Source organism: Arachis hypogaea, chromosome 18 (assembly GCF_003086295.3).
Source record: "Arachis hypogaea cultivar Tifrunner chromosome 18, arahy.Tifrunner.gnm2.J5K5, whole genome shotgun sequence".
NCBI lineage: Eukaryota > Viridiplantae > Streptophyta > Magnoliopsida > Fabales > Fabaceae > Arachis > Arachis hypogaea.
Window position 1 is genome coordinate 126,225,161 of NC_092053.1, and position 72,089 is coordinate 126,297,249.

The following is a 72,089-nucleotide window of genomic DNA, read 5'->3' on the forward strand; positions in this document are numbered from 1 at the left end:
AGTTTTCTCCAACATATCATGATCAGTTATTTTTTCCCCACACAATTTCATTCGTGAGGTGATTCGAAACATTGCAGAATTATATTCATTTATAGATTTAAAATCTTGTAAACGCAAATGCGTCCATTCATATCGGGCCTGAGGAAGTATCACCGTTTTCTGATGATTATACCTTTCTTCAAGGTCTTTCCAAAGATCTGCAGGATCTTTTAATGTAAGATACTCATTTTTCAATCCTTCGTCAAGATGACGACGGAGAAAAATCATGGCTTTAGCTTTATCCTTCTGGGATGCATTATTTTCAGCCTTAATGGTATCTCCAAGATCCATTGAATCAAGATGGATTTCAGCATCTAGTATCCATGATAAATAATTGTTTCCAGATATATCGAGAGCATTGAATTCAAGATGAGAGAGCTTCGACATAATGAAAATTTGTTACCTGAGTCTTCTTAAAAATTTGATCAGAGTCTCGTGCTGATAACGTGTTGTGAAATAAAAGATATATAATAGAGATGTATAAATAGAAGACTCTAGTATTAAAATAATTAGCCCAATAATAATTTATATATATATAATAATATTATATGTTGTAATGTGTATATATATACAAAGATAAGGAAAAGTATTAAAAATAAAGAGAGAGAGATTTTGTATTTGTATTATTGCTTGTGTGTAATTGTTAGAGGCTTAAGCCTCTATTTATACACGTACATTAGGTAACTTTTTCAACTTCATATTAAATGAAGTCATTCTTGAGAAACTATATATCATGGAAAATGGTCATCCACGTAAGGTATGATAAAGTATCCTTATCACAACAGTTACTTTATTTTTTATGGACTATTTTTAACTTTTCTTTTTTTACACATATATTTCCTATGAGTTTGTTAGGGTGCTACTTAACAGTGGAGTATCGAAACATTGGAAGTTTATTGTTAAGTACTCAGATATTACTAAAATCTTTGCCATGCATGTCTTGAAAAGTAAAGACAAGAAACGAGTACAAAATTAGTCCTAAATGGAAAGATTTTGTGAGAATGTATAAACTTAGAGCTGGATATTTATATGTATTTAAGAGGGTTTCGAAAGAAGATTATCTAATTCAGGTTTTCGTGATTAGAAAGTTTTCGTGATTAGAAAGTAATTATTCAGCTGTTTGGAGACTTTCTTGTGTTAGGTTTGGGATATGTATTCTATTTTGGACCCTAGGTGTTTCATGATCTAAAATTCAAAGTATGTATGGGATGTGAACTTCTTGGTTAAATTATGTATTTTTTGATATCAGATGTGAACAATTGCTGTAAGCAAATATCTATTATTTGGTTATCTTTTTTCTTTTTGTGTTAACAATCAAATTAATATGCTGTTTTTTTTAATTATAGTGTTAATTAACATCCACAGTTGACTTTAATATGGTGTTACTTTTTTGTTTTGTTTTTCTTAATAAAAAACAAAACAAAAAAATTATCAAACTTAAAACACACCATAACTTATATTAATATCTAGATAATAAAAAAAGGTAACACCATATCAAAGTAAATTCATAAGATATAACAGGATGTTAATTAACATTATAATTAAAAAAATAAGTATATTAATTTGATTGTTAACACACAAAAAAAAAAAGATAACCAAATAGTAGATATTTGCTTATAGTAATTGTTCACATCTGATATAAAAAAATACATAGGTTAACCAAGAAGTTCACATCCTATACATATTTTGAATTTTAGATCATGAAGCACGTAGAGTCCAAAATAGAATACATATTCCAAACCTAACACAAAAAAGTCTCCAAGCAGTTGAATAATTACTTTCTAATCACAGAAACTTGAATTAGATGATCTTCTTTCGAGACCCTCCTAAATACACATAAATATCCAATTCTAAGTTTATACATTTTCACAAGATTTTTTCATTTAGGACCAATTTTGTAATCTCGTTTCCTGCCTTTACTTTTCAAGACATGCATTGCAAAGGTTTTAGTAATGTCTGAGTCCTTAACAATAAACTTCCAATTCTCGACGGTTAAGTAGCAACCTAGCAAACTCATAGGGAATATACTGTGTAAAAAAGAAAAAGTTAGAAATAGTCCATAAAAAATAAAGTAATCAATAAGTATTAAACAATAATTATACAAGTCGATCAACTTTCACATCATACTTAGTCAACCTCTTACTGTGATGTCCAACAACATATCTATGTATTTCAATGTTAATTTATAGGGAAAATATAAGAAAACTAAACTTGATAACAATGAAAAATGTAATAAGGTTATACAGAATGTTGTGAAATGAAAATTGATTCTTGACATCAATACACTTTAAATGTGACAAAACTTATCAACCAATTAGATTATATCAAGAGTGACAAAATCAAAAACAAATGTAACACCAATCTAATATTAAACCAGAAAAAATTAACATATTTTCTTTTTTTGTTATTGATCTCTTCTTGACAGTAGTTTCATTGGAATTGTTCTTCCCAATTCTTTGCACAGCAGAAAGTATAATTAACAACAAAAAAATGAACAAATTAAAAAATAATAAAAAAACAGATAGACAATAGTAAAAGCAACTAATAACATTATATTACACAATGAATTATAGATATATTTTCAAAAAAAAATATGTTAATAAATACAGTAATTGAAATATAAGATGTATAAAACTAACAATAATTAAGAATAAAAAAACTTTTCATATTCCCATGGATCCCATTATCTTCTATATCATATGCAACATCATCCAATCCATTTCTCTTTTACTTTTAATAAAGATATACCAATAATATCTTTAACACAGTGAAATGCATAAAAATCCATATAGAACGGATTATTTCGCCTATCCCCAGGAGCCACAAAAAATATGTCACTTGTGACATACATTAAACCGTTCTCTTTTACTTTTAATAAAGATATACCAATAATATCTTTAACACAGTGAAATGCATAAAAATCCATATAGAACGGATTATTTCGCCTATCCCCAGGAGCCACAAAAAATATGTCACTTGTGACATACATTAAACCGATCTTGACCAAACTTTTAAACTTATAGAAAGCAAATAACTTGTTTATCTCATCCGAATGTATCTAAATTTTTTTTTTTGATATTTTAATTTAAGCTTGATACAATTGTCACAGAGATCAATTAGGACAATTTCATGTTTCAGCTCGGTACCATATTTAGCAATTATTATATCTGGAACTAACACATCATCCTAAAAACAAAAAGAGATTTATCACATACATTTAATTTTTTATTACAAATTTTATTAATTCAGTTATATATGATTTATCTGTTGATCACATAGTTATTAAAAAAAAAAGCCTCAAATTATATATTAATCTAAATATGTACCCGTCCTTTGTATGTGCGGAACATAATTTTTGATTCTTTATCATTTCTCCAATGCTCTCTTGTGCCAAAGAAACGCCTAAATCAACTCAATTAAGTATCTTTTTAACATATATAACAAGAAATCGTTAATAGAAAATAAAAACAATATAATCTCGACCTTTTGCGATCACTTCTACATGCAACAAGACTTATGGTAGGAAAATAGTGCGTAAAAAACCTGTTTCAGCTATTTACAAACAAATACAAAAAAAAAAAGAATAAGAGTATTGCTTGACAATATATAATCCTGCATACTGGGAAGAACCAGAATGGGGAAAAAAATAATGATGCATGGTAACAGAAAGAGTAACCAGGTATAAATCTTAAGATATTGCACGATCTTTAGTTACAAAGCATTTGACTAATGAGCTGCCTAATAGTTCCAAATTAGTATCTTTTGTTCCCTGATAGAACATGTTGTCAAGAAATATAATACATGTTATGGACATTGGTCTTATATTTCTCTAAATAGCAAATATGATACATTTGGGTTGCCTAATTAAGAATTTGGAAGAAGAGTAGTTAAAAAGATGTACCTATTAAGAGCAAAATGTAATACCCTACCAGACAGAGTTTTATGCTTAAGTCATAAAATAGAGGTGGTGAGGTATTACAACTTCTAAAAAGAAAATCTAGTACGTATAGTATTGCAAAAATGTTTATAACAAGGAGCCTTTGAAGAAAAATGGGTAAAACAAACCGATAAATCGAATAGCGCAACACTCCGATCGATAATGTAAATGAACGTATAAGGAGTAAGCTAACACAAAGGAACATACAAAAGAGTGACAAAATACATATATCAAGACTCGAGATTCGGCTGGTGAAGATAACTGGTCCGAGCATATTGGCATATATACATATATAGTGAGGAAGTCCCCAAGAGAACCCAACAGAAAAAATACAAAACCTGTTTCTCCAAAATAACCTCTGAGAGGAGTCAATACAAAATACATATGAACAGTGGAGAATTTAAGTGTCTAAACCAGTATATGTAATCAAAATGAAATCCCAAGATACTAAGGGTGTCTGCGGAAAGGAAGTCTCCAGCATGTCTCAGCGAGGAGCCTCACGTCCTGCATCTGAAAATCACAAAATTCGCGTAGTTGAGAAGCGGAGGTTCTCAGCATGGTAATAGTGCGCAAATATCTAACATGTAATGTCCTGAAAAAGCCGAAGGCAATCTTAGAACTTCCAAGCCATAATTAAAGCATATAAATATAATTAGACCATGAGAAATGTAAAAGTAGGCAACTAGCTCAAGGATCTGCAATTCTAACTAAATATTCCCTTTCCAAATTCTGCAAACCTCCCAACCGCTAACAGTAATGTAAATGCAAGCACAAGTATATCAAGCAAAGAAATGCACAAGTAGGAAGCATATACGACAATTAAGCAAGTAGCAAGTAATGATGCAGTCAATTAGGCAATCCAAACAAATTACATAGAATGCATATGATGCATACCTGTCCTAGTGGCTGATGAGTCTCATCTGTCGGTTATCAAGCCAACCCGACGTGTCCGGTAGCTAACCCGGGCACAGAGTCTGTTGCGCCTTAATATCATTAGAGGGTATATGTGCCCTGTCACCCTTACAACCAGAGAGAGCATACAAACATACTCACATCCAACCCTTTCCATTCATTGTTCATTTATGATATTCATTCATGGATTACACATGCATTTATCCTCAGCCAAACGGCTTACAAATCATAACCCGCAATCAGCCATAATCATCACACACCGCCATTCGGCTCATTTCACACTTAGCCATTCGGCTCTTATCATATACAGCACTCCGCAATCCCCCTTCAACAACTCATATCATCATCATTTATCCTACTCATCATAACATCTCCTTTCTTCATTCACAAGCTACCCTCTTCCCTAGCTTACTCTCATTCACTAGGTATTTTACATTGATTTAAGATTTAGGGAACGAGATTGGGGGTTTATAAGTGTGAAATAACATCTCGGAAGGTTACGAGCTTGTTGGGAATGTGAAGAGCTTGAAAACAAAAGTTTTAGAAAAGAACTGGGTCGCGTGCGTACGCACAGGGATGTGTGTGTTTAAAAGTGTGCGTACGCACAGAAAGCAAAATGTTCAGGGTGGAGCGCGCACACAACGTGTGCTAGCGCCACCACCAGTGCCATTCCCAACGTGTGCGTACGCACAGCTCAAAATACTTCGTTGGTTGTGTGTGCGCACAGGGCGTGCTAGCGCTGTCACCAGTAGTCCTGTCTCCGCGTGTATGCGTACGCACGAGGCTGTGCGTGCGCACAGGACCAAATTCTCGCGGAGTGTGCGTGCGCACACAAACCAGAAATCACAAATTCTGCAGAAGTTGCAGAGTTCAAATTTTTAACCCAAACTTCCAATGATCATATCTCCTTCCACGAAATTCAGATTTTAAACCATTTTAAAGCTTATGAAAATATCTTTCCTTTGATATAAAAATCATCAAATTCCGAAAACAATAGCTCAAGATATGATCCGTTGAAGTTCATCAAAATTCCATGTTTACCAAAACTCGTAAACTCCCCATTTTCAACACATACATGTACCAATCCATACAAAATCAACCCAAAATTCAACTATTCCAACATCAATCATTTCCAAACCCCTTTTTAATCATCAACCCACCAAGTGCATTCAAAATTTAGCCAAATCTCATATCATAATCAACATTCCATAACTCAATTCAATATTCATTCTTTCCTCTCTCAATTTCCAAAACAACAATCAATTCATCAATCACCATATATTTTCACATATCAATATCATACTCCAAAAACATGCTCATCAACAAGAGCTTCAACCATTTTCATCGATTAAACACATCAATTCATATATCCATACAACTAGGGCTGGCAAAACTGGTCGAGCCCGTCGGGCCGATTCGCTGAATCCGCTAAAAAAGGTGGGTCGGGTTAGGATTTGCAGCCCGCCAAACCCGCATTGCCAAATTGGCGGATTTTGGCGGGGTGGGCGGGCCGGTCCGCCGGGTCGAAGATTTTTATTTTTCTTTTTTTTTATTAAATAAAAGTGATTACTATTATAGAATTTTTAAACACTTTTTTTTTCATTTTTTGTTTTTATTTTTCTTTTAGTTATTAACTTTATTTATTTTATTTTACAATTTCGTATATATTTTCAAATTATATGACTTATTTTTTAAAATAAAGATGATTATTTTGAACAATTTTATTGAAGTTAAAAATTAAAAAAAAAGTAAAAAAATTATATTATAATTTGACTATTTTTTACCTGTATTTGATTTTTTAATTTTTATTTTTTGGTTAATTTTAATGAATTTTATTTTTCAAAAAAAAAAAAAGACGCGGACTAGCCCGCCAACCCGCCAATCCGCCATAAAGCAGGGCATGCTAGCATTTTGAACCAATTTTAGTTGGTGGGGCGGGCCTAGGCGGGGCAGGGCGGTTGGGGCGGGCCGGCCCGCTTTGCCACCCCTACATACAACATCACATACTTTACCAACCATTATCACCATTAGTCATATTTTCCACTCAATTCAAATCATCCAAACAATTACATCAATATTTCACAATCCACCAAAATACATACATAATAATACAATTCACATCATCCATTAATCACAACAATATTTCCAAATCTTATTCTAAGGCCACTAGCCTACGTTTTCACAATCACATTACATTTTAGCTACAGGAAACCGAAACCATACCTTGACCGATTCTCGTTCCACTCGGAACACTCTCAAATTCAAGGTTTCCAAAGCCTCACCAACAGATTTCCCACACAAGGCTCCTTTCCAAACTTTCCAAAATCACCAATCAAGCTCCAAAACACACATATAATATGCCTAAGCCACAATATCACATAAAAACACAATAAGTCAATCACCAAATCGCAAAATCTCAAGTCTTAAGCTTAGGGTTGAAAATCTCACCTTACCCAAGGATCAATGGAGCAAGAATAAGTCTTCCCCTCAAGCTAATTTGAATCTATAACACAAAGGAGCTCAAAATCTCAACATTATTACCCAAGAAACTCAAAACTCAAGGCTGAAATTTCAAAGAAGAAAACGTGGCTTACCTCAAGATTGCTTGTATGGGTTTTGTAGAGCTCGACGCCGCGGTTGTGTGACCGCAAACGATGTGTCAATCGGAGCTCCGGATCAAAAATTATGATCCATGGAAGTTTGAAGTGAATAGTAGCAAGGGTTTCAATCTTCCCCCTCCCCCTTTCTTTAATTTCCAGCGTGTGTGTGTTTTAGAGGGAAGAGAGAGCTGAGCTTTCTCATTAATGAATGAGGGTTTGGCTGGGCCCTTGGGCCCAACTTAGGTCTGGTTGGCCCGGTTTAGTCTGTTCGTCCCAATTTTGGGCCGATTTCTCTAAAATTAGTGTTGAAATTCTTGTTTTAAATTTCTCTACCACATTAAACCATAAAAATTTCATTTCTCACTTTCTAGAATATATTTTAATTTATAGGTTAATTAGCCATTAATTAACCGAAATTTACACAAAACACCATCTTAAGTTGTCTTCAATCTCTTCTTACGAAGGAGGGTGGTATATTTGTGACACAGGTAATATAAGACCAATGTCCATAACATGAATCAAACATTTATTAGAGGAAGCAAAATTAAAGTGACATTTATACATTGTTCAGTGCTGGAATATTCAGCCACACTGAGGTCTTCTCTTCTATCTACAACACATTGAGATAGGTTTTTAAGTGTAAGTAATCTTTTACCCTTCTTTATGTAATGCTATTTTGATTTAATAGTTCCCAAATTAAGCAGTTGACGACTTTTGCAGATGTTGCGACTTACACAGCTCATATGCCATCCTATGCTGATATCTGGGGATGGGTCATGGTAAAGATTTTTACTTTATCATAATAAGATATTGTTTTGTATGTTATGTCAGTAGAAAATGGACCTCATCATATCTTAATTATTCTTTTGCTCTTGGAACATAACAGGCTTCAGATTTTTCATTAGAGCTGAATGCAGAAGAGATATACCTGAGAATGAGACAAAGGATTAAGGGAGAAAATAGATATATGGATGGCAAAACATTCTCATCAGCCTCAACATTGAGCAAAGTTGTTCGCAATTCGTAAGTGAAATCAAATTATAATCTCTCAAATATCTATTCTTGACAAGCATAAGCCACTATTAACAGGTTGGACAATGAAACTCATGTACACACAGAGGAAGCTGCAAAGTTCATACATGGCCATGGCAAGCACGCTTAATTAACCAAGCTTGACAACAAGTATCACAACATATAAAGAAAACAAGTGAAATCCCATGTTATGTTGTTCTTCTCTTTTATTTTTCATTAAAGATGTTGTGTGAAACACTTCATGAAAATTTTTATGATTAAAGATTATTAATGAATTAAGGCTGAATATGTTTGCAATATTACTTGGATTTTTTTATGACATTTATGTTTTTCTGTAACACTTATCCATCACAAACAACTCTAACGCTGAACTGAAAAATAGGTGTCGAAAATATCATATTAACTAAATGAGTTTGATTTTTTTTAAGACTGTATTCTTTTTGTTAAGCGCAAGAAGAGAAAATGGAATGTATTTGGTTATTACGGAAGCAAGGTTTCGCAATGCTTTTGCTTTTACGTTAGTTAGATAAAGGAAATAACTTAAAATATAGATTTTTAGTTTGTTTAGTCATTTTTTCATTTTAAATTGTTATCATTAGTTAGTGTATGATATTGGCTTAATTAATATAATTTAGTATTATGCTATTATTTTTAGGATTCTTTTGAAACTAATGAAATCAATATAGTATCTTTGTCTCTAAATTTATTTAATTTACTACTTTTAGCTTAATGTTCTGAAAGAATTACAGTGAGAATTCAAAATGGTCATACATATGATAAATTTTCTTTTATGTCACACATTCATTTTTTATTATTTGATTTTTCATTTTGATGTTTACAATAGAATAAAATCAAAATTGTCATACCTGATATCAAATACAAATCATTGTTTATTTACAAAAATTGTTCATGTATTAATAAAAAATTCATGTGTTCTAATTTTATACTTTACATGTATATGTCAAAATTTAAGACAAGAATTTTATCTAATTACATAAATAGTGAACTTAATTTTGTCTTTTATTCAATGTATTTTGAATTTAACTATAAAACCAATTTTTAGAATTTTAAATATTTCGTGAATGACATTATGGTATAAATAAATTTGATATTTTTTTAAATGGCATTTACCTTTGTACACTTAATAGGAAATTTACATAAGTAATAGGTTTTAAGTTTTAACTAAATATATATAAAACACTAATAAAATAGAAAGCCAAAAATATATTTATGTTTTTTACATTAATTTTAATAATTTTATATAAAGAAAAAGGTATTACTTGTGTGATTTTACAAATAAATTTGTTGTTTTGGATAATAAAATTATTCATTGTTAGAGGTATTATAAATTCATATGTATTTAATGTTTGACTCTTTGTAGTTTATCTTCTATTTTATAGTTAGAGGAGACATATTTTTTCTTGACTGTTATTTCATTTAATGTGTGCAAATTATACATTTTCTTCTCTTGATCAGTGATGTCAAATTTGATATAAATTGTTTTGTGTATTGATGCAAGATACAAGCTACCGTTCGGAGGCCTATTATTCATACGTCAAAGAACTTTTGTCAGAGGGTCAAGTACATGTAATGAAGCTCTTCTTTATTGTTCCAAATCAAGAATCAAATAGGGCCACTAAGCATTAGTTCAAATATTTGATTCCATAGTTTAAGTTAAATATTACATGTAAATCGAATTTTATCTTTGTAGTTGCATTAAGGGTTTTTTCTTATATTTTGATTGTGATTCTGATTAACTATGTTTACTGTTGTTAAGTCACCTGCATAATTATATTACTCATATCACCTTTTTTTTTTAAAACATTAAAATTATTGCTTTTTTCGCTTTACCTATTTCGTTTTGGAAAATGATTTTACTGGGATTCATTATTATTTTAAATTTTAAATATGATTGAAAATTAAAAAAGAGTATATGTCGATTGCCAGCACCCTTGGTTCATTTTTGTAATTATTATGACGTAAGAATAATTTGGAGTTTACTCATGAATAATTTAAACTTTTTTCGTTGTGCCTGAATTAATATAATGTAGAGTGCTTTGGGAGGAAAAAAATTTCAGTTTAATTATGAATATATTTTTAGTAGATTTTAAGGATATTTGATTGTTAAAACATGTTTGATTCTTTTAGAATCATCATAAATTTTACCATACTGATTTCGAAACTCATATACAAATATAAGAAGAAGGCTCTATAAATAAGAAAGAATAAAAAACAACAACAAGAATTATATAATGTGAAGTTTTTTTCATTGTACATATATATGATTGGGAGATTTAGTGAAGTCTTTCCCATGATCGTCATTTACAAAAGAAAATTCTATAGTGTAAAGTCAGAAGCATACTAATTTAAATAAAGTAACTATATATTTCTGTTATTCTTATCATTCTCTAGATACTTTCTATCTATCAGACTTTTTATTATTTTCTTTATGTTTGTGAATTTTATTGGCAATTTGAGCCATTTCAATAAAAGATTACATAAAAAGACAACATTAATTTGTTATTCTATTTGACTTTGATATTCATATTCGTGTGAATATATTCATATATTTCATTATTGTATTAGACTTTGTTATTCTATTAGTTTTTTATTTAATTAAATTTCTTTTATTTTTGGCAATCTAGCTACATACTCTTTTTCAAATACATAACATTCTCAAATATATAATATTGGGTAAAGTATATTTTTTGTCCTTAAAGTTTGACAAAAGTTTCAAAAATATCTCTAAGTTTTATTTTGTTTCAATTTTGTTCCAAAATTTTTTTATTTGCATCAAATATACCCTAATCGGCTAATTTTTCAAAAAATTTAAGATTGATTCAACAACAATTTCATAAAAACAACCCCTCAACACAAGCAAATCAAGCATAATTTTCATGCATTATTGTTATATTGGTCTTAAATTTTTTAAAAATTTAGCCCCTGAGGGTATATTTGATGCAAATCGAAATCTTCTGTGACAATATTGAAACAAAATAAAACTTAGGGATATTTTTAAAACTTTGCCCAACTTCGGGGACAAAAAATATATTTTACCCTATAATATTATAAATCATGTTTCAATCTTGACTTCCAAACTATTAGTGATGATGGAAAGTTAGAAAGTGACCAAGACTAATGAGAAATTTGTTTATTATTATATTCTATTTTTGATGTGGAGTTTGTTTTTTTTTTCATAATTGAATCTAATTATTTTTCATTATAAAATTAATAGTTTAACTAAAAGAATTTTTCTTTTTCTTCGGAATGAAGCAAAGAAGGTAAGTGATTATAGTATTTGGGATAACAATTCTACTAAAATGTTGCTCCATAATAGGCATCACAAGGACATTACTATCATAATTATGCTGAAAATGAACACTTAATGTTCTGAATTTCAAAGGGCTTATGTTTCATTGGCAATATAATTTTCAGGTGCAGTTCTTTTTCTTTTAGTTACGATAGAAAGATTAGATCACTACATGAGAGAACTCTAAATTAAAAGAAAGACTGATGTGGTAATGAAAAAATTAAAGGCAACTAAAGTATTGAAAGCAGAAAGAGACAAATCGAAAGTAGAACTATACATCTATAATCTAATCTCAAATCTAAATAGAGGACATGGTATTTATTATATAAGCACTTCTTTATTTGTTTGATTATAAGTTTTAGGCTATTCCTTTTTCTAATTTATATTTTTTTGTATAGTCAACTGAACTGCATATTTATACCGACATTTATCCATATTTTAAAGCTAAAATATGGAAGCTAAATTGTAAATTTCAATGGCCATGAAAACAGTTTTCAAGACTTTAGAGTTCTTTTCAGCATTAACAGTTTTCAAAATAAAATCAAGGAGGCTATCTTTTTCTCTTTAGAGTTATGTTATCTTTTGGTCTTTACAGTATTGGGGCTTAAATCTATTATTTTGTAATATATAGTCTGAAAGTTTTTTTAATTGCTGTGAATATATTTTTGTTACTTTTTGTGGGTCTAAAAATTAATTAAATATATTAGATCCTATTAATATTCACTTATTACTATCAATTACCTACTTATTATATGTATATTTCTTATATTGTATTCATGGATATGTGCGCTAAATGTGCAATTTCAAATTTCTAGAGATTGTTTCTTTTCTTTTCCCTCCCAAACAAAATAAACTATCTATCTCAAAATTCAAAATTTTCAATTGAGATGTATTTATAAATAGAGCAAGTACCTCTTGGTTGAGTTACGGTCATCTTACCTCTTTCTAGCTCATTGTGTTATTTTCTTATAAAATTTGTTTTAATATTTGTTTAGTTAGATTTTAATTTTAATTCTCAGAATAGCCTTAATTCTAGAATTTTCCAGAAACTTGAAGTTCAATTAGTTGAAGAGAATGAGTAGTGTCAAAAGTACTACATCTTTTCTATATGTATCTGATGATTTTTAATTTTTCAAGAACTTGAAGTTCAATTAGTTGAATTTCAATGTTTCTTTTTCTGATATTTTTCTTTCGTTAAATGAAAAATTCAGAATTAATTTGAGAATAAGAAAGTTCATTAGAGTGCACAAAATGAGTTAAATAAACACTATTATGAGAAAATTATCTCTTTTAGATAGGATTAAAAATTTTTTTCTTAATATCTTGGTGTAATTTCTTTTTTTATTGTGATACGATACTTTAGGATTTTTACATCATACTTTGCCTCACTTTTATTTATTTATTTATTTATTTATTTTTGTTCTTTCCTTACACTTTTGTATTTCTCTTAAATTTTATTTTTTATTTCTACCCAATTTCTCTTTGGTATAAGCTTTTACTACTATTAGCAGCATTTGGATTTTCAAAGCAATTTTTGATTCACTATGAGTTTTGAGAAGAAATGAAAAGTGGCCATTTTAAGTACACTTGTTCTGCCAATGGTAAAAAAAGGACTTTCAAAGACCATGAAATTGCTATCAAAAGCAAAGGTCTCAGTTTTTATTTTTATTATTATTATAAAAGCTTTAGTTTTAATTGGTTCTTGAGTTTCATATTTTTAGAGTTTTGATAAAGTTTTCAATTTTTATTTACATATAATTTATTTCTTTTTCACAGTGGATCCTCAAAAATGAATGTTGTATTAGAGTTTGTTTTAAATACTCTTGAACTCTGATTTTTCTAATTTCTTTCTCTCATATTAATTTGTTTATTTGATAATGTATTAGATAAATCTTGCTCTCTCATATATAATTTTTTTTATAAATTTGGATTATGATATCATAAACACTTAAAATCCTATTATGCTATTATCCATCAGTAATATGTTCTCTTTCTTCTTTCTAATGCTATTGTACATATAGTTGTGATAGTTCTGATTTCTGTTCATTTGAGATCTTCAAGGTATTGGTAATATTTCACTGTCTAATGTGTAAGAAGTTTGATATGCAATATTAGTTCAGAATAGTCAGTCTATGGATTTGATTTTCATGATCTTTCTATTCGCAGGAAAGAATAGTTGCACCTCATCAGAAGCATACAGTCTGTAATCTGAATCAGGAGCTTGCCTCTGGCAATATATATCAAATGTTTTAGTGGCTTTTCTTGCTCAGCAAAGGTGATAAACAGCCTAGAAATGAATTTTAGTTTGTTTGCTAGGTAAGAAGCCTCAATTGTTAACATTTTTTTCTTTTTCTTCGTTGGCGATACCACTTTAATATATTTTCAGACTTGAGCATCGATCCGGTCTAGCAAGAACCGAGTTAGATAGATTTTGCTGCCATGGTAGGATTGCCTTTTCTATCTTAGGCTTGCTGCCTTATGCCAAGAATTGGAGTTGGATAGAAGTTGAGTTTAAAATGTCAGTTTTGCCTTTTCTCCCCATAGCAATGCTTCTATAGTTATCAAACATAGAATTGATGTGTCATTTCATGACTCTTAAACTCTGTAATGGTACATATATGTTTTTGTTATTTTTTGTAGGCCTTACTGTCTTTTGTTTATTTCTTTATTTTTTGATTGAATGATTTATTTCTTTTTCTTTTTTGTTTCTGTAGGGGTAAATATTGAAAATTATTATTAATATATGAGGTCTATATTAATTTTATAAGTATCATGAATATTTTTCTTTTTCTGATTTTTTTGCACCGAAAGGAATTCAGTCTGATTTAGATTTTTGCCCTTTTTTAACCTTCTAATTAAAATTGTGTGTTTTAACTTACTAACCTTTCATTTGTATGATAAGCATTATTGTTGTGAATTTTATATATAAATATATATGTACACCTCTAAAGTTGACCCTTCTTAAGATTTAATTGTATACAACTTTTGATGGGATGGGTGTTTATTGGATTGAACTCTTCCTAATTTCTTGGCTAACAATGATTATGAATTGGTTTTGTGTCAATTTCATCATTTGGTTACTTCATTTGGAAACATTTTTTTTGTGTTAGTTCATTGGAATTAAGAGGTAACCCTATTTTATTAACGTGTGGTCAGTTAAATTTGAAGTGTCTATTAATATTTCAAACCAATTTATGAGATTTGGCAATGATATGTAACTATCTTTCTATTATTCGACTATATCCAAATTCCTTTTGTAAGTTACTATATGTTGTTATTATTAAAAATTATCATGCTCTTTAGAACTTATTTAGTTAATAAACTAATGGCTATGGCTTGGATGAAATGATTTGTTTGACTGTTTTTGAATGGTGTTCATCATGCCTCAATCCCAAGGAAGCTATGCTCAGGTGAGTTTTTGTGAAATTTTTCATCTATTTCATTTTAAAAGCTTATATAAATGCTTATATCTCCAATTGGTATTTGTTAAAAATACTCTGTTGTGTGTTATGCAAGTTGACATGACTTTTGTGTCATTCTTCTCATACAAATGCTTTAAAGTTGCAAGACTACCTTTATGAGGAATGGAAAATAATCTTACTGCTTATCCATTCTTAGAAATAGTCTTTACGCCATTATTATTTACTTAGAACTGTCTTTATTAGAATTGATTATGCTGATTCACTTCATGTTTTGCCTACTTTAGTTATTTGATCTTTATTCCTATTTTATTTTAGTTATTGTATTGTTATTGTATTTTTATCATCATTAAAAATTTAATTAACTCTCCATTTAACTTCATAGAAGTTATATAAAATTAGCTACAACATAATCTTTATATTTACAAAACTTGAATAGAGGTTTTATTTATTTATTTAAGAATTAAGGTAATAGTTTTCTCTCTTAAAAACTTGCATGTTCTTGCACATTTCCAATTTTCTGTGTAATATTCATTTCACGTAGGACCATTCTGAATGTTTAAGGAATCAATGATGCTTGGTTTTAGTTTTGAAACATGGGAAGAATGTAGTAGACTTATATATACTTATTTGATTCTGTTATGCACGTGTAAATCAATTAATTCTTATGTGTGTAATTGGTGAGAGTAAAATATATTTTTTTATTTTATTTTCTCTTTTAATGTAGAAAGTAGAGATCTATTCAGTATGATTTATATAAATTAGACTAGTTATTACACCAATTGAAAAACAAGTGTATATGTTGTGATAAAAGTGATGTTCTTTATCTTAATTAACTCACAATTTGAAGACAAATGTTAGAAGAGTTTGCAACTGGATGTTCCTTTCATTTAAACTCTGACGAAAATAGCTTCCATAAGTATCATAGATTTTCTAATTCTAATAATTCACTTGATAATTTTTATTTTCATTTCTTCAATTGCAAGAGCAGAAGAAAAGATTTAGCCTTTTCTATTTGAGAATAATTATTGCATGATTATAATTCAAGTGATAGATTGCTGACTAATATTAAAACAGGGGATGCCTTTATCTTGACCATAGCAGTTAGTTGTTCACTGGAGCCCCTTTTTTCTTCTTCATATTGGTTTATAGCTTTTTTGGATCAGTAATTGAAATTGGCCAAACTTATAATGTATATTACTATATGAGTTTTAATATAATCTGAATTCACCAATTTAGTCAGTGTTTGGTTTTGAGTTTAGAAGTTGGCCAGTGACTCAAAGGTTAGTCTATATTTTTATTTTCATTTCTTCAATTACAAAAGGAGTAAAAAAGATTTATCCTTTTCCACTTCAAAATAACTATTGCATGGCTATAATTCAAGTGATAGACTGCTGACTAATATTTGAGGAAGCCAGCAGGGATGCCTTTATCTTAACTGTAGCAGTTGGTTGAACATGGAGCCCTTTTTTTTTCTTTTTTATATTGGTTTATAGCTTTATTGAATCAATAATTGAAATTAGCTAGAATTTATAATTAATGTATATTAACATTTTCTTTTTTAATATAATCTGAATTCACTAATTTAGATTAGCGTTTGGTTCTAAGTTTAGCTGCTTCTTCAAGTGCAGGTCTTCTGGCGGAAGGGGAAACGGATCGGCCAAGGCAGAAAAAGAAGGGGCGACAGTTGAAAGTTGGTTGGTGACTCTTCAAAGGTTAGTTCAAATTCGAAGGGAAAAGGCCTTGATGAATATTTAGTAGATGTTCCATGTTATGATTTGGTTTAACTAAATTTTCTAGAGAAAAAATTCTGCTTTATTTGCAAACTGGCTTCTTGAAACTTAGCTTATTACTCTAAAGATTGTGTCTACTACAGAATATTAATATTTATTTTTTAGTATCTATTAATTAAAAAAATGAGTTTATATTTCTATGAATTTTCTTAGACTTTATATTTGATGGACTGGTGTGGTTAAGTAAGATATATGCAATTTACTTGAGTATTGGTGGACTTTAACTCATTCCAAGTATTGATCTATAATATTGAATAAGATGTATAGCTTATAATCAATTTTATGTTTTTTTAATAGATAGTTACATGGGTTGGTAACATGAGGGTGAATGCTACAAATTTGATCAAAGAAAGTATCCCGAGCTACCCTCAAAAGAGTACTAAGATCCGGGAGCACAAAGCAGGCGGTCTTAAGAGCAATTGCTCAGGAGCTATGTTCCACTAAATACCGAATCCAAACATAGTACATAGGCATATTATAAAACGTGAGCCCTTCAGGTATGAATACCTTATAACTTCTCTCATTATAAAGGATTTGATCCTCCCACCCTCTGAATCATTAATTAATTCTAACAATCCAGGCTTTTTAATTAGGAATCGTATGAGTGGAGTGCAGTAATGGGTCACTTCAAAGGGGAGTGCCTCCCGCGCAATAATTGGAACCCATACTCTTAATTATTTATTTAAACGGGCTAATTTTATTATTCATTTGTGTAGATTGTTGATGAAGCTGAGTTCTTTTTATTTGGAACTGATGACCTTACCCAAATGACATTTGGGTATAGTAGAGATGATGTTGGAAAATTTCTTTCCATTTACCTATCAAGCGGCATTCTGCAGAGTGATCCGTTTGAAATTAGTTGTGTAACGTTTATTTGCTCATTGAGGACATATAAAAGATGGTTCTTGAAATTTTTTAACTGTTTGACAATAATATTAAATGTTCAACTATTAAACTAAATTTTGAAAACTCTTGCAGAGTTCTAATTGAAAGGCTTGCAACACCTCAAGTTGTAGTTTAAGAAATTTATTAATCTGGTGTATGGGGGTTGAATGATTAGCTTCCAGTTCTTTGGTTATTCTATTGTTAGAGCTCCTTTCAGTTTTTAACTGCTTTGTTACATTTTAGCTTCCAATCCTTTTTTGTTTTATGTGTGCATTTGTTGTGGAGCTTTTATTAACTATGCTTTTTGTATTTTTTTAAGTGCTTCTATTACTTTATGGTTTTTGTTTCAAATTGATTTTGAAAGCTTGCAAGAATTTGGCCTAATTTTACTAGATTCAAGTATTGTTAGTTAGGTTAAGTTAGATAATTAGTAATATTCTGGCTTCTTTTTTCTCGAATATATTCTTGGGGGTAATATAGTTGTGTGCTTGATAAACATTGATGATTATGCTTTGCTAATAACAACAATTGATAATTTAGATCCAATCATCTATCTATTATTAAGGTTTTGTATAATTAAACAACACATAATGAAAAATATAGAGTTTCAAGATAATATATACTCTGTAACTAAATTTCAAATAATGAAAAACTCTAATTTTTAGGAAATCTTTTTAAAGAAAAATTAATCAGATGTGGTTTGATCACTAAAATAGAAGTGAGTGGACTAATCGGGTTTTGCATGACTATACCATAGATGAAGAAGAGCTGAATAGATACATGCATGACACTAATAGTGTATGTGTTAACGTAGTTACATTTTTTAAGTTGTATCTGAAATAGTAGTCATTTCATGTTCTTAATTTTACCGTTGTGATGCCAGCTTGGTGGAATCAATTTCTTTCTTTCAATAGAGTGTTCTCCTTTTATACTTTTACTTCGTACTGAAACTACTTTAGTTCTTGATATGAAAATGATCAATCCGTCTGGGTATAACAACTGGAATTAATATATTCTGCTTATAGCTATAGTCAATTATATCTAGCATACATTTTGTTTAATAAAAATACTCAAGAAGACGATGCTAAAGCTATAGATATTTGCTTTTTCAAACGGTCCATAACCATCAAAAAGTCAGTTGATAGAACAAGAGATTAGAACAACCAAAAGAGCGAAACTTTAGTTCTTATGATTTCTTTGATAAAAGAAATTTATATTTCCAAGGAAAAACAAAGTGAGAGTCCAAATATATTTTTTATTTGGAGAAAAAAATTTGGATTCCCAACTATAGTGATTATTCTTATGAAAAAGTGTGTTTTTGGGAGTTTGAAGAGTTGATTCAAGTATGAATTTAATTGCTCTGACAGTAAAATATGTATTTGAGTATATCAAGAGAAGTCCCTTCATGGACATTCTTCATGCTCAGAGAGAAGCTGGGTAAATTGTTTATGAGTAAATTGTTATCTCTCCGTACTATGTTTTATGTTATGCTTATTAGCTTATGTGCATAGTTTATGGAGTCACCATGAATGTTTGCAAGATGTTCTTGAAAATGAATGTTGAGTTATTCAAACAAACAACATTTAGAGCAAGAAGCTAAAGTCAAAGATGTTGAACAGTAGAAAAACTAAATTAGAAGAAACTAGCAAATGCTAGGGAATAAAATAGGGTGGACGATATGGCCACATAGTAGGTTCTCATTGTAAATTTAATGGGTGAAAAATCATGAGGATGCCACTCTCCATAATCATTTCATAAGTTATTGGTTTATATCTCTCTTTTGGGATAATCAACATTTTTTGAAGAATAGTCATTAGTATAACTTATTGGAAGTTGCTTTAAGTTGTAAGTAATGTCTGCAGATTAAAGATGCTCTGTAAAATACTTCATGAAGATTTTTATGATTAAAGATTATTTATGAATTAAGGTTGAATATGTTTGTAGTATTACTTAGATATTTTGATGACATTTTATGTTTTCCTGCAACACTTATCCATCACAAATGAATCTAAGGCTGAACTGAAAAATAAGTGTCGAAAATAACTAAATGATTTTGATTGATTTTTTTCAAACTGAATCCTTTTTGTTAAGCACAGTAATAGAAAATGGATTGTATTTGGTTATTACAGAAGTAAGATTTTTTTTTTTTACCAAAGATATGAAGACTCGAACTCGCAATCTCTTAGATGAGTACGGGAAATTTATGCCATTTGAACTATTACTCATTGGCTACAGAAGTAAGATTTTGCAATCTCAATATCTTGCAATCTCATTTTATTACTATACTGTATAAAATATACACGCTTTAGCTTTTATGTTAGTTAGATAAAGGAAAACATTTAAAATGTAGATTTTTAGTTTGTTTAGTCATTTTCTTATTTCAAATTGTTATCATTAGTTAGTTTATGATCATCGCTTAATTAATGTAATTTAGCATTATGCTAATATATTTTAGGATTCTTTTAAAACCAATGAAATCAATATAGTATCTTTGTCTCTAAACTTATTGAGCTTAGTACTTTTAGCTTAATGCTATGAAAAAATTGCAGTAAGAATTCAAAATGGTCGTAGATATAATACATTTTCTTTTATGTCACACATTCATTTTTTACTATTTGATTTTTTATTTTGATATTTAGAATAGAATAAAGTCAAAATGGTCATTACCTAATATCAAATATTCATATACATAAAACTACAAACTATTATTTATTTACAAATGTAATTTACAAAAATTGTTCATCTATTAGAAAAAAATTGATGTGTTCTAATTTTATACTTTACATGTATATGTCAAAATTTAATATAAGACTCGATTTACAAGAGTTTCACATAATTACATAAATGGTGAGACATGTTGAACTTAATTTAGTTTTTTATTTAATGTGTTTTGAACTTAACTATAAAACCAATTTTTAGAATTTTGAATATTTCGTGAATGACATTATAATATAAATAAATTTGATATTTTTTTAAATGGCATTTACTATTGTACGTTTAATAGAAAATTTACATAAGTAATAGATTTTAACTAAATATATATAAAGCACTAATAAAACACGAAGCCAGAAATATATTTATATTTTTTGCACTAGAGATTTTTTTTTATATTTTGATTTTGTAATTTCGAATAACTATTTGTATCGGTATTAAGTTATTTGCATAATTATATTACTCATATCACCTTTTTTTTTTTTTGAAATCATTGAAGTTATTGCTTTTTTGGCTTTACGGGTTTCGTTTTGGGAAATGATTCCATTGGGATTCATTATTATTTTGAAAATTTACGTATTATTGAAAAGTAACAAAGAAAAAAAATAATATATGTCGATTGTCAGCACCCTTAAGAATTCATGCTTCTTAAATCTGATAAGTTGAAAAAAATTTAGAGACACACTAGGAACCATTTTTAAAATATTATCTCTTTATTTTTCAAAAGGTATGTTAAAAATAGATTATATTTTGTGCATTCAAATAGCAGTGAAGTATTCATTTAAGCGTCACTTTCACAATATTTAGGAATAAAGAATAAAAGAAAAAAAATAAAAGATAAACCAAAAAGCAACGTCCTCTATAGTGCTCTCTCTCATTTAAGTTAGAGTTTGGATTAAAAGGTAATGGTTGATAGATTTGTAGAAACGAGTTGAAGTTGGGCAAAAAAAATCTTACATTTATCTCTCTATTTCTTTATTTTATCTTGAAAATTAATAAGTTTGATGAGAGATTTTAAACATCCATTTTTTTTCTCTTTCTCTTTTTCTTCAATCAGCAAATAATAAATAAAATTAAAGGCAAAATAATAATTTTTTCAAATATTTAAGTTCATCTTTTTATGCATTTGGCCCTCTCTTTTTGATAGACCTCTATTAGCATTGAAAAATAACAACTTATATTTTTTGTAAAAAAAATTTATCCTAAAAATAAATGATTTTAACACGATAAATTAAAAAAAAATTTATATACATAAATTGTATTGTTTATGGTTCTTATTCATATTTATCTTTTAAACTGTATTGTTTATATTTTAAATTGTATTTGTTGCCGCATAATTTATGAAGTTGGACAGGATACTACTTTCATGTTTATCTTATCGTGTGCTCTAAATTCCGTGTTATAATATTAATTAACATACTGAATAATTATTATATTCTGTGATATTACTTTAATATAAGCATAATTTTTTTTTGAATATGAATATAACATATATATTTTTATCCAACTTATTTTGATTATATCTTAATATTTTTTAATTAAAATTTTTTGAAATACATGAATCCCATGCAATGGGTTATCATGCTAGTTTGTACATATAACATGTTTCTAAATTTTTATATGCAAAACTTAAAACTCTGTATTCTTTTGTTTATGCCATAAATAAGCATTGTTGTTGCTTACAATGATTCATATTGATTTAAAAGCTTGAAATTTTTTGTACATATTAATTTTATATTTAATATTAAAACATGCCAATTTACTATGTTATTTTGCTATTAATGTATGTAGTACATTATAAAATATAAAAATTGAAGTGATTATTATATAACTTAGATGGATTGGACTAAATATAAAATAGAATTGTATTATTAAATTTTAGTAATTTTAATTAGTTAATAATATAAAATAAGATAGAAGTGACTATTCATAATTGAATAGTTTTAGTTGATTAGACTAAAAAAATCGAAAAACACTCTAAATAAAAAGCCAGATTAACTTTTATATTAAATTCATTAATACAATTTTAATTTTATATAATAGTTAGATAATAGATTAGTAAAAGTAAATGAAAGAATGACTTTAATTAGTATTCGATAAAATATTCATTTAGAATTAAAAAAAGTAAAAATATGATATTATTAAAAATAATACATTTTTATGTTTAAAAAATTACATTTAAATAAAATATTTGTAAAATATAAAATTTAGAGTAACATAACTTCATGAACATTAATCGTTAATCAATTATGAACTAACATAGAATTATAATACAATTTATTTACAAAAAAATAATCAACAATTAATATTAATAAATATAAAAATCATCCAAACACTTTGATTAAAAGTATGAGTGGTTAATTATTATTCATTCTTAATAATGTTTTGTTCATAACAAAAAGTAAAAATATAATTATTCAAATTTAGATTTTAGAAGAATTAACGTTATAAGTAACAAATGATCTATTTTATTATGCATATTATAAATCAATGAATCAAACTAACTGATATAATGAATTATAATTAATTGGTATAAATTATATAATATTTAAAATAAAATAAAATTAATAAGAAGAAAATAAAAAGAAATAGAAGAGATAGAAGACTATAATAAAATAAATTGAGTGTGAGAGTTTTTTTTTTTTTTTTGTAAATTTCATATCACATCCGTTTCAATAATAATAATAAATAAAAATACGTCAACTTGATATCTAAGAAAAAATGATGAGATAAAATAATAATACAGTTCTAAAGTAAAAGTTTAAATTAGACCATAATATCATTGCACAACACAAATTGAAAGTAATTTCACACTACAATATACCACACAGGTAAAGGACTTAAATTTAAATACGAAACTTTTTTTATTTATGCATACATGATAACACCATAGTTTATAAATGCTTCATGGATAACATATCATATATAACTCTGAATGATGAGCACGGAAATTGGAGAGTATGGTGGTTTGTGTCCACGATAGTTGCTTTTTTACAACGACGCCTCAGAGGAAGAAAAAGAATTGTTGTAAAAGCTATCCAATAAAAGAGTAATTGGTAAACAAATGATATTTTCTTCTAATATACACGGTCTTTTATAGTTGTAAAATGAAAATGAAAGGAATAAAATTTTGTATTTTTATATTAGGAATAGAATTTAATATTTACCTTAATAAAATTATTATTATTATTATTATTATTATTATTATTATTATTATAAATGGTTACCATTAAGGTAACAACTTACTACTAATAAGATCATTGGATAATGAATAATAATTAGAATGGTATTAATATAATTAAAATGATTAAAAATATTTTCGATTGATAATTAATTTAATAATGTATTAAATATTAATTTTATATAATTATAATAAATATATTTTTTAAATTAGTATAATTATGCACTATTCATTAAAATAATTAAAAATATTTTTGATTGATAATTAATAAGTAGTTTAATAATGCATTAAATATTGATTTTATATAATTATAATAAAAATATTTTTTTAAATTAGTATAATTATGTATTATTCATTAAATGCATTTATTTTGGAAGAAAAATGAATTCACGAAAGAATTGATACCTCAATTTTTTTTTTACCAAAGATAGGAGACTCAACCCGCAACCTTTTAATTGAGTATGGGAAGACTATGCCATTTGAGTTATAATTCATTGGTATTGATATTTCAATTTTATTAGTTGAAAAAAATCTAATTTTAATATATTAAGTAGATAGATTTTATAATTTCTCCTTCCACGCCCGTTTCCCTCATTTATTTCCTTTATTATTGTAGCTCATTTTTTTTCATATTGGAGTGATGAATATGTTGTGCTGAGTTATGTTACTATGATGGTGCTTAACATCAATGTGGGGCAGAATTTACTGACATGCTAAGCTCACAAAACGGACCATACGAATTGCATGAGAAGAAAAATAATAGGAACAAATCGGATGGTCCGATTTGCATAAAGGGAAATTCGAATTTTGGATGTAGCAAATGGGACCGTCCATTTTGTTTTTTTTTCAATGCGGATCGTTCGATTTGTAATGAAGATTTCGAACTGTCCGATTTGTCTTTACCTGATCTCACACCATTGTAAAGCTCACATGCTATCTATATACAGGTCCTACCCAATCCCTTCTCCGTAATAAAAATAAAAAGCGTATGATTGTGTGTGCCCGGCCAAAAAAAAAAAAGTGTTAAAGATTAATAGTAGTTACTCTTCTCTTATGAATTAAAGAATCTTATGCCTCAATTTCAACTACACTGAGGCATCAAGAGAAAGATGGAGGGAATAGAGCACAGAATAGTGGAAGTAAACGGCATCAAGATGCATATAGCAGAAAAAGGAGAAGGCCCTGTGGTGCTGTTCCTCCATGGCTTCCCGGAGCTTTGGTACTCCTGGCGCCACCAGATTCTAGATCTCAGCTCCAAAGGCTACCGCTGCGTCGCTCCCGATCTCCGCGGCTACGGCGACACCGATGCTCCACCTTCCATCACAAGCTACACCAGTTTTCACATTGTGGGTAACATAACAATATCCATGCTTTATAATTAGGGTTATATATAGTTCTATAAAGGTTAAATTAGTATGTTAGTGAATAGTTAAGGTAGTTTTCCAAAAAAAGTAATTAGGTTCATAAATTTGTAATTAAATATCTAAATTTTAAAATTTTTTAATTAGATCCTTACATTAATTTGGAATGTGCAATTAATTTTTTTTTACAGTAAAATTGTTTTTATCCATTTTGCATCACTAGAAAATAGTTAAGTTAAACATTTTTGGATAGATAAGAGTGTGATTCTAAATTTAAGGCTGGTGTAGGGATTTAGTTGAAAACTTTTAAAATATATCTAGACACTCAATTACAAATTTGATAAAATAATAGAGACTAATAAAATAAATTATCTTTTTATAAAAAACAAATATTATATACACTATTTTTTATATACTTTTTACTTTGATGAAAGATAACAAATTTATTTTCTCAATCATGCATATTTTTTATAGAATACCTACTAAAATACAAAATATAAACAAATACATATTACCTAATTTAGTAATGGATTTAATAATTAATTTTTTTTATAGATAATATTTTGTCTTTAATTTCTTACCGTAAAAGATATAGAGAAATGTACACAAAGTAGAACAAACATTAATTATCTTTTACAAGTAAGCTATGAATACTCACATGATACATGAAATTATGAACACTTCACTATTTAAGAAAATAAATTAATAATAGAATAAAACCAACATTTTTAAATTTTCCAAATCCAAAATCGGAATGTTTTTACAAAGTCAAAAAAAAAATTTACTTAAAAACCTATTGAAGAAAGAAAAAAAAATAAAAAGAGAAACTCTTGGGAGCTAGCAATTTTCAGTATTTTTGGTCATGATTTGATCCGTGTAAACACTAAATTGTCTTTAACAAATAAATTTTACTAGCGCGCAAATTCTGAAAAATGTAAGTGCAAACTGTATTGATTTATGTGTGCAAACTCCGGTAAATCTATGTGTAAACTATATGCTTTTTATATGCAAAACTCCTGTAAGTATGAGTGTAAATTATTGCTGAAACATGGCCAAAAATAATAATATTTACCGATTATGTAGCATTGCTCATTAAAAAAAAATCATAAATCTAGCAGTTTAAGGTTATAGCTGAAATATTTGTGTATGAATTGTGATATTAGGTGGGTGACATTATTGCGCTTATAAAATGGCTGGGTGTTGAACAAGTGTTCTTGGTAGCACATGATATGGGTGCCATAATGGGTTGGTACTTTTGCATGTTTCGACCTGAAATTATCAAAGCCTATGTATGCCTTAGCGTCCCCTTTGTCCGAAGGAACTTCAAAGTTCCCACCGTTGACGCCATGCGTGCAATTTATGGAGATGACTATTATATCTGCAGATTTCAGGTTCCACTCTTCTCATCTAAAAGGTTAAACTGGTATAGAAATTTAAAACATTGTATCTCTCAAAAAGCTAAATTATAGATGAAAAGATACCATTATATCGTAGTCTCCTTTATAAGGAATAAAATGCGACGCGTGAGTGATTATATATGTACTAGTGTATTAATATAGTAGTTATTGACATACGTATTGATTTACCCTTTTATTAATCGTACGTATAAATAATAAAAATATAATTAGTTGAGATGACATGTAGCTTAAAATTTAATTAAGAGATAATGTATTTAAGTTTTGAGGGGAAATAATACTGTCATTTTATTTCTGATGATGTCACTTTGCATATGATATTTTTACACTGTATATTATGTTTGCATGATATTTTAATGACTATGTTTCTTAATGTGATCTCACGATCCAAATTTATTTGCTGGTGGCAATAGGAACCAGGAAAAATGGAAGCAGAGATGGGTGAAGTTGGGACTGAGTATGTGTTGAAAAACATCCTCACGACACGCAAGACGGGTCCTCCGATCCTTCCCAAGGGTGAGTTTGGAACTGGCTTCAATCCTGATATGAAAGAAACATTGCCATCTTGGCTCTCACCGCAAGATTTAGCTTATTACGTCTCCAAATTCAAAAGCACAGGCTTCACTGGTGGATTGAATTACTATAGGAATTTCAACTTGTAAGTTCTCTGATCTGCAATATTTTATTCTTCCTGCTTGTTTAAATTTCTTATTATCAATATGAACATCTGATCATTTGATTCCTGAAAAATTGAAATTAAATATACCAACAAATATGTCTCTCAAAGATGTTTCATTAGTTATTAACAGGATAGATCCTAATGACCAATTCCATTTTTTGTTAGCTATTAATTCTATAGTTTTCTGAGTATTAGTTAAAAAAAGTGTAGTTGAAACTTATTTAGCAAAACAATTTTTAAGGACTAGTTTATCAGAATATTAATTTTTTATTAGGAGTAAATTTTTAGTGTCTTAATTAATTTGTTCAAGATCAAATTGGTATGTTTTTTTTTTAAAAAAATTATTGAACTCTATAGTCCTCATCAGCTATCATGAGAAGATAACCAAAGGGATGCAATGAAATTTATGTGAGCCGGAAGTGAGAGCGAGATTTTAAATTTGTAACTGTTAAAGAGAGTTGTCACATGTGATAAAGACTCGCAATATATTTTGAAAAGAAGTGGATTCGAATCTTTTCAATTCTTTTGAAAACTCTTTTTAAATGACCTATAAATCTGTAAGCACTCGTTGAGTCTGAAAGCATGTCCTAATCTTAGTAGGCTTAACCAATAATAACGAATTTATCTAAACTTTTTACCACCAAATAAAACTGTCATGACACTAACTAGCATTTACATTTTGCAGAAATTGGGAGCTTCATGCACCATGGAGTGGAGTGAAGATCAAGGTGCCGGTGAAATACATTGCAGGTGAGTTAGACATGGTATACACCTCACTGGGGATGAAAGATTATGTTCACGGTGGAGGTTTCAAAGAAGATGTGCCAAATTTGGAGGAAGTGATTATTCAAAAGGGTGTTGCTCACTTCAACAATCATGAAACAGCTGAGGAAATCAGTAATCACATTTATGACTTCATAAAAAAGTTTTGAATTGATTTCCCCAAAGAATTTGAATAATCTTCTCCACCTATCTCCTAATTATATTACTCACCTATGCTATTTGGTTAGTAGAATGTTTGTTATAGTATTTTTTTTCTTTTCTATTAAATAGCTGGCCTTTAATTTAATCAAAGCAAGTAAGCCAAGGAATACAATTTAACCTAATACCTACCAGCAAAAGCACTCGACTCATTATTTATCATTGAAAGAAATAAATTAAATCCAGCTCAGCAATGAATGATAATAATGAAATGGTAAATGTAAAATAAATGCATTTAACAGGACAAGTATCTTTGAAAAATTTTTTTCCAGCTATTATAGTTCATCAATGTTTATAAATGCCCATCAAATTGAATGGAACTCTTTTTCACTACCTGGTATGAGAGTTCATGGATTTTTAAGGGGTTTTTTTTTTTTTTTTTTTTTTTTTTAGTGTTTGTAAGGATAATCTAAATAAAAAACTCATGGACAACTTTGGTAGCGCACACTTAATCAGAGGATCCGAAGATCTGGAAGTCTAAAATTTCTAAATAAGTAGATAAGTTGGTCCTTATTAGTTCTATTCCTCCTACCAAAAAAAATTTCATTTATACACATATGTTCATGAAAAACTAAGTACAAGAATAAGCCTAAGGGTAACTAAATTGTACTTTTAATAACACTAATCACTTATTATGCCTTTCTTGGCATCTCTGTGTTGTTGAACCACTAAAACTGAGCCTTGAATATCAAAATCTGAAGAAGCCAAAATATCACCAACTGTACCAAGTTCAGGACACTCTTCCCAATCACTCATACCAATTGTTAATGAACATTGCCCTCTACCACCCCTTCCTACTATAAACAAAGCGTATAAATCCCCATTCTCTTTTAGACATTCTAATGTTTCTGCTCCATCATGTACAAACTTCTCCACATATCCAATTTGGCCTGAAGTCACATACCTGTTATGTTACATAAATACAAATCCGAATATGAATATTTAAATAAGATACATACATGGTAATTTTATCATGCAATTAGGAGCAAAATATTAAACTAGCCATGGAACAATTATAGTGAATGTGAATGATTTAATTAAACAAAATACATTTTTTAGGGTCACAAGATATACTGTAGCTTTTTGAGAACCAAATTGTTAGTATTATAATGGTTTTTGGGAATCAAAGTGATGATATAATTAACAGTTTAATGACAAATATAGAATTTAAGATAGTAGATTTTAAGCTACATATCATGCATAGTAGGCTATGAAGTATAAACACTTTGTTGAGTTGTCGTAATTAAGTGTCAGACAAATTTTAGATGCAACATTCATCTAACTATCTTAATAAAAAAATGAAAAATATTTCTCCAAACACTTTTGAACACATCCAAATACAATACATGTTGATGTATCTAATCTTATTCTTAGATTATGTTAATTATAATATAAAAGATATCTAAAATGATTTTATAATTAAAAAAACATAGAAACATTAAGAAAAGGTTAATTTATGTCCATATTTTGTGTCGTGTGTTCTTTGTCTGTATCAAGTGCTTCATAGATAGTAAGTAAAATCAAAGTATCTTTTGCATCATAATTTACCTGTTATAGAAATCAACCATGAATGTGTTATCAATCTCATTCACCGTCTCTTCTCCAGTCAGCGACATCAAAATCTCTTTTTCCTCGGATTCTCCACTTTTGATCTGTTCATTTTGTACAGCAGAAGAGGACAGCAAGAATCTAATTATTGTCAGATTGACGCGCGGATGCTTGGAGATTCGTAAGCTCCAAGCAATCGCCTCACGATCATCTGCGCCGCCAAAGAAAAGTGTTGCAACATTTTGTATGTTATCAGATGAAATTAGATTTGAGAAACCAGGGGATCTGGCAAGTCCTCTTTCAATAATCACACCAACAGAACAAGGAGCATGCCTTAGAACTTTCTGGTTTGTAATTCTTATCCCTTCTTTTCCACTCTCCAGTTTTCCATCAATTCGCTGGTGCTTGTGAAAGGGAAGTATAATGATTGATACCTATGTGAACAAAAAGAAAGAAGGTTAACACTATGTTCATACAAAAATAAGCGAAAATGCAAGAACAAAATTATTTGACTGAAATGAAGACAAAGCAGATACTAAAGAAACAAACTAACATGCGGACAATGAAAAAGTTATTAAAGCTCTGACAGACTCAACTATGCTACGTGTACACCAAAATCATTCACCAAATCAATTATTTGTATAGAATACATGTTGAAATACAAAATATACATTGAAAATGAGTTAAATAACACATAGTAGCTGACTTTTTGTATGCACATAGCATTTTTGGCAGGCTTATATCTCTAAAAAAAGAGCAATAATCAAAATAAGAAATAGAAGAGTTTAAAAATGACTATTTAGTTTCATAAGTCGTAGCTGCATGTGTTGATGAGCCAATTGCTAAAAATGTTGTGCCTTTTCGAGTATTGAGTTCAATCAATGTAATAATTCTCCAATCTTATGCGAAACATGAATCAACAATCGATTGAGGGGGAAAAAAGGATTGATACCTGAAGATCTTCTGCATCATTGCAAACATCTTCATAAAGAGTTGGGAAAGAAGACACTGCCCTTCTTTGGTGTACCAAAACCTTTGTGTCTGCAGTGAAAGCATCTAATGCATTATTAATATCCACCACATCATTGCCACCATAGTCTTCGTCGTCGCTAATCTCGGCGGTTTCCTTTTCATGAAACAGCACGTTAGTCTTGATCTTCTTAACAAGCTCTATCAAATGCATCAAATAGGTGGTCGATGGTGTTTGCTTATTGCCATGTAATGCTAGAACTGTGGATAATACTGCAGACACTTGGCGAGGATCGTATACACAAGCCAGAATTCGAAGCTCATCTTCCAAGCTCTGTGGCTCCAATGCAGTATGGTTTGTTACAAACAATCTCTCTTCCCCTCTTGATAGAAAAGCCACAGTTATCCCAGATATGACTGTGTTGAGTACTATTGATACTAGCAACACATTGTAAGCTTCCGGATCAAAAGTCTACAAATATGTAGCAAAGTTAGCATATGGATATTCACATTACAATTTCTGATTAATTCAGTCAAGGACGTCTTTGGGAAGCATGGTTAACTAGCTTTTATAAAATAAAATAAATAAATGACAACCTCTCTTCAAGTATGTTTGGGTGAAAGATTATAATTTGAATTCAACAATAATGTGAGATGTTTTTTTATGGGAATACTCTTACAGCAATATTTTGAAGTTTATGATTATAAGCAGAAAATGATTATTTCATGGTTTAATTAAATTGATCTCAAATATAAAATATTAAATAATATAAACAATTAAACTTTTTTATTTTTTTATGTTTATTTCTCATCAATTTTAGTAACTTCATTATCATAAATATTTTTTAATAAACCATATTAGGTGTACACCAAATCAGCCTCCAAAACTAGCCTTCAGTGTAGAATACACATGAAATACAAAATATATATTAAAAATAAAATAAACTACACATGTATTTATACACAAATACAGGCTGATTTGGCAGCTAATTTTTTATGTGTATATAACATTACAATTCAACCAAAATAAAAAAAAAAATCTTCAATTCACTTACATCTCAACATTTCAAATAGTTGTATACTCGGTTATATGAAGAGACAATTATATAAAGAAGTGGTGAATTAGAGCTACATGTATGCCACAAAATCAGCCAATATATATAGGAATACAAAATCGCCTCACAATGTAAAAAACTTATTATAAACAACACATTCATGTTTATAAGCAAATTTCAAAAAAACTACATAATCAATCTATAATCAAATCAGATTCGTAATAGTAACCGATTTTTCATATTTACTTAAAAGTTGAATATGTGCAGATTTTCCAAACACACCTCAAGAGAAGAATTACACTCACAATAACTTGCTTAGCAGAGGCACCAATAAAGAGAAGATCAGCATAGCCTCTTGTGTTCAACACAAATCCAAGGAAGATTCCTTCACTAGTTGGATACTGAAGGTAACGGCACACAAGAAGAGTGCCACTGAGCTTGCTTCCAATCCCTAACAGGACCAAGATGGCGACATTCGTCAAGCGATTCAAGTTCCAGAAAGCGTTGATAATGTCGCATTGTAACCCTAAGTATCCAAAGTAGACTGGAAGGACAAAATTGTAAATTGAATAGCCGAGTTTATGGAGAAGTGTTCTAGCTGATTTGCCTTCCCTTGGAAATGCAAGGCCTATCAAGAAACAGTTAAGAATACTGTTGAAACCCCAAATTTCTATGACCATGGAACTCACTAGAAGCAAAAACAAGATTAGTAACAGCTCAGGAGCCTTCAGGTACTTTTGGTTTCGGTTTCTCCCATTCAACCAAACGGCTAAGTACCTGTTTGCAAATTAAATGGTACTCCAAAACTTCAGAATGAAATTTCAGTTTTTTAAAAATAATTAAATTAGTCTCTTAATTGATAAATGTGAATTTTATGGTGTTTTTGTTGTGATATCTAAATTGTCTAACTTATTTTTTAAAATAAAAAAATATTTAAAATAAAAAATAAATTATTTAAAATTTATTAAATATTTTTTTTTTAGTAATTTAGACACAATATTAAAAACACCATAGCATTTATCATGGTGAAAACATAATAGTGACATAAAGTGTTAAAGAGTTAGGCTCTTAGCGTAACATTTTTAACAGTATGATGACTTAAAGACTTCAATATATTCAAATATATATTTTAAATTAGTTAATTAGATTTATTTTATTTTTTATACTAATATAAAATTAATTAACAAAAATGATTCTAACTAATCAATTTAAGGTATTTATTTGATTCTTCTAAAATCTTAGTCATGCTACCTCATGTTAACCGCAATTGAATTAGAAGCAAATAATTTTATAAATTTAAGGACTAATTTGATTATTTTTTAAACATTACATGCTATTTTGATAAGCACTCAAAATTTCATAAACCAAATTAGGCATTATATAAAATTCTTTTATTAGCAATTCTGTAAATCTCAGAGAAAAAGAATAAGTACCTATTTATAACAATCACTACGCCAGTGACTGAAATGCAAGCAAAACTATAGAAGAATCTTTTCTTATTGAAATTAACCATTATATTGAAGAACACCAAGCATCCCATCTCTGTGATCACGGCAGCAGACACGGCGATCCGGCCGACGTCGGACGCACCAAACCTCAACTCGGCCGCCAGGCGAATGACCATAGGGGAGCTTGTGTATGATATCACAAGCATGATGATCATACAAAAATATTGCATAGGTGCATTGGATTCTAACTCTTGGTACAAATAAAAAGAGACAGAAATACCAAAGATGGCACCCATTAATCCACCACCACAAGCCACCAAGCATACTAGACGCCAATTCCGCAGCGTGTAATGAATGTTCATCTCTAAACCAAACAAGAACATGAAGAGTATGCGGCAGAAGAAGCTCACAACTTCATAGTAGTTTATTGAACTTGCAGGGAAAAAAGTCTTCTTTATATAATTAATATGTGACATTGGTCCTAGTACCAAACCAGCCTGTGGAATAATTAATAATAATAGAAATGGAAATTAGAAATTAGAAATATTTTGTGTGAGATAGACAAAGAAAATTATATTTTTGCACTAAGTTGATTGGATTATTATTAATTACCAGAATTTGTGCAACAGGACCAGTTTGACCCATTGTTTTTAGCACAACATTGAAGAAGTGTGAGACAACAAGAATGCATGCCACTTGCATCCCCATTGAGCTTAGAGGGTTAACAAGATCAGAATCACAGAACATATTGCCGGTGGCATCCATTGTGCTTTTGTAGAAAGGTTAAAATTCAAACTTCAAAGTTCAGGAAGAATTAATCAAGTGTTGCTATATCAAAATCTTGTATGAATTTTCTGGAATAAAAAAAAACCAAGTTTTTTAAATTTCAGATCCTATATTGTTGGTGGAAGATTGGTGGTACAAAAACATTAGAACATTTTACTTTTTCTTCATTCACTACTATTTATAATTTGTAAAATCGAAGACAATATAATTTAATTTTATCTTATTTTATTGTGCCACGTCGGCATAATCCACATGGCACAATTTTTCATGTGTCTAGTTGCTAAGGCTATATGGGAGGATGAGTTAGTTATGGTAGTTAGCCTTAACAGTTAATTCTGTTATTGTGTATAAATAGGTGCAAAGCTTGTAACTAATGCACATATGAAATATATAATTCATTCAATATCTTCCAAGACAACAATTCTCTGTTCTCTGCCATCTATATTCTGCTACTCTTTGGAAGCTATCAGGATTCAAGTGTCACTTATAAAATGGTAATTTATTTGTTTTCAGATTTTTTATTTTTTATTTTTTGAAAATATGTTTGGCTTATTTTTATGTTTTTTGTTTTTAAAAACCAAAAATAGAAAAAACATGTTTGGTCTGGTCATTTTGAATATGTAATTTTAATTTAAATTAATTTAAATGTAAAAATATCTTAGAATAAAACTAAAAAATCAATTGATTATATTTCATAACATTTTAATGTTTTTAGTGAGTAAGTATTTTAAATTAGAAATTATCTTTTCTGAAATATAAATTTCAAAAATAGTGTGTATGGAAATAATATTACTAGGTATTATTTTAATCAAATTTGTTTAGTTAAAAACTTAAAATTTAAAATTTCAAAGCTAAATTGCAGTAACATATCAATTAAAGAATGGAGTAGTAGTAGTAGAATTCAAAAATAACTTATAAAACAATTAAGCATTTTATAAACATTGTTCTAAATTTGTCCATATATAATATACTTTGTACTAGTTTTTTAAATAATAATCTTTAATAAAAAAATAACCTAAATTATTCTGTTCTATAAACTATTTTAGTGTAAACAAGTCCAAACAAGATGTTACCTGAAGTAAAACATAAAAAAATGTGAATAATTTTTTATTAATCCAATGTCTATGATTTGCACACATTTATTCTACAATAATTTTTTGAATTTCTGCCATTTATTTGATTTGGATAGCATCTGCATTGCTATTCTGATTCAGCCTCAAACCTTCCTCATTTCTTATCAAGTTTTCAATAGAATATTGATCGAACAATTGATCACTTTTATTTTGTCACCTAGTAAAATTAAGTATAGTAGAACAAATATTTAAAGTACTCTTTGTCTTCTAATTGAATAATTTGGCATAAATTTTAAAATTAGAAATCGTGCTTTTTAACACTTTTGAACATCTTTCAATAATTTTTTTTTGTTAAAAATGGCTATAATTAAATGATTTTTGTCTTCTATATGATTGGCTCCATCATTAAAATGATGTAAGTTATATTTTTTTTTATAATATAAAGCAAAATAATCGAACACATTAAAAAAATACAAGTAAATCCTCATGATTGTCCTTTAGGCTGCGTTTGTTTCTCAGAACAGGATAGGATAAGATACTGAGAACAAGACATAAGAGACAGAGACACAAAACTTTATGTTCTTGTATTCTGTTTGGTGATAAACTAGAACAAATTATGAAAATTCAATTTATTCTCATTTTTTTTTCATTCAAAAAATTTGAGATGAAAAATATAATAATAAAAAATATAATTATAAAAATTTAACAAAAATAATAAAAGAAAAACTAAAAAATAAGTTGTGTCCCTTGTTAGTGTCTCCGTGTCCTTCCTGTCAAGATGGACACAAAATACACTAATTCAGTGTCTCTGGACACATTGTCTCTGTCCATGTCTCTTCTGCCAAGCACGATTTTGTATTTCTGTGTCCCTATCTCAGTAAATAAACGCAACCTTAGATTCACACAATTATTTGATTTGATCATTGAGATCCCAATTTTTCTATAGCAATTTTCCAAATAGAATTTCGGACACCATAGTCATTCTTATTATCGTTTCCGGTGCCGAGTGAGCTTTTGGAGTGCTAATATAGCCATCTTTTGCCACGCTAGACAGTTCTAACAGCTAGGTGGTGTGGATTCATTCTAATTTGACCCCAATTTTTCCCTCCTCAATATACAACCCGAATCCCAAATGTGCAGAGAGCACTTTATCTTGTGTTTTTCATCTTCTCCTCATTCTTCTTCTTCATCTCTTTTTTCTTCTTCGATAATTGATGTTGATGTTAAGAAACTATGATGAGAGGTGGTAGCACTAATGCGGAGAGCTTTGTCCAGTCACGTTTGAGTGGCTAGTCAGCGAGGATGCAGAACTGTGGGAGGGCAGCATGAGTGCCTGAATGGTGTGGTTGTGGCTATTGTCCTGTTTTGAGGTGGACTGGGACAGATTCGAATTCAAACAAACATTTTTTTTGTTGTCCCAATTATAATTTGAGTGAAGAAGTTAATTCTCTGTGTTGATTTGTTAATTGTCCCTTATTTTTTCAATATCTTCTAATTATCGGTTTATTTCAGATAAGTAAAAAGTGGTGGTGTGGATTGTTTGTGTGGGCTGATGTTGGACATGATGAAGATAAAAAACTAAAGAGCAACATGAAAAAAAATTTCCGGCTTCTTTAAATGAAGTTCAGGAAAGAGCAAAGAAGTACATCAACATTGAGGAAAATTTCCGGCTCAGGGAACCGTTCCCATGTGCAAGCCTGCTATATCAAGCTCGGGAGAAGGAGAGGGAGCCTAAAAAGAAGGAGGAACAAAATACAGAGAAGCCTCAAAAGTACCACAATTATACTCCTTTCAGAGTCTCTCTAGTAGATGTCTACAGAAAAATATGTCATACAGAGAAGCTCCCGCGTCCTTGTCCAATCAAGCATAAGATGGCGCGAAGTCGGACAGAATACTATGAGTACCATAAACTTTACGGACACCCCACTAATGAATGTTACGACCTAAAAAATATCCTAGAAAAGCTGGTCAGAGAAGGTCAGTTGGACAGGTACCTATCCAACAGATTGGATGACCAGAGAAAGAGAAGGAGGGACGAAGAGGACGGACGAAAAGAGCGTCCACCTTAGACCCCCCAGAGCGACACGTACACATGATCAATGGGGGACTCACTGGAGGAGGGATATCGAAATCATCATGCAAAAGGAACCTCAAAGAGGTGTACCAAGTCGGGGAGGGAACTAAACTACTCGACTTACCTACCATCTCATTCACTAAAGAAGACGTCGAAGGGGTGACCCTGGGCACGACGATCCCATAGTAATAACAATGATCATCGCAAATGCTAACCTCCATAGAACCCTAATAGACCAAGGCAGTTCAGTTTAAATCTGCTTTTGACAAGCTCGGGTTGGAAGAAAAGGACTTAAAAGTCTACTCAGACAACCTGTTCGGCCTATGGGATGCACCAATAAAACCCCTAGGATACATCCCCCTATACACTACTTTTGGAAAGGGTACAAGATCGAAGACACTGTGCGTAGATTACATCGTTGTCGATGTCAACTCGCCCTACAATGATTTAATAGGTCGGACTACCCTGAACCGACTTGCAGCTATCGTCTCAACGTCCCATCTCTGCATGAAGTTTCCCACACCAGAAGAAATTGCCACCATTTAGGGAGACCAGAGGCTAGCTCAAAAATGTTATAATGAAAGCCTCAATTCAAAAAGTAGCTCGGAAAGCAAGGAAGTCAACACAATTGAACTTGGTAGAGTTTGAATTCGAGAGGAGCTACGCCCCCAACATAGGGGCAAGACGGAAAAAGTACAAATCGGAGACCACCCAAATAAGACAACAAACATAGGGGCTAACCTGGAGGGAAACCTAAAGGAACATCTCATCGACCTCCTAAGAGGAAAGACCGACCTCTTCGCCTGGAAAGCCTTAGACATGCCTAGCATAGATCTCGACCTGATGTCCTATAAACTCACAGTGTACCCGGACTCCCGATCTGTCCAGCAAAAGCATCGGAAGCTCGGGCCAGAAAGGGCACAGGTCGTGGAAGAGCAAGTACAAGCCTTGCTGAAAGCAGGATTCATAAGAGAGGTCAAATATCCATTGTGGCTAGCTAACGTCGTTTTGGTGAAAAAATAAAATGGGAAGTGGAGGATGTGCGTTGATTACACCGACCTCAATAAAGCTTTCTCCAGGGACTCTTATCCTCTTCCCAGCATTGATTCCCTGGTCAACTCAGCCTTAGGCTATCGGTATCTGTTCTTTATGGACGCCTACTCGGGATACAATCAAATCTCGATGTACAAGCCGGATCAAGAAAAGACCTCGTTCATAACTCCAAAGGCCAACTATTGCTACGTAGTAATGCCTTTCAGATTAAAGAGCGCAGGGGCTACATACCAACGACTAATGAAAAGAGTATTTTCCTCTGACTTGGGAAACTCATGGAGGTATACGTAGATGACATGCTCGTCAAAACCAAAGAGGACGCGACATTATTGTTCGACCACTGTGAGGTGTTCTCTACAATAAGGAAGTATGGAATGAGGTTGAACCCCTCCAAATGCACTTTCGCAGTAGAGACTGAAAAGTTTTTGGGATTCATGTTAACCCAAAGAGGCATAGAAGCAAACTCAGACAAATGTCAGGCTATACTAAATATGAAAATCCCGACTTGTGTCAAAGAGGTCCAGCAATTAAATGGAAGGTTAGCAACCTTGTCCAAGTTTCTAGCCGGATCAGCCCTGAAATCACTTCCCTTATACTCAATCCTAAGAAAAGGGAAACAATTCGAATGGACTCCAGAATGCGAGGAAGCCTTCCAGGATTTCAAAGCCTTCCTGGGCCAGCCACCCATACTCGCCCGACCAATAAAAGGAGAAGAACTCATGTTATACCTAGCTATGGCAAGTCAGCCATAGCCTCCGCCCTAGTCCGAGAAGAGGAAAAGGGGCAACAACCTATCTATTTTACCAACAAAGCCTTATAAGGGGCAAAGTTGAACTATCAAAAGATAGAGAATTTCACCTACGCCCTTATCCTCACATATCGAAGACTCCGACCCTACTTTTAGGCTCACACCATTAAAGTCCGCACTAACCAACCAATGAAACATATCTTACAGAAGACATAATTGGCAGGACAGATGCTACAATGGGCAGTAGAGCTGTCCGAGTTTGACCTAAAGTACGAAGCTTGGACAACGATCAAGTCACAATACCTTGCGAACTTCGTCACCGAATACACTGAAAACTCAGGAAATCCATCCACATGGAGCCTATACATAGATCAAACAAAGCCGAGAGTGGAGTAGGAGTCATTCTAGAAAGTGATCAAAGAACTTAGATAGAACTCTCCTTGAGATTTGAGTTCCCTGCCTCCAACAACCAAGCAGAGTACGAGGCCTTACTCGCTGGCTTAAAGCTGGCTAAAGAAGTGGGAGCTGAAAAACTGGTGGTGTTCAGTGATTCGCAGGTAATAACTTCACAAATTAACAGCACCTATCAAGCCAAAGACCCCACTATGAAAAGATACTTGAAAGAAGCTCGAGGACAACTGGCACACTTTTTGGCAAGAGAAATCCGACATATAACCCAAGAATTCTATGCCCCAGCCGATGCCCTCTCCATATTAGCCAGCACCAAGCCAGGGGGCAATAATATGAGTCTTATCTAAGAGACCCTACAAGCATCATCAATATCAAAAGAGGAGGATAACTCGAACCCCGAAGCATTGACCATATCCAACCAGAATTTAGGATGGATGACTCTTATAGTCAACTACCTCAAATTTGATGTCATTCCCAATGACAAAAAGAAGCCAGAAGGCTCATTAAGGAAGCACAAAATTACATATTAGTCCATAATATCCCATACAAAAGAGGGATCTCAACACCCCTCTTGAAATGTGTCCCGACTTCTAACACGAAAGAAGTCTTAGAGGACATACACAGTGGCATCTGCGTCAATCACCTAGGAGCCTGGTCACTAGCCAAAAAGGTGATCCGGGCCGGCTTCTTTTGGCCGACCTTACAAAGGGAAGCAACCGAGTTCGTTAAGAAGTGCCCACCGTGTCAGAAACACACCAACTTCCACGTCGCGCCACCCAAGGAGCTCGTCAGCGTTATCTCGCCATGGCCATTTGCAAAATGGGGTCTCGATTTGCTCGGACCATTTCTGCAAGCTTCGGGACAAGTCAAATACCTTATAGTAAGTATTGACTACTTCACTAAATAGATTGAGGCTAAACCCTTAGCAACCATCACTGCCCAGAAAAGTCGAAAATTCTTATATAAGAATATTGTCACAAGGTTTGGAGTTCCACACTCCATCACCACGGACAATAGGACTCAATTCACTGACTCAACCTTTAGGAACCTGGTGGCCAACCTAAAAATAAAACACCAGTTCACATCGGTAGAGCATCCCCATGCTAATTGACAGGCCGAAACCGCCAACAAAGTCATACTGACCGGGTTAAAACGCCGACTACAAGACGCAAAAGGGGGCTTGGGCTGACGAGCTACCTCAAGTCTTGTGGGCATATCAGACCACCCCACACTCCATGACAGGAAAATCACCCTTCTGACTTGTTTATGAAATGGAGGCCATGATTCTCATAGAAATAACTGAAGAGTCACTTAGAGTAATATTCTATAATGAAGGAGCCAACATCTAGGTACAAAAAGAAGAGCTTGACCTCCTCCCAAAAGTCCGAGAAAGAGCTCGGATCAGGGAAGAAGCTCTAAAACAAAGGATGGCCCCAAGATACAACCAAAAGGTGATCAAGAGGAGCTTTGGCACCAACGACCTCATCCTGATCCGAAATGACATTGGGGTACAAAATTCGGGAGAAGGGAAGCTGACTGCTAATTCGAAAAGGCTTTACAAAATAGTAGAGGTCTTAGGCAAAGGTTACTACAGAGTGTCTGACCTCTAAGGGCGAGAGCTCCCGAGGTCCTGGCACGCATTTAACCTGAGAAGGTACTACAGCTAGACAGCAAACCTTGTGCTGAGGTGTACTCTTTTTCCCCGATTTTAGGATTTTTTTTTAATGAGGCACCAGCACAAGGGCTAGAGTACTCCAGCCCCTAGCACATAGATTCTAAAAAGGAATTTCTTAATTACTAATAAAATTCTTATTTCTTTCACTCCTGTTTCTCCAAAAGTTTCCTACTTAGAACACATTAATTTAAGCTCGACAAATCGCGAAAATCATTTTCCAACCTAAAAATACTCGGTAAGATGAAGCGACGAGGTACAAATTAATGAAAGAAGTTATATAAACAACTCGTACAAAGCTACCTCAACGAGATCGGACAAAAAATGAGCTGTAAAAGTAACTTAATAAAAGCCGACTACTCGAAGTCGAAACTATGAAAGGAAACTAATAACTTACAATTTAACAAAGTTGCTAAGACCTAAAAGTCAAGCAAACTATGTTCAAATACAAAGACATAACTTCATTTTAAATGCAGAAAAAGTTCTGTGAGACATAAAGAGAATAACTTCGAAACATTACTTTATGAAGTTGTGAAAGCAACTAAAAAGTAAAAGTGTTCGAGAAAGCTACCAACTACTACAAAAAATTAAGTGTTTTAAGGACCCACAGGTCGGGTCATTCTGATACAGAAAAAGAAATTAAGATTTTTCACCGAAGAGCAGGTTGAGGCTCTCGCCCGTAGAAGCGTCTTTTCCTTCGACAAGTGGAGATGAAGGGTGCATGGAAATCGGCACAGCGAAGATAGGAGTAAGTGATGGAGGAGTCTCCACGACAACGACCTCAAGTTGATCCTCAGGATGGACCTCCAAAGTTTGGCCGGCCTGAGGAGCAGAAGTCTTCAGGTTAAGGGGAGGCCCCTCATCCTCATCAGGAGCCGGCACGATCTTCCCCTCAACGACGATGTTATCTGTGCTGAACAGAGAAAGATCTAGGTCAGGGGCAAGAACTTGAACTTGAGCTTTCAAGTTCTCGAACATCTCGTTCATTCCCCCGACCACATGCTCCTGGAGGTCGGCATAGTCATCCCAGGCAGCCTTCAGCTCCTCCCGGATATCAATCAACTCCCCATAGGTACGGGAGTAACTCTTCTCAGCCTTCTTCTTCATCTCCTCTGCCAGCAGTGCCACGGCCTCAGCCTTCACAGCTCGGGCACGAGTCATCTCCAAGTCATACTTTAGCTTGACATTCTCCTCCTCCAACTCCGACTTCAAACCATTCACCCTTTCCACCTCAGCTCGATCAAAATCAAGGAATGCCTGAGTAGCGTGAACAGGGGTCTTTTTCAGAGCCTTGGCCAGAGTAGTGTTCATCCCCGTCATACGAATACAGTTACGAGTCATATGGTGAAGGTGATTCTCGATGGACACGTCATCCATGGCTAGCTAGATGTAAGGGAGCATATTATTTTCACTCTAGGCAAACCCGTCAAAATCTTTGTCACTAATACTTGGCCCCCTGGAGGCCTCCTATTTTTTAGGAGGAGGTCCCTGAGGCGACGGAATACCCAAACTCTCCAAGGTCAGGTCAGGAGAAACTAAGCGAACAACCGAAGTAGGGATAACCTTCCTTGAAGCAGTAGCGCCAAAACCCGATTTCTGGGGAGAAAGTCGGGAGGAAGCACCCTCAGTCTCTTGGCCCTGAAGACTCCGAGCTACCACCTCCTTCTTGGTTTTGCGAAGGTACTTCATAGACGAGGTCTTGGAAGCCATAGTTTCTGCAAGGAAGAAAACACGTCAGGAACAACAAAAAGTAGCTCAAAAAGAATTATAAAGTTAAAGGTCAGGAAACTACCTAACTCATAACGGAGTTTACTGGAGTCTCCTAAAAACTCTTTTTGTCCAAGTGAGGAGCCCGATCCCAACACTCTTGCAACACGTCCACAAAGGCTTTTTCAACTTTGTTTAAACTATCTATGGTGTACTTGGTCACTACAGGGTGTTCTTGCCAGAAGAGGGAAAAGGTTGGCTCGTCATTTTCATCCAAAAAGAAAGGTCGGACACCTTCCACAGCTCGGACCTTAAAGAAATAATTTTTAAAATCATGAAAAGACTCATCAAAAATATAAAATACCTTCCTACCCTGAATGGTGTGTAAAGAAAACGAAGAAGCCTTCCCCTTCAACGTCCCGGGCTTGGTCAAAATAAACAGGTAAAGAAAGAGCTCGGTGGAAGGTCGGACATCCAGTTCCTGACATGGAAGCTGAAAAATTTTTAGAAGGGCCCAAGAGTTTGGATGAAGCTGAAAAGGGGTCACGTTACAAGATTAGAGGACGTCGATCTCAAAATCAGTAAAAGGAATGGATATGCCTAGCTTAGTAAAAAAGCAGTCATAGGCATAAAAGAAAGGACGCTCCGATCTATCTAAAGGAGGAAAACAAACCCTCTCCTCAGGGTCAGGTGCTATCAGCTCATAATTTTTTTCATCCTCCCTACTCTCACAGATCCTATGATGTCTACGATAGGTGTCACATTACTTCCTATCCACTACAGGAACACAACACAAAACATTGGTATCTACCCAAGCTAGAAGACTAGAAGGAACCTTAGTAGACATGCTGAGAATAGACGTGATGGTAATCAGTGGCTAAGAAAAAGGGGGTTGAATCTTAGCCCCTTTTTTGCTGAGTAATACTTGCTGCCTTTTAGAATGCTCTAGGAGATTTATCTATGTTTTGTCTCATAACCAGACACGAGACATTTTCTTTTTGTCTCGTATTCAGTCAGGAGATATTTTTCAATTTTGTCTCCTTAGCAACAGAAATTGAAATGGAGTAGAAGAGAAAGAGAGAATCACACCAAGAAGTATCCTGGTTCAGCTGCTAAGTGCAATGCAGCCTACGTCCAGTCTCCATCACAACAATGATGGAATTTCACTATAATCAACTGGTTACAGACACCAATTCTTCCTTAGGAACTACCCATTCCTATCTGGGACAAGTCCATAATCTATACCCAAAACTGAACTTGACTTGGTCACCTACCAAGCTTTTAACTGCTAAGTGCAAACCCAACTTACAAGGGGATTCCCACAGAATCATGATACACAACACATAGATGTACAAAGGACCTCTAAGACACCTATGGTTTTTTCTTTAATTTTGTACCCTCTGCCTTTTACCTCTCACTGACTTTTTCTTACAAACCTCACACTGTTTGCCTTTTTCACCATGAGACTCAAGACAGACAAAACTAAAGAAAAGAAAACAAAATGTAACACATTGAAGGAGAAAAACTTCTGTTAGCTTGGGTAGCTATGAGAACTCTGTGCTTTCTCTCCTTGTCTCAAGCCTTGGCTGTTCACCCTTATTATAGAAGGGGAAGCTTCCAAAGTTGAAACCGGTTGAACCAAGCCACCTTCTTCTTCTTCAACCATCAAAACCGGTTCGAACAGAGAGAGGAGAGAGGGAACCGAAAGCAAAACCAACATGCAATTACCTCTCTTTCATCCCTTCTCGTCAAGCTTCATCAATCTGAGCCTTCCATCTTCACTTGGTCCTCAAGAAGGATTTTTTACCCTTGATGAACGAACTCTTGATCCTTGACAGCTCCTTCTGTTCCATTTTTGCTTCTTCATCCACGTAGCTACAGTAGCTACCTTCTGTGATGGATGAACAAAAGTGGAAACGAGCTTCACCTCAGAGATCTTCTTCTCTGACCGAATCAGATTGCTTCTACTTTAGGCATGGAGATCTTGAAACTTCTTTTCCACATCTTGCCTTTAGTGAAAAAGATCTCAGCCACGCCATGCCTTGGATCTTCTTTTTGTTAAGGCCATCATCACCTTAGTCTCTTGCTTGTTCATAGCTTCTCTGCTTCTTCTTCTGATAGCTTGCATTTTCTTCTTTCCTGTCAGTGAAGTGACCGAAACAAAAGAAAGAGAGGAGAAAGAAGAGAGAAAAGCTTTTAATGGAAGTAAAGAAAGAAATTAAAATGAGTTAAATTTCCACTTTCCATTCCCCTATGCCTTGTAACGTGTGAGAAGTAAATGCCATCAAATCAATTTATATTTTCTCTTTCCTGTTACCAATGCAATTAAACCAAGTTAAATAAATTTGAATTCCATCAAAGAGGGAAGTGGATAACCGAACCAAACATGCTCCACTCCATTCTTCTTCCTTTCAAATTCAGACCAACCAATTGTTGGGTCAAATAGAAGCATTACTTTTGGGCTTGCTCAATAATTTTCTGGCCCAATTATCTTGCTAACCAATTAAATATTTCAGTCACATATCATATAGCATTTTTGTGCAAGGCTGAATATTTCCTTAACATATTTGGGCTTTAAGTTGCTTATGCCCAATGATAAAAAATCTGCACATACAATAGAAATTATTAAACAAATAATTTTGAAGCCAAAATCAAATTAATAATTTCTAATTAATATTTTTAACAATGTTTGATCATCACAATAATTTAAAGTTTTCCAAACTCAACAAGACGAACAAGACATAAAATCTCTCTTTACAAAGGCAAAGTAAAAGAGGTCGTCACTAAAAAGAACCCAGACATCATACAAAGCACGGACAAAAACAATGAAACCAAAGAAAGTTATTCTTTTCAAAATTTTCCAAGAAACAACCAAAGGTGTCTCTCTCATGCAACATCATCACATCACAGCGACACCCTTGGAGGCAATACAGATGCAAGCGGGCAACAAAAACAATAACAGTTACAGTTCTACGAAGATCAAAAAAAAATTTCAAATCAATAAAGGGAGTATTTTTAATCCCAGTACCCTACGCCGGCCCCAGAAAGAAAACAAAAAGACTTTTTTAGCAAAAGCAACGCGATAACAGTTAAAGTAGAGAATCAACACAACAAAGTATAACAACATCAATACTATTACACGAAGCAGCTCCATAAGAAAAACAAAACCATCGATAAAGTCAGCAAAAAACACTAACCTTACGGTTGATTCAAACCAGAGGAGGGCACGCCAAGCAGCAGAAACAACAGACGGTCCTCTCCAAAGAATTCTTCAAAGATGAAACTTTAGAGAGGTTGAAAAAAGGAATCACAAGAGCAAAAATGAACAAAGAAAGGAGCTTCTGTTCGCAAACGATAACCAAAGCTTTTTCAGAAATGAAGAAAGAGGAAAGAAGAAAGGCCACGACGCTTTTATAAGAAACAAAGGGTAACAGGTCTAATAACTCCTCTTTAAAGTCATGCACACAAATCAAGAAAACAGACGCGCCAAATTTGCCCCTCATTTAAAAGGGAGGCAACGTCCAAATTTTCAAAACACGTCGAGTACCTGACCTCCGGGAAGGTGGGAGAACCCGACGTCTAAAACGGAAGCCTCGGAATGCTTGAGCCCGACCTCTGTAGAGCCTAGGACTCCAGCAAGAGCACTGTTCAATGTTCATACCCTGGCCCAACTATCAGAGCCAAGCACAGTAAACAAAAGGCCCACCCAGAAAGGTGGCCTGCCTAAGCATATCCGACCTCTTTTAAGAGGTTGGGCATCAACAAAAGAGCCCAACTATACTTGCCTAAACAGGTAAATCCCTCCGAAAATCTCCCCAACTATCTTTATCTTCGCTAAAAAATAGATCATAACAAAATTCCAAGATAAAGGGAATGGTTATCCATCAGAAAAGATAGAATAACTACAACAAAGGTGGTTATCAAATCTACTATAAATACATTGACACCCGTCAGGTATGAGACACGTTATAACCCACTAAAAACCTGCCTAAAACCCTTGCTAACTTAAGCATCAGAGTCCCTTTAAGGTACCACCCCCTACCTCCTCACGAGGAACCCGGACAGGCAGCACCTCGACACCAAACAAGTCGGACGCTGCCACTCAAAGGGACATGGACCTCACGTTCAGACCCAAATCAATGTTTCAGGTAACTCTTAGAACAATTGTAATAATTCAGGTGATTATTTGATTAGCATAATTTTTTAGTACAAAAAATCTACATCCATTCACAAATTCAATAATTTACAAATTCAATAATCTACGTGTAGGTATTTTATAACTAACAAGTCTCTCAAATATTAATTTATTTATTTTATTATACAATTTAACAAATATATATAATATCTTATAAATGACCGATCAATATGAAGAAGTAACGGAGATACAAGTCAAGATTATGCCAACACAAATTTTCAAAATAGAATGATAAAAAATCGAATACAAAATAATATAAAGCAGTTGGAGGTGTTCGCGATGCGTTTGAATCGGTTTTGAATAAAAAATTCATCCGATCTGAACACTAATTTTACTTGCAGTGCGGTTTGGATTGGATATTTTTTTTAAAAAAAAGTCTGATATGATCCAATCAAATTTCAAGCAGTTTTGATTAGATTAGATTTGTGATTTTGTAAATTAAAAAAATTAAATATATATAAGAAGTCTAAACATCAAATTTTAAATAATAAACAATAACATAACAAGTCTCAACAATATTTAAAAAAAAACCAACAATAACATAACAATAGAAATAAAATTATAGATTAGTTAAATAAATAAATAAATCTCATTTTGAATATAAAATATTTATTAAATAATATAAAATATATAATAATTGAATATATTATAAATAAAATTGTAAATATAATAATAAAATAATAATATTATAGTACATTGTGCTATTTAAATTAGATCGATTTTGAAAAATAAATTTAAAATATGATCTAATCCATACCATTTACAAAAAATAAAATTCAATCAAATCTAAATTAGTACGATTTTAATCGATTTTTAATTTAAATTGAATTAAATAAATAATTTAATTTAGATCCATTTAAATTTAAACATTTTTATAAAATATCAATAAAAACTAACATTAATTTACAAAAATTTTAATTAATTTTTAAATAATATACTTATTAAAATTTATCATATCCTATCATTAATTCAGGATCCGCGGAAGTCACTCTAGCTCATGAAGTAAAAGAAAAAGTTTGTGTTAAGTAATAAGAGATTAAGAGTTGAAGACAAAAGGAGGTACCGTTATAGAAGCCAGGTATTTGGTTGTACCAACGACTTCGTCACAGCAGTCCCTTTCTTCTGTTCTCTCTTCTCTGTTTCCGTCTACTTTGAATTTTCACGTTTCATTACTTTCCTCTTCTTCTGCTTCTTCCTCCTAACCCAAATCAATTTAATTAGGTAACCACTAATCACTAATCAATCTTCCTTACTCTCCTTAATTATTAATTTACGATCTCTTTCTCTCGCTAATTCATATAGGGTTCTTCTCAATTCCTTTCTCGTAACGTGCTTGCGCTATTTTCAGTTTCCTTTATAAATTAGATTCTTTACCTAGAATTTATGTTCTCATCGGTTTATGAGTGATGGAAAAATTTACTTTTTTTTTTTTCTTTTCTTTTTCTCAAAAAAGAAATTTTTTTTTAATTATTTTGTACTTATTGAGTTCATTCTGTTTTTTAAGAACTTATGATTTTATCAATTAATTTTGACTTGTGAGATGTTTTTCTTGACTTGCGTACAGGACTAAGCGATCAAGTATCATCCGATTATTCTTTGTTCGGTGGCTTCTGACTTCTGAGTCAATGCCTTCTATCATCTCACCTCAGTGGCAAGATAAGGCCTCTGGTTTCTTTTCTTCCTCAGGTATCGTTTCTCTAAAACTTCACATTTGTGTTCCCTTTTGAGACCCCATTAAGAATGATAAATTACAAAGTTCACACGATTTTCCCACTTTCAGACTTTGAGGACCACTATAAGGATGGAATTGTAGGGTTTATTTATTTAATTGTTTTTTGAAAAGGAAAAGGGGGTGGAGGGGGGGGGGGGGTTCTTTTTGGCCTTGTTGTAACTTAGTTTAATGTGCAGGGGTCAAGCTCAAAGAAGCAAGGGAATCAGCTGGAACATTTGTTGGTGAGGTCACAAAGGATACAAAGAGTAATGTTGCTGAAGTGGCGGGGCGAGTTGGAACTATGGTCAAAAGCCGGTGGGCACTTCTTCAGCAGCCATCGACAAAACATGCTGTACAGGATCGATTGATATCGGCTGCAGCTACAACTGGTTCGTTTCTAAGGAGAAGCATATCGGGAACAAAAGATAAGGTGGCTGTGGGAAAAACAAAGGTTGAAGAGGTAATGGACTTGACTAAATGATATTAGGGACTGTAATACATAATTTTTTTACATGTGCAAACGCAATGGCTGGGTACCATTGAAAGATTAATCATTTAAGCATTTTGTGGCCAAAACTAACACAACAAAAACTTTGAAAAGATGTTTCTTCCCTTGCTTAAAGTTCATGTCGAGTCTATTGCCATATAGGATAGGCAATAAAAGAAAAAAATTACAGGACAATGTACTTAAAAATGATAAATTTGATTCCATGATCCTTTCTGATGCTGAATACTTGGTAGATGTTAAATACAAGCATTGGTTCATGCTTCAGAACAATTTTGTAATAAACTACATTTGATATAGGAATACAGCTAAAGCCTCGAGTGTTGTAGCCAAACATGTTATAAGATGTAATAGGTTTTAATCCTTGAACATCATAGGCAACTAAGTAAGTGTTAAACCTTTCCAATGTGTTTGTAATACCCACAGAATATAAGGTTTGCTTGTTGTGATTACACTTCTGGTTGTGATTACACTCAGCACTTTTGAATCAAGTGATCTTTGTAGTATCACTGCCAACTTTTAATGTTGATGTTGGATCTCTTAATAAATAGAAGAAAGGATCTTGCCTTCTTGGAATAATTAAATATGTAATCAATTCATGACATTCTACCACTAAGTGGTGTGAAGACTATATACTGTATTTAGCTGTGCTAGACTAATATAATATTTTTAAACATGGAAAATTACCGTAACAATGTCAGTATTGTTTACTTATGGTGGTGTGCTTGAGATATTGAGTTATTTGAAACTATAACAGTCTTAATGTTGGTTTTATTTTTTTCAATTCCACCAAAAAAAATGTTGGTTTTTTTAATTAAGTAATTTATTAAGGGAAAATTTAGATATTTTGAGAGGTATTGGCAAGATTCTATCAAATAAAAGTTAAAAAAGGTAAGAGAGGTCATTTGCATGGTGTGCTGATCTACATAGTATAGTTTATCAAAGGTGCAGGGAATATTGAGTAACGTTGATTTCACACAGATTACTTATTTCAGGATTTCATTTGGATAATACATACGATGCTTTCATCCATTAAAGTAATACTCTGATGTTATTCTTTTGGTTTAAGAGATAGACACACACACACACACACAAGAAAAAAAAAGGGGGCCAGGGGGTTAAGGAGTGTGTTATATAATTCTGTTTGTTGGACATGGATAACTTATGGTTTGGTTATTGATAGCGCAATTTATTGTTGGTATACTGGTATTGTTATTAACCTTTTAAGAATTAGAAAAGTTCTATCTATTTATATCTGCTAGTCATACACCAGGTCATCTTCAGAGTATATTTTTTCCTGCTCCAATTCAATGGTTAGAATCTTTACTTTCTTTGTTTGGTTTTGCATCATGGTAATTATTTCAGGTGGCCAAAAAAACAGCACAAAAAAGCAAGACTATCTTGACAGACATTGAAAGATGGCAGAAGGTAAATGACCTTAGGCTAAATGTGGCCTATGATTTCTAGTATACACCATTTTCAAGTTTTCTTACGTTAATTTTCTTTTGCAGGGAGTTGCAAGTACTGATGGTAAGTTTCTGTACCCAAATAGCATACCAAGTGAGCGACTCTTTTCATGTGTCAGTCTTTTGCTGAATGTGAAGAGCTAATTCCATTGTTTGCAGTTCCCACAAGGCACTTGAGTTGTATTCTAGTTTTACACTACACAATAGCATTTTTTTTAATGCTAGATTGCTAGTTAACTATTAACTGTTAATATATAAGCGGTATTGCATGCTCGGTTTCTATGGTAGTAGACTTCTGCTTTATTTAGAAATTGTTGCATTCCCCAGTGTTTGGAGTTCCTATTGAGGTTACTGTACAGAGACAAGATAGCAGCAGGCCTGTTCCTCAGATATTGGTCAAATGTGCAGATTATCTTATAGTTTCAGGTAGCTGTTTCTAGAGTAAGGCTCTACATCTGTGCATAAGTCTATGTTTCATGAGTTCTATAATTTATCTTAATTTTTGTTTAATAGTGGTTTTATTTTTTTAATCTGATGTAGGATTGAATTCACCATCTCTCTTCAAATCTGATGGAGATAAAAAGGTTATCCGGCAGTTGGTTTCTCTGTACAACCTAGGTAGTTGATGCATTCATTCATACTTTCAGTAATGAGGATAGATTATAGTAGTGTTTGGGTGATGTTAATACCACTATGATTGTACGTACAGATTCAAATTCTTCAATCCCAGAAGGCACAAATCCAATTGATGTGGCAGCTCTTGCAAAATGTTACCTTGCCAGCCTTCCTGAGCCTCTTACCACTTTTGAGCTTTACGATGAAATAAAAGCTGCTCTATCCAATATATATTCCATGAGAAACATCCTCAAGAAGCTTCCCAGTGTAAACTACATGACTCTGGAGTTTGTAACAGCACTTTTGCTCCGGGTTAGCCAGAAGTCACTTCTCAATAAGGTAAGAGGCTTCTAATATGTGCATATGTGTTTGTTTAGTATAAGCAAAGATGCACGGAAAAATCTGGGTCTTGTACATTTACACTTTTCATTTTTTTATTGTTTCACAAGCTATGTTTGATGGAGTCTTGTGGGACATTTCCCTGATTATCTTATATACTTTGTCTCTCCTGTAATTAAATCTATGCATTTCTATTATTTTGTCATCTGTAGTTTTTGCTCAATATTTTTAACTTCTGCAGATGGATACTCGGACCCTTGCAATGGAAATGGCACCCGTTGTCATGTGGCAAGATGGACAGAGACCTGATTTTTATAAACAATACTGGAACCAAGTGTCTAAAAGCCCTTCCAAAAAAGGCTTGGATGAACCAGCTGGTTCATATGGTGCTTGGGACTTACTTGCTGGTAAGGAAATCGATGCCAAAACATGCAATTTTTTAGAAGATAACCCACATTGGCTGAATGTGTTATTCTTTTTGTCACTGGTAATGGTGAAAAGTATGACCATACGAGAATTTTCATGAAAGCATCGCTGCATCGTTTCTCAGCTTCTACCTAGTCTTTAGCAATAGGGATTCTGGTAGAGAATCCTGCTTAACCTTGAGAACAAAATCTTCTCTATGCAAATAATTTTCACTGAAAAATACTTTTGTATTCTTTTGTATTCTCCATGTTGGAAGAAAACAGATAAAAGCCCAAATAAGAATATTTGATTAGGATGATAAAGCAATAAACAAAAGCTAGAAGAAGACCAAAGAAACCCCCAAGAAACGGTTAAAAAACTAGATTAATTTAACTGGCGTTGATTTTGTTTTCTTGATTCAAATGGCCTTTCCATTAGATGTTTCTATAGAATACATTTATTTAACTGACTCAACCTAGTGGTAAAACTTTTCTATACTATGGTTATTTTTGTTTTTATAATTGTGAACAGTGAACATGTTTATAATATCTAGTGCTTTAAAAGCAGAAACAAAATTTCAAGGGATTATGGTTTATCTAATGGGCTTTAAAGCAACCCTACTGATGTGGAATTGTTCAACGAATCAGCGTCTGTGTAACACCGGGCCTGAAAAAGTGAAAATGCATTAGGAGGGAGAAACTGTTTTCTTTGTATTTTCTTGAGTGTGTTTGAGAAAATATCCTTTGATAGAATAATTTTTTAATAGAAGGTTGAATTAATAATTTAGATGCATGTCTATTACCTAACCTAACTGCTTTCAGCCTCTAAACACCTTTCTTAGGGATATGCTTAAACATTTAAAAATATTGCATTTGAATTTTCACTTGCGAATTTTTTTGAAGGGTGCAAAAGTCTAATTTCATAATTCATTAGTATTACATATATTGAACTAAAGTTGGCGATTGCCGTTTCTTTTTCTTGTTTTTTTGTGATACAGATGATGATGAAGCCATAGATGCATCCTCTCCTATTCCATTGGATGATGGTGCACCAGTTGACTTTGGTGCAATTGAGGTTGTTCAGTTGCTTATAGAACATCATAATGCAATTTTCACAGATGCAAATGAGACAGTCTGGAGATGAATGGTCTTCATTCAATTTGTTGACTTTGATATCATGAACTGGGAACAATTTTCTCCAATCTTTGTCAAGAAAGTCACTATACAGAAGCTATATTCTAAGTTTTTATCAGGTTGTGTGTGCAGTGAGCGTTTTGCCTGATAAAGAGAAAGGAGAAACTTTTTGGGAAAAAAGGAACAGAAGGATTTGTACAGCTATATCCTTCCTTTAGAGAATCAAAACTTGTTATTTTGGTGTTTTGCTGGGATTGATGGTATTTGATCTTTGTCTATATAGTATAACCATATTTATTTATGTCATTTTTGTACTATGTAAATCTTGTCTTGTCCCTGGATGCAACAAGTTTTCATGTTCAGAATTTTAGTATAACTTTCATGGGAGAATGTTGTTGACTTGGAGGAACATTGAAATCTCCTTTGTTCAAGTTCCTATAAAACAGAACAAGATGAAGAAAAAAATAATCCGGAGATAAAAAAGAAGTAATATTCTTAAAAGCATTTTTTGTCCTGAGGAACACCAACACCTTTCAATTTGTTATCTGTTTAACAATGTTGCTTGTTGATGAAATGAAAGTATCTGTATAAAATGTAACTAAATGTGGGAAATGCTCTGAAATGTGAAGTAACAATATCATGCACTGACAAATTGTAATGTAAAGACAAAAGCTATAGAATTCATCATTGACTGTTTTCTAAGATGATTAGTAAGTTGGAAACAGAAGCTGAGTAGTTTACTTTGCATTACAGATGCAGAATAACTAAAAGTTAGAAATTAAAACAGTTTTATTGGTCTGATGAAGTTGGAGTATGGTCAAAGTATTCAAAGATCTCAGTTGGGATGTCCTCAAAGAAGCACTTAGCACTTTCATTTTGAGGCTTTCCATCCATTCCAACAGTTGTTCCAATCTTGTTCTGAACACTTTTTTGCTCAAGCATATCAAAGAAGTAAGGGTCATCAATTGGTTCTGGAAACACTGGAAATTCCAGTTGTGGTTCATTTGGGATTTGAGGAAATGTGTACTCTGTTGTTGAAGACTCAAAAGAAGGTACCACATGGAGTGGGGTGGCCTCAAAAGCCTGAGAAGAAGTGTTGATGTCACTTTCCAAATTTTGGTGGTTTGGTTTTGTCAAATCTGGTAGGTTGACCATTTTGAACTCTTCAGTGTTTCCCATGTAGGGAGCAGTGTAATAAGGAAGGTAGTTTCCACAGGGGATATTTTCCTCTGGCTTATTGGAGCTGCATGAAATATCCTGAAAGAAATCATATAAATATATTGTATTTGCTATTCTTCATGTTTTTATTAGTGATACTAGCTAATTAATAGAAACTTCCATACATGTTGATTTGCATCTTAAATATTATTAGCATAAATGATATAATATCTAAGTTTAATATAAAAGTGGAAATTTAGTTAGCTTTTGCTACTTTTATAATTAGAATTGTAAAAGAAGCTATTAAGGAAAAGATAGAAAGAGATACATTTTTTAATAGAAAAAATTGGACATCAAATTTTGCAATTCCATTTATTTATAGTAAGAGAATAGATCATAGATATTGTGATTATCAATGTATAAAATCAAGAATTTTAAAAGAGCTCTCTCTCTCTCTCTCTCTCTCTCTCTCTCTCTCTCTCTCTCTCTCTCTCTCTCTCTCTCTCTCTCTCTCTCTCTCTCTCTCTCTCTCTCTCTCTCTATATATATATATATATATATATATATATATATATATTTTGATGTTTAGACATGAAGAGGATTCATATCCAAACGGATACAATTATTATGGTTATTTTATGGTAGAGTTTAATTCCTATGTATATTGATGTTTAATTAGGTGTTATCACATAGAAAAAAAAAATTAAGTAACAAGACTGGATTATATGTTAATATAAAAGATTCTATATTAATAATGAATAGAAATTAAACTTTGTTATTTTTTGGTAACATTTAAATAGTCTTTAACTTATGTCATGTGCCAGAAAGTCGCTTCTAGAAAAATCTAAAACTAAAACTACTCACAAATTAAAAATCTCACTATTAATTGTATAATTAATAACTATATTTTATAATAAATTAAATATTAAATAATTTACTTTCATATTATAACTTAGATAATCTACTGGCCGAAAAGTTTTTTTTTTTTCTGAAAAAGAAGTTACTTATCATCATCATTAATTATAAATTAGTTTTAATAGTTTTAATACACTTATATTAAATAAATAATTATATCAATGTATAAATTTATAATGTTTACCTAATATTTATAAAATGCAACTAAAAAAATAAGTAAAAATATTTATATTTTATTATATGAAAGTAAATATATCATTTTATATGATGATTATTTTTTCTCTTCTATTTGATTATTTTTCTATATATTCTTCCTATTTTCTCTTCTCATCTAAACATAGCATAAATGCAAGGGATACTCATCTACCTTACCTCTTCAAATTGTACTTGACTAAGAGGGACTTTTCCTTTGTTTTTGTTTTGCATCTTTGACGAAGTTATTGATGGCTTCCGCAACATCCTCTCTATCCTCTTTCTTCTACTGCTCCAGAAATTCTTTACATCGTTGTCTGTTCTTCCTTCCAAATATGTAGCAATTTTTGCCCATTTGTTCCCAAATTGCCCTTGTAACTCTATTACCAACTTCTCCTCTTCTTCCGTAAACTTGCACCCTCTGCCAATTACAATAATCATACACAACATCCAAACAGAAAAAACACATTGCTACAAAAATGGCAAGAACATGAAATTAAATGCTAAAAAGATAATAACTCAAAGTTATCTTATTTAACCTACCATTCATAGTTTTGTATATATAGAATCTGTAATTGACTAATTACATACTTGTTACATCTAAAATCACTCATTTATTTCAACAATAATTGAAGACAGAGTACCAAATAAGAAAATTTTAAACTACTTTATGCGGATTTTATTGTCTTTGAAACAATTTTTATATACATGTACATAGAATGTAATAGGAACATGCATGACATGTTATTTTCTAGGTTTAACTAAAGAAAAATCAAATGATACATACATATAACCAGAAACATCGTAGTAGCAACATGCATGAAGTTGAAACCTTCATTTCTAATTAGTTGTGTCTAAAACTATCAAACACACACACGAAAAAACCGTAATAGCGACCACCAATGTGTATCTCGAACTATACTGTAAATCAATAATGCACATTAATTACACCAAAAGAAAATCAATTAATTAAAGGTGAACTAATTAATTAACTCACATCTTCAAGTTTGGTCTAAGCTTGTTAACCCATCGAAGGCGACAAGATTTTCCAGTTCGAGGCAACAAGCCTTTGGATCGAATGGAGCTCCAATCCCTTGCACCATACTTGTTAACATGCTCCTGGAGCACCTCATCTTCCTCTCTGCTCCATGGTCCTTTCTTTATGTACCTTCTATCAAACCCTCTTTCCATCTACTTGTACTACTGATTCAATTTGCATCGAAAATGTTTCAGTTCCTTTTCTGTGTTCTCAACATTCAGTGTTCTCTGTTCTTTATGGTGCTATGGAGTTTTTGAATTGATTTCGATCATGCGCATGATGGTTGTGCTATTGTGTGGTGAGGTTCATGGGATGCGTGATGGAGTCTGTGATTTGATTGGGTGGGGGAAACTAACTGTTTTCTGATGTGTGACGTGGTGCTTTATTATTGGTTGTTTCTTTGAGAGTCATGTGGATGGGAGAGTAGAGGATTCTTGCTGCGACTTCTACACGGACGGTTTCGACGGTTAGTGGCAACATCCACCCCGCCATGTTTTTTTATTTTTTTCGAATTTAAATATTTTTAAACGTGTTTAATTACTTAGTAATATATTACTAAGTTGGAAATGATATTATTACAATAATTTTACATGTGGCATCTTTATTGTAGTGGTATTATATCGACAAAAATAATTATATTTTATATTAATTACGTAAATATTTATCTAAAATAATAAATATAATTAAATGATTGTGTGAAACGTTTTACATTATTGGTATATCAAAATTTTTTATTGATATATTATTAAGTTGGAAATTATATTATTAATTTGTATTGGGATTACAATATTTATTTTTTAATTTATTATTTCTATGTTTTCCATAGTTAAATATTTGCTATGAAACACGAATATTTTGTTGAGTTGTCGTATCGGTATGTCGAACACGATTTGGATACGACATTCATCGACACTCGTTCAGCACACGTGTCTTAATAAAAAATAAAAAAAATTCTTTTTCAAACATGCTTGAACATACTTAAATATCATCACGTTTTAGCATATTGAACCTTATTCTTAACATATGTTTTTAAAATGAGTTTAAAAATAATATATATTATTATTTATTAAAATAAAAAATATTTTAAATGTCTTATATAATTAAAAAAATATAAAAAATAATACAAAAATTATATTTTAAAATTAATAAAATATCAAAATATTATTATAATTAATATAAAAAAAATTTATATTTTTTATATATAATGTGTTTTCGTATAGGAAAAGTATATGGAACCAAAATGTGACCAGCCAAAAAGTAAACAAAACCGTTTAATTAAAATCACTTTTTGAATAATATGTTTGAAAACCGCTCGTGAGATCACGGAGCACAAACCAAAACCCGATTTTTCATGGAACCCAAACACATTTTGGCTGATTTTTGGCTCGTATGCTTTTGGTTCCCTAATTATTCTCTTTCGTATATTACAAAAATTTAAAATTCTCTTTCGTATATTACAAAAATTTAAAATTTATGTGTTGATGTGTCTTGTATCATATCTTATCATATGTCTGTACTTCAAAAAATACTTATAATCTCAAATATAATAAACATTTAAATTACTCTTTAAAAAAGTTTAGATAGAATATTTTGAATATTAGCAAATTTTTATTCTCTAAATACTACTCCTCTCATACATATTACTCCTGCCTGAAAATCATAATATCCACTTGATACGAAAGATAAGGATATATTTATTTAAAAATTTATAGGGATAAATGTCTTTACTACAATTTAAATTTTTTTTAAGTATTATATAAAGATAATATTTATTTATTTCTTTTAATAATTAAATTTGACCCATTATCAATTATTATACAATTAGTTGAGATTTGAAGAATATTGTTTTATTCATTGGTATTTTTTTTTAGAAGTTAGCTTTAATTTTGTCCATAGCAACTGTATTAGTTGAAAAAAAATTTTTAGTTATAAATATCATAAAGAGTTGACTTTGTAATCATATGGAAGATAAATTTTTAAATGATTATTTAGTAACATATAGAAAGATTTATGTTTAATTGTATTGGTAATAAAAAGATTATTCAATCTTTTTAAAGATGAAATTTAGGTAGAGAATAGAATTTTAAATTATATATTTTTATAAAAAATACTAAAAAATTATCAATTAGCCATCAATGTTTAATAATATGAGCTAAAATATGTTGTTAGATTATTAGACTAAAAGATTGATAGCTAAAAGTAATAGTAAAAAATAATAAATTCTGATAAATTTTTAATATTTTTTATTATTATTTAATTATTTTAATTTATTAGTTAAATAATTTAAAGATTAATCATATTTTAGAATGAGAAAATATAATTATAAAGTTATTGTGATATGTTTGTAGTTTGGCAACCATGTTAAGTGTATATAATTTTATTTTTTGTTCCACCTAATTTATTTTATTATTTTTTCATTTTTTTTATTCTTTTAAGGATGATTAAAAGCTAAGTAGGGAGTTGGTTGAAAATATTTATATATATACTATAGAAAAATTTTCAAGTGTGCCGTCATATTGGTGTTTCAGTTATATTGGTGTTTCAGTGATTTTTAATCGTTGATCTTAATTATAAAATATATATATAATATATATAATTAAGATCAACGATTAAAAATCACTGATACACCGGTATGACAGTACACTTAAAAATCTTCCTATACAATATGAAATTAGTTGAATGAAATAGTAAAATATCTATAAAATAATGAAACCTTTAAAATTATTTAAAAATGTTAATTTTTTATCATTAAAAAATTTAAATATTTTCTAAAATTACTTTCCTTCTTTAATTACCTCCTCTAAACATACTTTTAGAGATTTTTATATACTTTAAATGACAAATTTCAAATTTTACAATCACACAAAATATCAAAAATTATTTATTCATTTCATTATATACTTTTAATTTACGTTTTTATTCTATATTTTAAGTTTTATATTTTCTATTTTAAAATTTTAAAAACAAAAGAAAAATAGTAAAATTTTATTTTTTATTTTCATTATTTTTTTTCACTTTTTTTCTTTATAAATCTTAAAAATAAAAAATACTAAAAAAAAATAAATATAAACACAAACCAAAATTCTCATAACTTGCATGATCTTCATACTGTCTCCCAAACATCACCAGCTGTAACCAGCCAACCGTCAACCGTCAATTGCAGCTTCATCGCCCATCAACCTCCTTGTCTGCTGATATCTTCCGGGACAACTCATTCTCAGTTTTAAAGTTTTTTTTTTTTTTCATATGACGAAAGAATCAATAAACGCTCCACAAATAGTTCAAAAATGATCATCTCAATCGGCTCAACCATTTTATAGAGTGCATTTATTTACAAAAATAAGACACTGAAACAGGAACAAAGATATAAAATTATGATAGAAAAGATATGAACAGAAATAATGTGTTTAGTAACACTAAATTAATATATTTTATGTCTATCCTGATAAAAAGGACATAGAGATTCTAACTTATTTTTTATTTTTTTATTATTCTTGTAAAATAATTTTTTATAATTATATTTTTTATTATTATATTTTTTGTCTCAAATTTTTTGAATGAAAAAAATAAAAATAAATTAAATTTTCATAATTTGTTCTAATTTATCACCAAACAAAATACAAAAATATAAAATTTTGTGTCTTTATCCTTTATGTCTTGTTCTCAGTATCTTATCTTGTCGTGTTCTCAAAAATAAATACAGCCATAGAAATGTTTGGATGCTAATACTTTTTATCAATATTATTTAATATTTTAAATTAATATTTTATTTTTATATTATTAAAATTTAAAATTTAATATTTAATATTTAAAATATTAATTAAATATTGACTAAAAAAATAAATTTTATTTATCATACAGTATTTTTTATTTCATTATAATTGTGCCTATCTATTAACTAATATCATCTCTGGTTAGATCAGTATATTTCTTGTCCCCTACCCCAATTAATATCCCCAAAATTCTTTCTTCTTTTATTTAATTATTTATTTATATTATTCTTAATTTCTCTTCATATTTATCCTGACTTGTTTTATATTGAATGGACAAATTTTTATCAAGACCAGGGTTTGTCAGATATACTTTCACAGCTATATATAAGATTAATTTGAGACATTATTGGTCCTTTGGTCGTCCAAATAGGTAGACAAAATCACACAAATAGTTTGCTCTATTAATTTTATGTTGTGTGATAAGTCTTAATTCACAGTTGTTCATTTTTTATTTATGTTTAGATCAATTGTATTTTATTTTTATCTTGATATAATAACAACAACTATACATCGTCATGATATTATGATTTAATCATCCATATAAATTAATAAAAAATAAATTATCATTTCTAATCATAAAAATTTTAAAATATTAACAAATTTAATTATAAATGAATAAAATTAATTTTATATTTACAAAAGATAATTTTTATATGACAAAAATATATTTTATTCATATATAAATTGATCAATATTCTTAATTTTTATGGAAAAAAATAATAATTTTTATTTTATGTGGTATAAAATTAATTTTATTTATTCATAAATAAATTTATCAATATTTTAAATTTTTATAGATAAAAATAATAGTTTATTTTATAAACATTACTAGATTAAATTACCAATCTATCACTCTTTCGCGATTTTGTTACCAAATTACCACGCTTTCTAAGTTATTCATCCATATGACACTTTTTTATACATTGGTATTTTTCCTGTGTTATAGGAGGCTCTAAACAAAAATATATTTTTAATCAAACATGCAAAAACATCTAGTGTTTTCATTGTAAAATTACTAAACCAAATCATCCATCCAATATTAAATCTTCAATTTTAAACTCTAAATCAATCATATGAAATTGTTTTTTATACATCGGTATTTTTTCCATTATAAGAGGCTTTAAACCAATATATATATATATAATTCCAAAGATGCCAAATGTCAAATCTTAAATCTTAAACCCTAATATTTGAGAATGAAAGCAGTACCCGTTTAAAATTTTAATTTACTTGTGTATATTCCTATTTTTGTATATCAATTTAAATTTACTTAAATTTTAATATATTTAATTTTTTCAATTAAAAATAATAAATACATTCTAATAAACTTTTTTATGTACTTAACATTAACTATTATTTTATGTGATTAGTTTACAAAATTTATAATTAGCAAGGTTCTACCTTTTTATGCCTTATTAACTCTTAAATTTTGACCTCCTAAAAGTTAAAATATTTTTGTCTTGTCAATAAATCTGGTCTAGAATCACGAATTATCTTTTTTTTTTTCTTTTCATTTTTTGTAATTTGAAACAACAATTCATATATAACTAAATAAGACACATTTAACCACTTTATTTTAGAAAAGTCCCATGATGCAACAACAACAATGAAGCATTGTCCCATTAGATAGAGTCAGTTACATGGATCAAACAACGTTATTAAATTTTATCATGTATTATGTTTATAAAGAGACTGTTTACATGTAGATTTCGTTTGATCACTTCATAAATGATTTTCTTAGGTCTTTCTCTATCTTTCACCCCTTGTCCATCTTCCATCTCATTAACTGATCTCCTGATTGAGTACTCTATCGGTCTTCTTCTCACATGTTCAAATCACTTGAAACACGATTCTACCATTCTTTTACAATAGGTGCTACTCTCTCTCTCTCTCTCTCTCTCTCTCTCTCTCTCATCTCTTCGTTCTTTATTCTATCCAATCGCGTATGACCACTCATCTATCTTAACATCTTCATCTCTGCCACACTTAATTTATGTTTGTGCTTTCCTTTGGCCACTCAACACTGTATACTATAAAGCCAATGACATACCCAGAAAATTTTAGAAGTTGGGGCAAAAATATATATACTAAAATAAATTTTGTTCAACATTATTAATTATATGAAGATATAAAAATTAAAAGGAATTAGTGAACACTTTCATTCTTAAAATACTATTCATTATATATAATTTATAAAAAAATAACTGTTTATTTCTAAAACTTGAACTTAAAATATTTTAATTAAATTATAGATAATTTGTTATCCTAACTAATTTTTTTATACACATTTAATAATAAAAGACTAAATCAATTAGCACATTAGCACCTAACGATACACTAGTATTTATAATTTGAAATTAGAATTATATATAAATATTAAAAAAATTAAATCTGTATATGAAAAGTATGTTTATATAAAATAATAGAAACTTAATTTATAATTTTTTCTCTTTCTTTTTTTTTAAATAATTAAATTTGTTATATAATTTTTAATTTAATTTTGATATAATGTTGATGAAAAATTTTATGCATTTGTTTAATTATGTATTGCAATTAAAATATTTTTTCATTACTATTTTAAAAAATAAAAAATCTATTTTAAATTATTAAATTAATAAATTTATTTTAAAATTTTATATACAACATAAGTATATATAATAGAACAAAAAAAAGTAATATAGATGAATAAATTTAGAATAAATAAAATATATAAAGTCACGAAGAGAATAAAACATTAGATTAATACCTAAACTATAATTGTTTGAATTAAAATTTTCAATTGAAAATATCAAAAAGAGAAACAATGAAATTGAAAAATACATACATAGAATCATGGAGAGCTATATAAAAAAATAGAGAATTTAAAATTTACCCTTTAATGAAGAGAGGATAACAAAAAAAAAGTTGAAAATATAAAAATAAGAGGAGGGTTTAATGAAATAAAAGCGTGACAACACAAGAACTAAATTTGATAGGTTAAATAATAGTCAAAATAATAGAAAAATAAAAAAGTAAATTTAAAACTTTGGCCAATTGAATTTAATTTATTTGTAGTGGGGTCATTTAAAATTTGAAGTGGAGTCACATTATGTATAACTATTTTTTTTAAAAAAATTGAAAACACATTGGGGGCAAGTGCCCCCTCACTGTTGTGCCTAGGTCCGTGCCTGCATAAAGCATAGCCGGTTTGATAGCAGTGCAATAGAATTTACCTTTAAGTTTTAAAGATACTTTTTTGTCATATATAAAATTAGACGCACTCTACCATTTTGACTAACCTGCTTGGATCCAATGATTTACATCCTGTTTAATCTCTCCACTATCTTGTATGATGCACCCAAAATACTTAAAACTTTTAACTTTTTGTAGGATGTTTTCCCCAATCTTCACCTCTATATTAGGGTTTTTCCTTTAGCTGCCGAACTTACGTTCCGTCTTGCTACGGCTTATGCGCAGACTATACACTTCTAGAGCTTCTCTCCATAAATTCAACTTCTTATTTAGGTCTTCCCTTAACTCTCCTACAAGGACGATATCATCGAAAAAAAGCATGCACCATGACACAAGCTCTTGGATATGTTTTGTGAGTACTTCCAAGACTAATGTAAACATGTATGAACTTAAGGATGATCCCTAGTGTAATGATATACCAATAGGAAATTCCTCTATTACACCACCTTGAATTTTTATACTAGTTGTAACCCCATCATACATATCTTTAATTGCACGAATATATGTGATCATTACTCTCTTTCTTTCCAAAATCTTCCATAAGATCTTCTTTCACTACCAAAAATACGGAAGTTACCAACGGGAAGATACCCACGAACTAAAAAGAGTGGCAAATTTATATGATCGTGGTAATCACTTGCAACGTCTTGTATTTTCGTGGCCAAACTTTGTGAAATTTTTCGACGATTTTATTTGTTCGTGACTAACTTGAGATGAGTTCTCTTAATGACCACAGATTCAATGATTATCGTGGCAAAATCGAACGATTTTGACTTTTAAATTTTATGTTTAATTTGGTTTTGTCCTCCATCCCTCTCAAAATATTTTTATGCAATTTATACTTTTTCAAAATTTAAACCGTAACTTAAGGTAAATTCAATTTATTAGGTGCAGACTTTTTCAATTCTTCAATTGTTGAATTCTTCTCCCTCCTTTTGAGTGCTGCCATGAAAAATTAATAAAGTATGCTAATGGTTTAATTTTAGATGTTGTTGATGATGTGCAGTTTTCTCACTTCGTATGATCCTTGAATTTGGCCATATCTCTGAATCATGTGTTTTTTGTACTTAGTATTAGCTATGCACTGATTTGATTAATTTTTCTTTTTTGATTTAACCGTAGTTTTTTAACGTGGTTGTATTATTCATTACTTGTTACTAAATCAGATTGTAATGTAACCAAAAAGACTAAATTATATACATACAATTTCAATATTTATATTTTTTAGTTGTTACATTTTTTTGTGCGTGTTCTTTTTGGTCAAATGCAGTTTCAGTGTCCAATTTTACGGTATGCATTATTTAGAGACTTTGGTGATAGAATAAAATGATTCAATTAAAAATAAATGTTAAAATTATAAAAAGAGTACTTATAAAAAGAGTACATATTTATCTTTGATAAAATAGTTCTAACTAATTTTAAAAAGTAAAAGATACTAAATATGATTGATTGAAATAATAACTAATTTAATTATTCATTATTTAATTACTCACTATTAATTTATGGCAACATTAATAAACAGAATTTTAACTTTTAAAATTTAGAATATTAGTTTTATACCTATATTTTATTAATTTAATTTAAAAAATAAATTAAAATTATTTTTATGGGAGTTCATTTTTTAATTATGTACAAATTTTTTTTCCATTTAAAGGTATCAAATTCTTAAGTTTTAAGTTTATTTATTTTAATTTTTACTGATGCCATTTTTTTTTTAAATTCAACGAGTAAAAATTCTAAATTCTAATTAGTATGTGAAATTTTTTAAATATAGTTTAAAGTTGTAAATTTTACAATTTGATATTTTTTATTAAAATTAAATTTTACTCTAAATTAAAAAGTTATAGTTACTTCGCTAAACAAAATTTAAATTAACATCTATAATAAGATGAATAAAATTTTGAGCGGCAATATTAAGTGCAACTTTTATTAAGTAGTCCACTCACCCGATCTTAACAATAACTCCCTCCCACTATTCCCAAAATCTCTGTTTGTTAGCTCCTGCAATTGATTCAAGTTTGATAACATGCAGCCAACCTCTTTCGCTAATAACATTTTCTTCCATTTCTCCAGATTCGTAATTTCTTAACTCCTGCACGCATATCAATTCAGCTAACCTTCAAAGCAATTCGCTCAAGACGTTTCTGTTTAGGTTCTAGGTACGATCACACCGGACGTTTTGTGAAAGAGCAGGACCATGATTTACAGTTCAAGTACCGTCAGTTTGAGTCGCCAAAGAAGCAAGCAAAATCGGTAAACCCGAATCGCGAAGAAGATTTTCATGACATCATTTTGTTTTTTATATTTCTTTTAGTCAACAATGAAAGTTAATTTTGGACTTTTTTTTTTTTTATTTCAACATGCATTCTTTCTTTTGTTACTGGTTGTAGATAGATTCTAAATCACCAATTGGCATTTTGAAAGATGTTATGCAACTGACAATTGAAGGCCGCAAAGCAGCTGCAAATTACATCCGAGAAGTAAGTATTGTACTTTAATTTTTTTTATCATCTTCGAAGGAGTCAAATCATGACCTATTAATTTTTTAGCCTAATTCTTGATCTCTATGTTGCTTAATAGATTTTATTGGAGTATACAAAGCAATTGGAGTATCGACAGGGTGTATAATTCAGTGGTGTATAATTTAGTGGCCGAAGTTATGTGTATTTTTTACTATTTACCTGAAAATATTTTTGCATGTGGATTGTCTGTGTAACAAGAAATGGAGAGCTTGATAAATTCATTATTTTGGTACTTTCAAGATTTGTATCATTCTAGCAAAGTTTGATATTTATTTTGTAATAGTTTTATTTGAATATTTTTTTAACATTAAATCCATTAATCTAGGATATTTGCTTTTCAATACTAAGTATTTGTTAATTTTATATTTTTATACTATGGATAATACGTATAGGAATGTGATTAATTTTTTTAATATTATATGATGTAATTTTATATTAAAGAGCATTTTTATTATGATATTTTTTTTTAATTTAACTTCTATCGTTAGCCACGGAAAAAAGTGTGACAAAAAAGTCTGGCCTGGTCAATTTTGTCATAGGTAAAGTATGTTTTATTTTGCCACGGAAAAAAGTGTGTCTAAACGTGCTAAAGTTGTGGCTAACAAAATGTCTCCACGGATGTTAAAATCGTGGCTATTGGAGTAAAAAGCATGGCTAACTAAAAACGCGTCGCCCTCTTTAGCCACGGATGTTCATTTGTTGCAAAAACATAATTGCCATAGTTTTTTTGGAGTTTAGCCACGGATTTTTTCGTGGCTAAACCCCTTCTTTTTGGTAGTGTTTGGCACCCTATCGTATGCTTTTTTTAAATCAATAATTAAACACTATATGTAGATCCCTTTTATTACTATAATATCTTTCCATCATCCTTCTTAACAGGTATGTAGCTTCAGTGGTGGATCTGTCTGACGTAAAACCAAATTGGTTCTCTGTTACTTGTGTCTCTTATCTCAACTTCTGTTCTATCACTCTTTCTCATAACTTAATGATATGGCTCATGAATTTAATCCCTCTATAGTTTCCACAACTCTTTATATTCTCCTTATTCTTGTAGATAGGTACTAAGGTGCGCTTTTCCCTTATTCTTGTAGATAGGTACTAAGGTGTTCTTTCTCCACTCATCTGGAATCTTCTTTGACCTTAAAGTCTCATTAAAAAGCTTGGTTAACCAATAGATGCCTTTCTCTCCAAGACCCTTCCAAACTTCAATCAAAATATTATCGGGTCTTATTGTCCTGACATTTTTCATCCGCTTTAGAGCCTCTTGTACCTCGAAGTCTCGAATCCTTTGACAGTAGTCGAAGTTTTGATCTTCTTCCCTCGTGCATAACCGACCAAGGTTCGGAAGAGTCTTCTGTCCTTCATTAAATAACTTGTAGAAAGTATATCTTTTTACATTTCATTGATCTTCTCATCTTGAGCGAAAACATCTCCATCATTATCCTTTATACACTTAACCTGATCCAAGTCTCTCGTTCTTCTTTCACGACTCTTTACAATTCTATATATACCTTTTTCTTCTTCCTTCGGTCCTAAGGACTGGTAGAGACCCTTGTATGCTCTTGTTCTTACTTCACTTACAGCCACTTTTGTCTCTTTCTTAGCCGCCTTATATTTTTCTCAATTATCTACATTACGGCACAAAGACCACTCTTTAAAACACTCCTTTTTGGACTTTATCTTTTCTTATACACGCGCATTCTACCACTAAGACTTCTTGTCTCTTGGTCCTATCCCTCTAGATTCACTAAAATTTTCTTTTGCTGTTCTTCTAATAATTTCTACCATCTCCCTCCACATCTCCTTTGTACTTCCATCCCCTTCCCACTTTATTTCTTCTCCTACCTGTCTTAGGAAGCTTCTTTGTTCCTCACTTTTCATCCGCCACCACTACGTCCTTGGGTTCTTCGTATTATATCTTTTTCTCAACACGAAAATTCATGACGAGCATCCTATGTTGTGTTGTTAAACTCTCTTCCAGAATAATTTTACAATTAATGCAATATTTTCGGTCGACTCTCCTTAACAAGAAGTTGATTTGAGAGCTTGTCATGCCACTCCTATAGGTTATAAGATGTTCGTCTCTCTTTTTGAAACATGTATTTACGATGAGAAGGTCAAAAATTGAGGAAAAGTCCAAAATAGTTTTACCCTCGGTATTGATCATCACGAAACCATGGCTTCCGTGAATACTTTTATATCCAATCACTTATCTTCTAACATGGCCATTTAAATCAACTCCTAAGAAAATTTTATCTCCCAAAGATATGTATTGGACCAAACTCTTTAAATCCTCCCAAAATCTTATCTTATGTTGCTTGTCCGAACCCACTTTGTGGTGCATAGGCGCTAATCATATGAAAAGTACCTCCTTCTACCATAAGTTTGATATAGATGATTTGATTACTCACCCTCTTGACATTCACTACGTCCTTTTTACACTACTTATCCACGATAATACCCACCACATTCCTATTATTCATCTTTTCTGTATACCAAAGTTTGAACCCAAAGGTATCCAACTCCCTAACTTTCGCGCCGACTCATTTTGTTTCTTGTAGCACATGATGTTAATCTTTCTCCTTGTCATAGTATTCACTACCTCCATGAATTTTTCTGTTAGAGTACCTATATTCCATGTTTCAAATCTCAACCTTCTGTCGCTCCGACCTTTACCTTTACATTTTTCTTTGTGAACTATCTTATTTATCCTCGTCCGTTCACGAAAATGCAGAAACACTTACTCATTTAACACTCTACCCAAGCACCGATGTAGCGATTCTTGTTCATTTGATACTGTACGCGAGCCATACAACACGTTGCTTCCGGGCAACGACTTAGCTTCAGCGTAATAACGTCTTTAATCCATGTCATGAAAATTCTTAATATATAAAAGTAGGTACATAGGTTTACCCACATTACATCTAAGTTATTTCTCTTCTTCTACTTACGCCATGTCAACACTATCGCTTACTTGGCAAAATTTTAAAATCCACCACTCAAATCTTGCCAAATTAACTTTTATTTTCAAATAAAAAAAACTATTATTATTCAATTGAAACATCAAGTACTAATTAAATGCAATAAACATACATTAAAAGTGTCATAATAATAATAATTGTAAAAAATTTTAGTTACAAATATTCAAATTCTACAACTTATACATATTAAGACTTTTACTACTCTTCATTTCTTAATCTCTTATACTAATTGTCAAAAATTTCTTAAATTTAATATAACATTTTTATATGTTTTTCATTCTCATTTATTTATTTTTTTTAATTATTTACAAACAAAAAAACCGCAAGAAAAGACAGTGTAGCCATTAATGTAAATCGAAAAATGAAAAAAAATAAAAATGCAGTTTTGTATAACTCTAATATAAATAATCTGTCTTTTTTTAAAATAAATAAATTCAAAATCTATTTATAATATGTTCTCTAAAATATTTTTAATATAACATTTATTAAAATATATTATATAATATAAATAATCTATCTCTCCGTATATTGCACGGGTATCACTCTAATGTCATGAAAATTCGAAAAAAATTTTATGTGACAATTAAAGGCCTAACACAATCCTCTTTTTTTATCGGACATGGGATCCACTATGTACCACAGTATAACATAAGTGGAGTTAGAAGAGTCCCATAATATATAAAAAAAAATATTTTATATATTTTATTGAAGAAAAAACCCGGGCTTAAATATGTGAAAAGTTACTGCACATGAATTTCCTTTGTAGACATGACATGAGGAACCATTATTACATCGGCCGTGTTATAAGTTGCACACATTAATGTACTTGTCAGTATCACCACCAAACGTATCCTTCTCCATTTTATTTATTTATTTATTTATTTTTTCTATTTACGGTTCATTTTGCTATCCAAAGTGAGTGAGCAGCATCAAGAATTCTTCATTTGATTGACCTAAGCTTCTGACTCAAATGCAAATTAAATGGATTCATTCATTGATTCCAGTTAGTTATTAACAGTTGAAGAAGCAGTTAACAGTTGTATCTACTATGGTTTGGTGATGTCTCAAGGCTATTACTCAGAGTCATACCCTTCTTCTTCTTCTTCTTCTTCTGATTCTGGATCTGATATTTCAGATGCTGCTGCTGCTTCAGCTGAACTGAAGCTCTATCGAGCATTCATTTTCTCGGCACCAATATTCTTCACTTTCATTCTTCTCTTCCTCTTTTATGTCTTCTATCTTCGACCCAGAAGGGTTGATTGGTCCTCCCTTAGGATGAGACCCTTTGCTTTTGCTCATGACTCCAACACCAGCACCATCTCCACGGTAATAATATCATACATTATTGTTGTATTTGGTACAAGTAAAATGGGTACTCACCTTTTGCATATATTGTTTTTTGAGGCAGTGGGATATTGGGTTGAAGAAAGAATTGAGAGAGATGCTGCCTATTATTGTGTACAAGGAAAGCTTCTCTGTCAAAGATACCCAGTGAGTAATTTTCTATGCAAATCATATCTTTATTTTTATTTTCTATTGTAAAAAAAAAAAAGCAATAAAGCAAGGGATCCTGCTTGAGGGTCACTAATTCCAAGTTATCTTACTTGTAGTAGAAACTAGAAAGTAGAAACAATACTTTAGTATAGGACAATGTTGCAAGGAAATCCTATATGATCCACCATTTTGGGTAATGTAACCAAGATACTTAAATCTCACAACTTGATTATATCTACTTTTAATACCAATTTCTTGTCTAAACATTAGGGCTTCATTCTGTTTTGTGTTTGCTTGAACTGAAACCGAATTTATCTTTAGCTTTTCTGATCAATGAGATGTTGTGTTTTCTGTTGCAGATGCTCAGTGTGCCTTTTGGACTACCAAGCAGAGGATAAGCTTCAACAGATACCTGCATGTGGCCATACATTTCACATGAGCTGCATTGATCTTTGGCTGTCCAGCCACAGCACCTGCCCTCTCTGCCGCTTGTCCCTATTAACATCGGCTAAATCTTCAACAGAGCCATCTCACAGACAGGTTGATGTAAGTGTTTCAGTAATCCTAAGAGGTCTTGGTCCAAAACTACTTTCTCACATGTATAATGATATTTTATTTTTTATATTACTTAGCTGATAATGATGTTTATATTTCTCTAATGGAATAAATGAGAAAGAAATATGGCACTTGGATGAAACTTTATAACATGTTCATGTGAGACCATATTAACTGAATTTTCATTCAAATCCACAGATTTATAACATGTTCAAGACATAACGTATCATTTGATTGTCAACATTTATGATTAGACTCCATTTAGATGTTGACAATTAAGACCTGGTGCTTCTTATTGTGAAAAAAAAAAAAGGAAAGTGAGTGTTGATATGGATACTGACAATGGAAACACTTGGACAGGGGCCACAGAGCAATGAGGAAACACAGACCATAGAATCATCAGAGTTGAGAGCTACTAGTCATGTAGAAACCACTGTTTCCCAGAATGTCTCAGGAGAGGTTGCAATTGCCGCTCACTGCATCGATGTTGAAGGACAACATGGACAAAACAATCAGTAGAAGGATGAAGATATCAGAGATTCCTAAGGTAATTTTTTGCCTTCTAGTTACTACATTTGAGGTCCAAGCTTCTAGGTTTGGTGGAGGATCAACGCATATACATACACATATACATCAACATCACTATCATGCTTTAGCTTTTGTCAGTCTCAGAATTTATGCATCAGTTATGAATCAGCATTTAAAAATAAAAATCAAAATCAAAATAATTCATGTTAATTGTGGTAAAATTTGATTATCATAATGCAGCATCGGAATCAATCATAGATGATCAATAAGATATATATCAAAGTATCAAATTGCTTAAATGGTTTGTTGTAGCAATTTAAAGTCATTCAACTGTAAGTTTAAAACTTTTGAGGAGTTGGTTATTAGAATGGTATCAGTATCACAACCTCTATAGTCAAACTAAAGGAGTTTGGTTCTTTCAACCCTCATGAAAAGTTTCTCCAAATAAAAGATTTTGTATAATCTATACATCGTAATATCGTATTCATATAACTCTTGCATAAGATGCTTAAAGAGATAGAAAACCAATCAT

The 72,089-nt window shown here is 31.1% G+C and overlaps 5 protein-coding genes and 1 long non-coding RNA gene across 9 annotated transcripts in view; 4 read left to right on the plus strand and 2 right to left on the minus strand.

Annotated features, from left to right (window-relative positions):
- Positions 1–6,870: 6,870 nt before the first annotated feature.
- LOC112769030 (uncharacterized) lies at positions 6,871–8,808 on the plus strand. The gene is made up of 3 exons (XR_003186323.2): positions 6,871–8,127; positions 8,209–8,267; positions 8,375–8,808. It is a non-coding gene; the product is annotated as an uncharacterized lncRNA (long non-coding RNA).
- A 15,881-nt stretch (positions 8,809–24,689) lies between these two features.
- On the plus strand, positions 24,690–28,304 carry LOC112771281 (epoxide hydrolase 2). Its single transcript, XM_025815973.3, has 4 exons — positions 24,690–25,166; positions 26,345–26,572; positions 27,010–27,254; positions 27,961–28,304. The coding sequence occupies exons 1-4, from the start codon at positions 24,930–24,932 to the stop codon at positions 28,205–28,207; spliced, it is 957 nt and encodes a 318-aa protein (XP_025671758.1). The 5' UTR covers positions 24,690–24,929; the 3' UTR covers positions 28,208–28,304.
- Positions 28,305–28,704: 400 nt separating this feature from the next.
- On the minus strand, positions 28,705–32,641 carry LOC112771280 (cation/H(+) antiporter 1). Its single transcript, XM_025815972.3, has 4 exons — positions 32,134–32,641; positions 30,757–31,245; positions 29,805–30,238; positions 28,705–29,160 (listed from the first exon to the last, which is right to left on the minus strand). The coding sequence occupies exons 1-4, from the start codon at positions 32,506–32,508 to the stop codon at positions 28,878–28,880; spliced, it is 1,581 nt and encodes a 526-aa protein (XP_025671757.1). The 5' UTR covers positions 32,509–32,641; the 3' UTR covers positions 28,705–28,877.
- Positions 32,642–47,961: 15,320 nt separating this feature from the next.
- On the plus strand, positions 47,962–53,578 carry LOC112771188 (uncharacterized Rho GTPase-activating protein At5g61530). 3 transcript variants are annotated; one of them, XM_025815838.3, is made up of 11 exons: positions 47,962–48,216; positions 48,560–48,681; positions 48,904–49,166; positions 50,577–50,639; positions 50,723–50,741; positions 51,005–51,103; positions 51,218–51,295; positions 51,387–51,631; positions 51,873–52,038; positions 53,034–53,182; positions 53,302–53,492. In XM_025815838.3, the coding sequence occupies exons 2-10, from the start codon at positions 48,621–48,623 to the stop codon at positions 53,177–53,179; spliced, it is 1,140 nt and encodes a 379-aa protein (XP_025671623.1). In that variant the 5' UTR covers positions 47,962–48,216; positions 48,560–48,620; the 3' UTR covers positions 53,180–53,182; positions 53,302–53,492. The 3 variants fall into 3 exon arrangements, with proteins under 3 accessions (XP_025671623.1, XP_025671620.1, XP_025671621.1); XM_025815835.2 differs by having other exon boundaries at positions 53,034–53,578; XM_025815836.3 differs by having other exon boundaries at positions 47,962–48,073; positions 53,034–53,578.
- Positions 53,579–53,958: 380 nt separating this feature from the next.
- Positions 53,959–56,625, minus strand: LOC112770481 (transcription factor DUO1-like). Its single transcript, XM_025814833.1, has 3 exons — positions 56,432–56,625; positions 55,615–55,855; positions 53,959–54,426 (listed from the first exon to the last, which is right to left on the minus strand). Exons 1-3 carry the CDS (start codon positions 56,623–56,625, stop codon positions 53,959–53,961), a joined length of 903 nt encoding a protein of 300 aa, XP_025670618.1.
- A 13,117-nt stretch (positions 56,626–69,742) lies between these two features.
- LOC112771885 (E3 ubiquitin-protein ligase ATL59) overlaps positions 69,743–72,089 on the plus strand; it is a 3,183-nt gene continuing 836 nt past the window's right edge. The window contains exons 1-5 of one of the 2 annotated variants that reach the window (XM_025816717.3): positions 69,745–70,036; positions 70,116–70,306; positions 70,389–70,471; positions 70,834–71,020; positions 71,390–71,576. In XM_025816717.3, the coding sequence (XP_025672502.1) occupies positions 70,256–70,306; positions 70,389–70,471; positions 70,834–71,020; positions 71,390–71,548 (480 nt within the window). In that variant the 5' untranslated portion in view covers positions 69,745–70,036; positions 70,116–70,255 and the 3' untranslated portion in view covers positions 71,549–71,576. Of the gene's footprint in view, positions 70,307–70,388; positions 70,472–70,833; positions 71,021–71,389; positions 71,577–72,089 lie in introns of both variants that reach the window. The other variant, XM_025816716.3, reaches the window with a different exon arrangement.

What these genes read in the sequence shown, in the direction of transcription:
- LOC112771188 (XM_025815835.2), top strand. Translation starts at nt 48,621, where the DNA reads ATGCCTTCTATCATCTCACCTCAGTGGCAAGATAAGGCCTCTGGTTTC. An exon ending in GAAAAACAAAGGTTGAAGAG is followed by an intron (nt 49,167 to 50,576) that starts GTAATGGACTTG and finishes TAATTATTTCAG; the next exon opens with GTGGCCAAAAAAACAGCACA. An exon ending in AGATTATCTTATAGTTTCAG is followed by an intron (nt 51,104 to 51,217) that starts GTAGCTGTTTCT and finishes AATCTGATGTAG; the next exon opens with GATTGAATTCACCATCTCTC.
- LOC112771280 (XM_025815972.3), bottom strand. Translation starts at nt 32,508, where the DNA reads ATGGTCATAGAAATTTGGGGTTTCAACAGTATTCTTAACTGTTTCTTG. An exon ending in ATGATGCAGAAGATCTTCAG is followed by an intron (nt 30,239 to 30,756) that starts GTATCAATCCTT and finishes TTGTTCACATAG; the next exon opens with GTATCAATCATTATACTTCC. An exon ending in ATGGTTGATTTCTATAACAG is followed by an intron (nt 29,161 to 29,804) that starts GTAAATTATGAT and finishes GTAACATAACAG; the next exon opens with GTATGTGACTTCAGGCCAAA.
- LOC112770481 (XM_025814833.1), bottom strand. Translation starts at nt 56,625, where the DNA reads ATGGAAAGAGGGTTTGATAGAAGGTACATAAAGAAAGGACCATGGAGC. An exon ending in CTTAGACCAAACTTGAAGAT is followed by an intron (nt 55,856 to 56,431) that starts GTGAGTTAATTA and finishes TGTAATTGGCAG; the next exon opens with AGGGTGCAAGTTTACGGAAG. An exon ending in GTCAAGTACAATTTGAAGAG is followed by an intron (nt 54,427 to 55,614) that starts GTAAGGTAGATG and finishes GATTTCTTTCAG; the next exon opens with GATATTTCATGCAGCTCCAA.
- LOC112771281 (XM_025815973.3), top strand. Translation starts at nt 24,930, where the DNA reads ATGGAGGGAATAGAGCACAGAATAGTGGAAGTAAACGGCATCAAGATG. An exon ending in GCTACACCAGTTTTCACATT is followed by an intron (nt 25,167 to 26,344) that starts GTGGGTAACATA and finishes TTGTGATATTAG; the next exon opens with GTGGGTGACATTATTGCGCT. An exon ending in TACTATAGGAATTTCAACTT is followed by an intron (nt 27,255 to 27,960) that starts GTAAGTTCTCTG and finishes TACATTTTGCAG; the next exon opens with AAATTGGGAGCTTCATGCAC.